General features: G+C 41.1%; 2 protein-coding genes across 2 annotated transcripts; one reads left to right on the top strand and one right to left on the bottom strand.

Moving 5' to 3' along the window:
• Positions 1 to 9,907: 9,907 nt before the first annotated feature.
• LOC148045869 (uncharacterized) lies at positions 9,908 to 17,923 on the bottom strand. Its single transcript, XM_087712152.1, has 2 exons — positions 17,881 to 17,923; positions 9,908 to 10,668 (listed from the first exon to the last, which is right to left on the bottom strand). Exons 1-2 carry the CDS (start codon positions 17,921 to 17,923, stop codon positions 9,908 to 9,910), a joined length of 804 nt encoding a protein of 267 aa, XP_087568278.1.
• Positions 17,924 to 21,277: 3,354 nt separating this feature from the next.
• On the top strand, positions 21,278 to 36,827 carry EIF1B (eukaryotic translation initiation factor 1B). Its single transcript, XM_087712151.1, has 3 exons — positions 21,278 to 21,460; positions 35,388 to 35,489; positions 36,783 to 36,827. Exons 1-3 carry the CDS (start codon positions 21,278 to 21,280, stop codon positions 36,825 to 36,827), a joined length of 330 nt encoding a protein of 109 aa, XP_087568277.1.
• Positions 36,828 to 64,857: the final 28,030 nt, after the last annotated feature.

Below are 64,857 nucleotides of genomic sequence, written 5' to 3'. Positions count from 1 at the left end.
TGCAAAAGAACTTTCCCAAAACCAAGGACCATAATGCACTTTCTTTCCATAGAAAAAAAATGGGAAGAGTTATCAACATAATCACTGCTAAAGACCCCCTTCTCATATGAAGGTTGAAGTGCTATCTAATTGCTTAGAGCTTCTCAAAGCATAAACCAGCCATAAGGCAGCTAGAACACCAATAGTATAAACCTGAAAGCAAATTTAACCAAGTATAAAAAATGATGCTGCATATATGATATGGTAGTAAGAGTTCTTGAACTCTCCACTACTTTTTATGAAAAAATTCAAAGGAGAAAACCGTACCTGTACGGAACATGTGCCATAATTAAAATAATATTTGAAGATGTCAAAAGCACCTGTATATTTTTTTTAGATCAGTTTCTGACATCTGAGGTTATGGACAAGATTCTTGCATCGCTCAGACCCGCCACATGTCACTCGAATCATTTGATATTAAAGCTCGGGAACCCACAATTTTGGTTGTAAGTAATGAGGATCATTACAGATAATCACATGACTGTGACCAATCTTACTATCTTTTAGGTGATCATTAAATGTGGTTGTAAAGCAAATGCCACAGTCATTAAGTGAACCCATTGTTCACTTTTTGTTTTATGTCCAAAATTGGAATTAAATGCCAGTTTCCTACAAAAACATTGCAAATAGTCACATGACTGCAAATAGCTGTAAATGTGGGCTGGTTACTGACTGCCCAATATGCAGTCACATGACTGTGGGGTGGGGAGGTGGTCAGAACTTCAAATCTGGATTGTAATTAGCTTTTTCAGGGTTTGTCATAATTTTAAGCGGTCATTAAGTGACCAATAGTAAATTGGGAACTACCTGTAGAATGATATTAACTGTTGATTAAGATAGAAGTAAATACCTGACCATTTTGGAAATATATCCTAATACTGCCTTTCAAGAAGCAAGAAGCAAGTACAGAAGATGTACTAAAAAGGACAGTTATATATTGACTGATTCACAATATACAAGAAATTTATACATTCAGGTAGGTAAGCCTAGGCCATTTAGAGGTTAAATCTCCCCCCCCCCCCCCAAAAAAAATCAACAGCCAATGTTTACTATTGGGAACAAAATTGGGTGCAGACCCCATCTTATGCCTTAATTCCCCTTCTATAAATCATATAAAAAATAGTACCAATGAGGGACATGGTGGCTCAGTGGCTAAGACAGCTTATCGATCAGAAAGGTTGGCCGTTCGGCGGTTCAAATCCCTAGTGCCCGGAGTGAGCTCATGTTACTTGTCCCAGCTTCTGCTAACCTAGCAGTTCGAAAGCATGTAAAATGCAAATTGAAAAATAGGAACTAACTTTGGTGGGAACGTAACAGCATTCCATGTGCCTTCGGCATTTAGTCATGCCTGCCACATGATCACAGAGACATCTTCGGACAGCAGTGGCTCTTTAGCTTTGAAATGGAGATGAGCACCGCCCCCTAGAGTTGGGAACAACTAGCAAATATGTGCAAGGGGAACCTTTACCTTTATCTTTTTATACTTCTGATGTCACAACCACTACAGTCCCCAGTTACGACACAAATAGAAAACACAGGCTGAAGAAGGCAATTCATCCTATTTAACAATTTTGAAAAGCACTGGAAGTTTCATATTTCAGAAGGCCAAAGTCCTGAACTGAATACAATGAAGCACAATGTTGGAGAACAAAATTAATGTATTCTCCTTACTACTCTGCTGGGCAACAGATTTATCATTCTCTGACTAGGATAGCAGCTTGTAGCCTCACTAACTGAAAAAGATGGTAGTTGTAATTAGCAATTAATTAAACTACTGACACGTGTTTAGTAGGACAAGCAGCTTAATTGCATTTAACCATCTTTGTCTAAGCTAAACAACATTAGGCCTGGTTACAACTTTAAGTAATCAGACTTTAGGCAGGATTGGGCAGAGGGAATCATTGTGGAAGACAATGGTTAGGTTTAGGTTTAGGTTTATTGGTTTTGTATGCCGCCCATTCCCGAAGGACTCCGGGCGGCTCACAATAAACAGGGGGAGGGAATAAATAAAACAATACAAACAATTTTAAAATCCACAATAGTCACAATTAAAACGGGGCTGGGTGCTTTAACAGCCCCCAGCCTGCCGGAACAGCCAGGACTTAGTAGCTTTACAGAAGGCCGGGAGGGTAGTAAGGGTCCGGATCTCCATGGGGAGCTCGTTCCAGAGGGCCAGAGCAGCAACAGAGAAGGCTCTTCCCCGGGGGGTCACCAGTTGGCATTGGCTGGCAGATGGAACCCGGAGAAGGCCAAGCCTGTGCGATCAAATTGGTCTTTGGGAGGTAATTGGCAGGAGGCGGTCTCTCAGGTACCCAGGTCCAATGCCATGTAGGGCTTTATAAGTAACAACTAGCACCTTGAAGCGAGTCCGGAGACCAATGGGTAGCCAGTGCAGCTCGCGGAGGATAGGTGTAATGTGGGTGTACCTAGGTGCACCCACAATCGCTCGCGCGGCTGCATTCTGGACTAGCTGAAGTCTTCGAACACTTTTCAAGGGCAGCCCCATGTAAAGCGCATTACAGTAGTCCAGTCTTGAGGTCACGAGGGCGTGAGTGACTATCTGAAGTGCCTCCCGGTCCAGATAGGGTCGCAATTGGTGCACCAGGTGAACCTGGGCAAAACCCTCCTGGTCACAGCCAATAACTGGTGATCTAAAGTCAGCTGTGGATCCAGGAGGACTCCCAAATTGCAAACCCTCTCTGAGGGGCATATAATTTCACCCCCCAGACTGAGAGATGGAATAACTAGCCAATCTTTGGGAGGGAACATCAATAGCCATTCGGTCTTGACGGGATTGAGTGCAAGCTTGTTCGTTCCCATCCAGACCCTGACAGCCTCCAGGCACTGGCACATCACTTCTACTGCTTCACTGAGTTGGCACGGGGCGGACAGATACAATTGTGTATCGTCCGCGTATTGGTGGTATTTAATCCCGTGCTGCCGTATGATCTCACCCAGCGGCTTCATGGAGATGTTAAATAGGAGGGGGGACAGGACCGAGCCCTGTGGCACCCCATAATTGAGGGGCCTCGGGGTCGACCTCTGTCCTCCGACCAACACCGACTGCGACCTGTCCGAGAGGTAGGAGGAGAACCACCGAAGAATGGTGCCTCCCATTCCCACCTCTCGTAACCATCGCAGAAGGATACCATGGTCGATGGTATCGAAGGCCACTGAGAGGTCAAGGAGCACTAGGATAGAGGACTGGCCCCTATCCCTGGCTCGCCAGAGATCATCGATCAGCGCGACCAAAGCAGTTTCCGTGCTTTAGCCAGGCCTGAAACCGGACTGAAAGGGATCCAGATAATCGGTTTCATCCAAGGACCATCGGAGTTGAGAGCCCACCACTTTCTCAACAACTTTCCCTACAAAGGGGAGGTTGGAGACCGGACGATAGTTGCTCAAAATGACTGGGTCCAGAGACGGTTTCTTCAGGAGGGGTCTCACCAGTGCATCCTTTAAGAGGAGCGGGAAGGATCCCTCCCAGAGAGAGGTATTAATTATCGTCTGGATCCAGCCGCATGTTACCTTCCTGCTGGTCGAAACCAGCCAGGAAGGGCACGGGTCCAGTATACAAGTGGAGGCACTCACCGCTCCCATGGCCTTGTCCACTTCCTCAGGCGTGACAAGTTGAAACTCAATCTATAAACTCCGCTCAAGACCTCCCCCGGTACCTCGGCTGGTACCGTGCAATTGGAGTCCAGGTCTGTCCAAATCCGAACGACTTTATCCGTTAAATACTGAACAAATTCCTCAGCTCTACCTTGCAAAGGTTCATCCGTATCCCTCCCTTTCAGGAGGGAGTGGGTTATCCTAAACAAGGCAGCTGGGCGCGATTCAGCGGACGCAATAAGAGTGGCAAAATGTGAACATTTCGCTGCCCGTATTGCCACGAGATAGGCTCTGATATAGGCTCTCATCAGTGCTCGGTCTGACTCAGACTTACTGGCCCTCCAGCGGCGCTCTAGACGTCTCTTTAGGTGCTACGTTACCACTTCTATCCTGATGACAAGAAAGCAGCATGGACATGTCCTTGGAATTATGTTCAGCTCTTAAAGCTTTTTTAAATTCCATGTTATTTTCTTCATAATGCTGGTTGCTAAAGTGTGAAGAAAAATCAAGGGCGGAGTTTGCAGCAAATCAAAACTTTCCATTGAAAAGTCAGAAAGTTCCTACTCACTTCTGCTGTCAACCTGGTGTTTAAAAGAGTTTCTTTGACATGAAGTAAAACTGATTGATTGAATTAACATTAAAATATAAACTGTGATAAACTTTGAGGAGTTAGATCAAGGATATGGATGAAATCCAAATGGAAGAGTCCACATGGTGATGAATCAGTTCTAGAAGTATTAAAGAAAGAAAGAAAGAAAGAAAGAAAGAAAGAAAGAAAGAAAGAAAGAAAGAAAGAAAGAAAGGAAGGAAGGAAGGAAGGAAGGAAGGAAGGAAGGAAGATTAAGTTTATGTTTATCAACTTCTATTTTTTAAATAAAGAACACAAGACGAAAAAAATAAAGAAAAGCATGCAAAATACAAAAGCAAAAAACAAATCCTACATAGACAAAAATAATATATTTAGCATTTAAATCAGTTCATGCAGAAGAACGTCAATATACATAATAGTATATATAATACAAAATTCTAAACACTCTTCTAAATATAAACTTCTGTACTAAAACTTGTTCAAATTTACAAAGAAGGTTGAATTCTTTAGATCACTGAATAATTAATGGAAAATTAATGTCTTTGCTTCCTTTGGAAATTAAGATACCTGTCTGTCCTGCCTACTTGTCTACTAACACTTTTGTTCAGGGCTGTTGAAAAAGCCTGCCCAAGAACTAGTCCTCTGTTCCCCAATAGGCTTTGCAAATACTAATTTGTTGTTGTGCTAGTGTGATTTGTTTGACTAGACAAAGAGCAGAGCAGTGGTGGGTTTCAAAAAAATTTGGAATCTCTTCTGTAGGTGTGGCCTGCTTCCCGGGTCCACTGGTGGAACCTCTTCTAACCGGTTCGGTAGATTTGATGAACCAGTTCTACCGAACTGGTGCGAACCGGTAGGAACCCACCTCTGGAGCAGAGGCAATCAGATGATAGAGGACCATCTGTTCTGCATTTCAAAAATGTGTTTGTTGCCCTCTAGTGCTGAAGAATGTATCAATGTTGAAAAGAGATTCTACTGGAATCCAAGTGTTCTCTAAATGGAACTATAAGGGCAAGGGAAAACAGAATAAACTTTTCATTCCACTTGGGATTGTGCTGAAGAAGACAAAGATGCCATTCCTTCTTCTGGACCTTCTCTATGTCCAATCTTTTGTCAGAATAGATGAATGACTATTATGCTTCAATCTCCTTACTCGTATGCATGGCTAGCTAATTCTAATAAGCTCAATGATCCTAAATTTTTAAATATATATATAGGTAAGATTTTAGCCTTAGCTGCTGAAAAATACTAGCAAGCTTACTGATTGATAGCCATTGAAATGTTTATAACATGTTTCTTTTTATTTGTTTATTCAAGCTGATGTATTAATTCTTGTTTACAAGAATCAAAGAATAACACAGAATCTTTTCAGGAAACACAACTGCAAACAGTGAGAATAAACCTATTTTAGGTACTGGGCACTAACTAAAATGCCTGTTTCCAAATACCATATTTTTTGGAGTAAAAAATGCTTTGAAGAATAAGACACACCTAGCTTTTAGGGAGGAAAACAAGGGGGAAGAAATTTGCCTCTGCCTCCCAGCAAGTTGTCTCCTTGCAACAAGCAGCAAACAGTACAGACGATATACACTGTTTGTGGTGTATTTCTGTGCATGTGTGCCTGACCCATAGAAATAGCAAAGAATTGGAGAAATGTACATTATGGCAGTATATTAATGCCAGAAAGTTTTCTTAAATGTTGTCGCACTAACTCCTCCAATTATTTAAATAAATTTACTCCAAACATGACTAAGTCAGGGTCTAACTCAGCTGACTTATCTTAATACTACAACAGGACCCTGTTACATTTCAGACTATACTTATACAGATGCTGTTAAAATTGATGTGGCTTTCTGGAAGTACTGTATTTTTCAGAGTATAAGACACACCTTTTTTTCCTAAAAAAAAAAGGCTAAAAATCTGGGTGCATCATGTACATCAAATATTGATTTTTTTGCCTCCCGAAGCCTCGCCCCTTCACAAAAATGGCCATGCATATCCTTATGGAGGCTTTCAGAGAGCTCCTGGGGGCTGGGGAGGGCAGACATGAGCAAAAAATGGGCCATTTCCCCCCCCCCCGCCCCCAGAAGTACTCTATAAGCCTCCATAAGGCTATGCATGCAATTTTTTTGACAAAAGCAAGCGGGCCTGTTTTTGCAAAAAAACTGGCCGTTTTTTGCTCATTTTTGCCCTCCCCCCGAGCACTCTGCAAGCCCCTCCAAGTGTATTCATACCTTTAAAAGAAAAATCGGGCCTGTTTTCGCAAAAAAAAATGAGCCGTTTTTGGGAGGTTTGCAGAGTGCAAAAACCTTTTTTTCTCCTTTCGGAAAGCTCTTTAGTTAGAGTGATTGATGAGAATTAGATTGATCAAGTGCTGTGCCAGAAGAAACAAGTCTTAGGTGCTGCAGATTGTCAGCAATTTCCTTCTCCAGCACATGGATAAATACACCTGGAAACATCTACCTACCTACCTACTCATTCTCTCTCTCTCCCTACCTACCTACTGTATTTCTCTCTCTCTCTCTATCCCTCTATTTACCTACCTATCTACCTACTCTCTCTCTCTCCCTACCTACGTACTGTATTTCTCTCTCTCTCTCCACCTCCCTACCTCCCTACCTACTCTCTTTCTCTCACTACCTATCTACTGTATTTCTCTCTCTCTTTCTATTTTTCTCTACCCCTCTACCTACCTACACCCTCTCTCTCTCTCCCTACTTACCTACTGTATTTCTCTCTCTTTCTCTCCCTCTATATCCCTCTATCTACCTACCTACTTTTTTTTAAATTTGCATCTTCAAAACCTTGGTGCATCTTTTTTTTAATTGAAAATTTTTGAAAAGAAAACTTTTACTAATGCTTCATAATATAGTTTTAAATTTGGCAATTTCAAACCTCCTCTCTCATGTACATCTTGCATTATTTTTAGTTTTATTCTTGGCTTCTTCCCTGCCCAAACAAATTTGTTAATGCCCTTCTGCCATTCTAGCAAATTTGCATCTTTTTAAAGTATTGCTATCATTTGAAAAAGAAATAAAAATTTAGACAGAACATTCATTTTCACTGCTGCTATTCTTCCCAACAAGGATAATTGTAATTTTTCCCAATTTTTCATCTCTGTATGCTACGCCATAGTGGTTCATAATTATACTTATATAGTTTCCCATTTGAGGTTGAAATATAGACTCCTAGATATTTAACCTTTTTAACTATTTCACATCCTGTCATTCCTTCTAATTCTTCCCTTTGATTAGTGTTCATATTTTTAACTAGCATCTTTGTTTTCCCTAAATTTATTTTAAATCCAGATACTTGGCCATATTGATTAATCATATTAATTAAAGCTTTACTAGATTCCCGTGGTTGGGTTAATGTTATAACCAAATCATCCACAAAAGCACGTAATCTATATTCTTGATGCCTAATCTTGATTCCCTGTAAATCATTTGATCCCCATATTTTATTCAACAATAATTCCAGGGTTATGATAAACAGTAGTGGGGATAGGGGACAACCCTGTCTTGTACCTTTCTCGATTTTAAATGGGTCTGTTAAACTTCCATTGACTATAATTTGTGCTGTTTGTTCCTGATATATTGCTTTAATTGATTGTAAAAAATGCTCTCCTATTTGCATTTTTTACATTATTTTCATTAAAAATTGCCAGTTCACTTGATCAAAGGCTTTCTTGGCATCTAAAAATATAAGCGCTGCAAGGATTTGATTATTCTTTCCCAAGTATTCCAGTATATTAACAATTTGTCTTACATTACTTCTCATTTGTCTCCCTTGTATAAAACTGGTTTGATCATTATGAATCAATTGCTGAACAACCAACATTAACCTATTTGCTAGTATTTTAGTGAAAATTTTATAATCTATATTAATGATATAGGTCTGTAATTTTTTGGTTGACTAAGATCTTGATCTTCCTTAGGTATCAGGGATATGAAGGCTGTCTTCCAAGATGGGGGTACCTTCCCTTCCATTTGGATCTTATTAAATAGTTCCTTAAGGGGTTCTACCATTTCTAATGGTAAATTTTTGTAATAAGCTGCTGTCAAAACATCTGTACCCGGTGCTTTCCCTACCTTTAGCTGTTTAATTACCTGGATAATTTCCACCAAAGTTATTGGTTGATTCAATCTTTCCCTCTGCTCGTCTTTAACTATGGGTATTTTTTCTTTGTCCAGGTATCTATCTATATCTAAACCTTGTATTTTGTCATTCGTGTACAATCCTGTGAAAAATTCACGAAAGGCCTTTTGAATCTCATCCTGTTGATACACTTCCTTCCCTTTATAATGTTATTTTGATATATTGGGAGATTTCTGTTTCTTCCTAATCAAATATGCTAACCATCTACCAGATTTGTTTGTGTTACAAAAAGTATTCTGTTTTGCATATAACAAATTAGTAGCCACCTGGTCTGACATCAGCATATTAAATTGCGCTCTTAATAAAGTAATTGCTTCTTTAATCTTCTTATCTCCTGGGTTTAATATTAACTCCTGTTCTCTCTTCCTGATCCCTTCCTCTAGTTCTTCCCCCCCCCTGTTTATGTCTATGTAACCTATTTAAATTTATTAGGACTCCTCGCATGTACACTTTACTTGCATCCCAGACCATTTCCATAGATGTGCCCTTATTCATATTAAAAACAAAATATTCTCTTAATAATTTTTTACATTCATTAATATTTTTCTCATATCTAAATAAATTTTCACTTCATCTCCAAGTTCTCCTTGCTTCTGTCCCAAATTCCAGCTCCATCCAAACCTGATTATGATCTGATAAAGCTCTGGAACATATCTTCATCTTCTTTACCCTAGAAAGCAAATCATTTGTTGTTAGTATAAAATCAATCCTAGAAAAAGATTGATGTCTATCAGAGAAAAATGTAAAGTCATGTTCTTCTGCATTCCTTTCTCGCCAGATGTCTCTCAGTTCAAAATCATCCATCATATCGAAAAAGGACTTGGGTAGTTTCGTTCGCGTTTGGATATTTTGCAGGAGACCTTTCTTGTCTTTTTTGGTATCCAAAACACCGTTCCAATCACCCATTAATATGCAAGATCTATAGTCCCAGTGTATTAACTTAGTATGGAGCGTTTTGTAAAATTTGTCTTGTTGTTGATTGGGAGCATATATTCCCATTAGAAGTATCTTTTTCCCTTCTAATACCAATTCTATTGCAATATATCTTCCTTGAGAGTCTGCTTCAATTAATTTGGCTTTCATGTCCTTTCTTAAGTAAATAACTATGCCATTTTTCTTCTCACGGGCAGAAGCCAAAAAGTGTTGTCCGAGTCTTGTATTGATCAGATATTTCTGGTCAGTTGATCTAATATGAGGCTCTTGCAGGCAAATTATGTCATTTTTAAATTGTTTCAAATAATGATTTATTTTCTTCCTTTTCTGTGGGGAGTTTAAACCATTAACATTCCAGGTTAAGAACTTAGTTATCATCTTTAGCTCCCTGAAGCTTTTTAAGAGCCATCTGAAAATCCTGTAGTTTGGCTTTCAACCTGGCTCCTCCCACTGCTTCTGAGCTAAAACCTGTGAATTCTTGGATGGTAACGTGTGTTTGTTGCAAAGCTTGTTGCTTTTTTAACTCTTGTTCCATTTGCCTAGTAATCACGCAGGTTTGTCTTTGCTCCTTCGCTCCTTCTAATTCTGAGAGAGGAAGTTGATCCAGCCTTGATGATCCTTGGGTATCTTGCTGTCTGTCCTGTCCTTCTTGTTCTCTTTCTTTGGGTCCTGGAGGGGGGGATGTCCAGCCTTCAGTATATTATTATAAAAATCTTGAGCCTTCCATACTGAGTTAAGACGATATCTTTGTCCCTGGTAAGTAACTGCTAACCCGGCTGGGGCCTCCCATCTGAACTGAAGCTGACGATTTTTGAGCTGCTCGACTAAGATGCCATAGTCTTTCCTCGATCTCAACATTTTGGGTGGTATTTCATTCAAAACAGTCACCTCCTGACCCCCAATTTGAAGCTTAGTTTTGTAAGACTCTTGCAATATCGAGTTCCTCATATCTCTCATAGCAAAATACACCATAATGTCTCTTGGGAGTTGCTTTTGCCTGGCGAGCCAGGAATTAACACGGTATATCTTATCAATCTGCCAATCGAAAATCCCTCCTGACTGTCCCATCAATTCATCAAAAGCTTCTGAGAAAATCTGCTTCAAATTTTCTTGGTTTTTCTCTTTGGGGCCTCTTATTCTTAAGGCAAATTCCATCTGTCTATACTGCAACATTATAATCTCATTTTCTGCATCACCAGCTTTTTGTTGGACCACATCCATTTTCGTTACCAGGTTAATATTGGAATCATTAAGATCTTCCAATTTATCTTCAATTCCTGATATATAGCCGGATAGGCATTTAAAAGCCACTAAAATATCATCTCTAATTTGTTGCGAATCTGGACCAAATTCATAACTTCTGACAGTTCCTTATGGGCAGCAGATATCTTTTCCTGTATTTTAATTTCCATCGCAGCTGCATGATTTTTTAAGGCCTCGGCTAAGGCAACACTTAGTTCTTTTTGCAGTATTTCTCGAGTCAAAGGTTCCCCTGTGGGAGTAGGAGGGGGATGGGGGGGAGTAGTGACTGTAATTTAGATCCCAGAGCAGGTGAATTACCAGCACTTTTAGAGGTGTCTATTTTTTTGCTGCTTAGAGGCCACTTCTCATTTAATCTTCTCCACCCAATTACTAAATCCAGGCAAGACACTTGTCCAGCAATTACTGTTTAGTTTAGTAATAAATCACTACTGAATTAATGATCTTTAAATGTTCTGAGCTCCATGAAAATCTGTAACATCAGAGCCTGACCCCACCTACAAAGCTGTTCGGCGCCATTTTCTTTGTGTTTCTGACAAGTAGTTTATCAGAAGGAATTTTTTTTAAAAAAATGGAGTTAAAGTCTGTGATACATACAATTAGAAGTTCTCCAGTAGCAGTCTGCCCGTGTTGGAATCAGTAATAAATCAATCCTTGAGCTGAGGGTGGATGTATGCCTTCATTCTGCAAAAAGGCAGAAAAAGTCCTTGATGTGGATAATTCACTGGGTCACAGGGTGGCTCACACCTTCCATCCCCAGATTTATGTTCTGGGGTGTGTGTGTTGAATGAAGCACTACCCAGACACAGCTTCCTCACCTCTTTTCCTATGCCCGGAGAAGAGGTAATCAAACTGTCAAACAGTTGATGGATACTGTTTAGACAGCTTAACGCAGCCAAGGATCCGGAGCTGTTAAAAAAAAACAACTCCTCTCAGACCACGCCCAAACCAGAAGTCAAAACCTTGGTGCATCTTATACTCTGGTGCATCTTATACTCCAAAAAATATGGTATACATTATTCTTGGCTACTTAAAAGAAGATATGATAGCACTGGGCCTCTTCAGATCAAGCATTTATTTTAAAAAGCTTCTTCATTTTGTTAAGTTGTCTAGAACAATAATAAAGCAGTCTTTAAAAAATAAGTCTATAATTTGAACATTCTATAGGCATTTATAGTGATTGACTTACCTCCTTGCAGCAAACAGCCTGTTTCAGTTTAGCCTTATTTGCACAAGAAAAAAATCTGCCTCTACCTCCCAGCAATTTGCCTCCTTGCAGCAAACAACAAACAGCTTGTTTCAGTTTCAATTTCAGCATGGGCCTCCTGATGATCGGCTGTTTCAGGCTGCAGGATTGCCATAGCCTATTGTCTCCTCCTTAAGCCCTGTTTTCAGCCTCCGCAAGCCCCATTTTCTGCCCGTTCTGGGTTGTGGGGATCAGAATGGGCGGAAAATATAGCATACAATGGCCAAAAATGGGACATGGAGCCTGAAAATGGGGCATGTGGAAGCAACAATAGGCAATGGCAATTCCTGCAGCCTGAAAAGCTGATGGTTGGGAGGCCGATCCAGCCCATAATCACCTGCTTGTGCTAACCAGACTGTTCTGAAGCTGAAACTGGTTGTTTGCTGCAAGGAAGCAAATTGCTGGGATGCAGAGGCCAAAGGGTGGGGGGCACTGGGTGGGCGGGGCTACATTTGGTGTATAAGACACACCCAAATTTTTCTTGACTTCTTATTAGAATATTCATGACTGGGAGAGACATGGTAACAAGGTCAACCAATGAATAGGCATAGCAACAGATCAGCCAATAGGAACTGAAACAAATTGGAGCCTGGGCATGGTTTAGCCCTGCAACTCTGAGTGGTGTGCTGAGAATTGAAACTGAAACCTGTCTGTGCTGAGAACTATTCTGTCACTAACTCACTTAGTGATGGTGTCAGCATTCAGGGAGGAGAAGATAAAAAAGATATGAAGCAAGAGAGGGTAGAAGTACGGGAGCAGTCAATTACACACAGATCAGAGTGATGGAACAAGGGGATTCCACCCTAGTAAAGGTAAAGTGTGTAATGTATGGTATGAGCCAAGAAACTATCAGGAATTTTTGGCATTACCTAAAATAGAACAAGTAAAGTGGAAAGAAGCCATGGACAAGGAAATGAAATCCATGGGTGAACATAATGTGTTCACTTCTATGGCTTTGCCACAGGGTAGCAAAGCTGTAGGATGCAAGTGGGTATAGAAGAAGAAAGTACTACCTAATAATGAGATACAATATAAAGCAAGGTGACTGGCACAAGGTTTTTCACAGCTGAAAAATATGTACTATGATGAGGTATTCACGCCTACAGTAAAGAGTGAAAGCATAAGGCCGGCATTAGCGTTTACAGCAGCACATGGCCATAAAATTTGGCATTTTGACATAACCATTGTATTCCTTAATGCTGAGTTAGAGGAAGAAATGTACATGGTTCAAGCATTGCTAATAAGTTGGAGAAGAAATTTGAATTAAAGAATTTGGGAGAAATACAAAATTATGTTGGTGTGGAGATACAAAAAGCTGAGAAAGGTGGTTATGTTCTCAGTCAAAGAAGAAAAATTGAACAGTTTTGGAGAGATATAACGTGAAAGATTGTAATACTGCTCCAACACCTATGAATACAGATTTTCATAACAGTTTGGGTGAGGATGAAAGTGAAGCTGTGATGAAGAGATATATCAGTCAGCAATAGGGAGCATGTTATATCTGTCACAGTGGTCCAGACCAGACATAACTTGTGCAGTAAGTGTTTTGAGTCACTTTACTGCTGCACCAACACAATTGCATTGGATGGGTGTAAAAAGGATTCACAAGTATTTGAACAGAACTGTGAATTTGGGTCTTCAAATATAGGTCTCTGAAGAATTAAAATTGAAATGCTATGTTGATAGTGAGTATGCAAATGATGTAAAAGCCAGAAAGTCCAGTTCTGGAATTGTGGTATTGTTTGGGGGGCTTTAAATGGTTGGAAGTCCAGGAAACAAACAAGTGTGGCCATTTCTACTGCAGAGGCAGAATTTATCACTTTGTCTGAACTCTGTTATGTATGTACAGCTGGTATGTACAGCTGTTACAGGGTTTAAATGTAAAGGTAAATGAAGCTGTAATGCTGTATGAAGATAATGCTTCCTGCATTAAAATGGCAACAGGGTAATAGTGAAATAAAATGGTGACAGAGTAAAGAATAAAAGCAAGCATGTGGACATTAAATGTTGTAACGTCAGGAAAGCCATAAAATGTAAATTGATTAGCTTGCTTCACTGTTCTTCAGAGGACAGTTTGGCAGACATAATGACCAAGCCATTGGGTGGAGTGCACCATGGGAAGAATATTAAATTAATTGAATTTATGTGTCTTCCAATCATGAAGGGAGGAGTGTTAGAATATTCATGACTGGGTGAGACATGGTAAAAAGATCAGCCAATGAATAGGCATAGCAACAGATCATCCAATGGGAGCTGAAACAGATTGGAGCCTCGGCATGGTTTAGCCCTGCAGCTCTGTGCTGTGCTGAGAATTGAAACTGAAACCTGTCTGTGCTGAGAGCTACTCTATCTGCTCTGAACTCTGAATAAAACTAACTGTTCTTTCCTGCTTGTGTTCTGCTTGTAAAGTCTACCACATTGAAAGAATCTACTATTGGTATTGTACATTTATTTATCTGTTATTATGTATATAAAGAAGTTAATGAATCCAACTGAATCAGTTATCTGTGTGTGCTTTCTAGATTTTATTTTTCTGCAACCAACTCTGACACTTCAGCCAGAAATATTTGCTTGCTTATGAATGGAGCCTTCTAGATAGTTGGCTTCTTTTAATAAGCTTGTAATTTCCTTAAGTGCCTGCATCCTTCTGCAGTTAGCTTATTACAATGTTTTTCTTTAGGTGTCTGGCTGGAATGTGGAATGATTTTATTTTATTTTATTATATTATATTTATATGCTGCCCTTTCCCCCCGAAGGGGACTCAGGGCGGCTCACAATGGACTTCAGGCAGTTTATTTAATAAAGTCTTGATCTTTTTTGGCTTTTTTTGGCTTTTCCTTATTGCTAATATTTCTAAGGCTTTTTTATGGTTAATATTTTATTTGGGATAATGGAGTGAAGTTGATTTATTCTAAAGTTTCTGTTGGAAGGAATGTTCGGTCTGTTCCCAGCTGGGAGTCACCACCGATGCTAAAAGAGAAAAACAGGAAGGACAAGACGCAACTCAGATATTCCCGGGTCTGCAGCACACCGTACATGCATTGGTTTTCCCTCTTATACAGTTTTTTTTCTTTGAGGCTTTTGTGTAAGTTTCTGATTTACAAAGATTTATTTATTCTGGATGATTGCTCTGATCTTGATTCTGATTCTGTTTAGTCCAGTATCTTGTCCTTGGGGTTAATCCTGTAATGAAGGGGAGGAAGGGTGTTTCCTGTGCGGGTGCTTGTGAGCAGGTGTCAGCATTATGTAAATGGTTATGATGTTTATCTTGTCTTAGATTAGATTCTATGTTATTTCTAGTGGTCATTGCCAGATTCTTTCCTGTACTTTTGTTACTTTTAATCCTCTATACGATGTTTGCTTTTGTGATTAAATGTAACCCCTTTTGGCTACATGTATGGTTTTCTCCTGACTATAGTTCTTGCCCATATGTGTTTATTAATTTCTAGGATATGCTTTTTTGTTATGTCTTTCTGGAACCTTACTACATTTCAATGAGTCATTTAACAATCATAGCAAAATGGTGATAAAATTAGGCATGGCTTGTTTAACAACTGCCTTGTTTAGCAACCAAAATTCTGGCTTTAATCATGGTCGCAGCTCGAGGATTACCTTTGTATACTCTGCAAACACTTCTGCTCCCCTTTGACATTCATTTTATGCTGCTTTTGGTTGCATTTTTAGATATGAAAAAAATAATTTTGCTTTAGCCACGACTGAATAAACCACATTTTTATTCAACATGTAAAACTACAAATAATATTCAAAGTGATGCTAAACCTAAATCAAACAAGCAGAATATAGTTTCCGAGTAATAGGTGATTGTACTTCAAAAATCTATTCTATTACGCTTTCGGGAGTTGTAGTTCTTTGTCCAAAGTTGGCTTTGAATTTCTTTACCAGGACATCATTTCCCAGGGTTCCATGGGAAACCTATTACCATAACATGCCCTACCTAGGGAAAATGAGAGTTGAAATACGCATCGGCCATTTTGTGAGCGAGCGTCGCTGTTGCTGTTGCAGACGCTGCCGCCACCGCATTCCCTACCACCCACCCCTAGCCGGGTCTTCTCTGCCCTCCAGGTATCACTATTTGTTTGCATTTTTCCTTACTTTTCCCCCACTGCTGAACTTGAGAAAATCCCGGGCAAACCCAGCCGTGGTCTTTTCCCCCCGAGCAGTGCCCAGCCACAGAAGTGCATGTCCACTATCCAGAACCTCCAATCCTTTGGTAAGAAACGGGGCACCCTTTGTCCATTGCCTCAGTGACAGATTCGTATTGGGACCAGCTGTGGTTTTTCTTAGCAGAAAGCCCAAACCGTGAACAATTATTCACAGTTTGGGTTTTCCTCCTCTTCGTTTCTTTCTCCCCCTTTCCTATTTTCCAGCCCTTTCTCGCTTCCTGTCTGATGTCACAGTGGGCTGCTGTTAGATTGGCGTCCCGCGTAGCATGATTAGGACCTCCTTTTTCCTGGTGGTGATCCTTATAGTGATGCATCCCAGAATTTTGTTTGCCATTACAGCTGCCTGTTCGCTCATTTTGCATAATCTGCTCTGAATATATCTAAATCCTTTTCTTCTGTATTCTGTTGAACACAGTATCCCCAATACCAGACTCTGCCAGAGGATTCTTTTTCTCCAAGTGAATCATGCTTTTATAATGAGAAACATTGAATTGTAGTTCCCACACTTTTACCTATTTCCCAGCAATGCCAAATCATTTTCCATCTTACAAATACCCTGCCCCCCCAACATCATTCTTATTACACACATTTGTGTCATCAGCAAAAAAGACAACTCTTACCTAACAATCCTTCTGCTTTATCACTTACAAACACATTGAACAAGCCAAGACCTAGGACTGAGCCTTGTGGTACAATCAAATCTAAGCAGAGAAACAGTTTCCAAGCAGCCAATTAATTGCCACATCTCAGGAAATTTCCAATATCCAACTTACTTCTGATTTCAAATATTACACAGATTATAAATACTGCAAAGCAATTTTCACTTCTGAACTATTCTTGTATTTAAGAAGCATCACTGGGATATGAGCAGAACTTTTGCAAAAAAAAAAATCTAATACCTTGGAATTAAATCATGGAGTACCGCCTTGTTTTCGCGGATTAAGAGTTGTGTTTTTAACTAGTGTGCTGAGTGTATGATGATACGATTGTGAGAGAGAATGCACCCACTTTTTAATTTAATTAATTTAATTAATTTTATATCACTGTATTGTATTTTTAACCATTATTATGGGGTGTGTCTGAGTAGAATGTTTGCTTAGTGAATATGATAAGACTGGGGGTGCGACCTGGAGCCCCCTCCACTGAGTGCAAAAGCAGAAGTGGATGGGGGCCCGGATCCGCCCCCCCCCCCATCCTAGAGTGAAAGATGTATGTGGCCTGCCGGGAAGAATGGGGGCCATAGGAGAGGGGGGGTCGACGGGGAGGGGGGAGGGTCGGAGCATTTCGGTTACGACCGGGAGGGGCAGATATGACGGGAGCTGTAGGGCTAGCCATTACCGGGAAGAAGGACTCGCTACATTACAGCGATTCCTTGTTCCAGCCCCTCAGGCTCACCTCAAGGACCTGGTGGCAGAAGACATCAGGGCCCTGGTCTCAGGTTGCTGCTGCTAAATGCCAGGTCTGTTGTGAACAAGGCCCCACTCATCCAGGACTTAATATTAGACGGGGTGCAGACCTGGCATGTATAACTGAAACCTGGCTGGGCCAAGAGGGAGGAGTCCCCCTCTCAGAAATGTGCCCAGATGGGTTCCAGGTGCTCCATCAACCACGACACCAGAAAAAGGGGTGGGGGAGTAGCAGTTGTCGTCCAAAAGTCGTTAGTTCCTCGCAGGATCCCTGCCCCAGAGATTGTGGGGTGTGAGTCTCTCCTCTTGAAGTTGGACCTGTGGGTTCAAGTGGGCTTGTTCTTGACGTACCTACCTCCCAGCTGCGTCACGACAGCCCTGCCTGTGCTGCTAGAGGCAGTAGCCGGGTTGGCGTGGAGTTCCCCAGGCTAATGGTGCTGGGGGACTTTAACCTACCATCTCTTGGCGAACACTTGGATGGGGAGTTCATGGCCTCCATGACAACCATGGACTTGACCCAAGTAGTTCAGGGCCCAACTCATAGAGTGGGACACACACTCGACCTTGTATTTCTCTTGGGGCAGTGGAGACGTGATCTGGAATTAAGGGGAATAGAGACCTTGCCCTTGTCATGGTCAGATCACTCCTTGCTGAGGCTTGACTTCAGGACACTACTCCCCCATTGCAGGGAGGTGAAACCGATTAGGTGGTTCTGCCCCAGGCGCCTGATGGACCTGATGGGATTTCAGAGGGAGCTTGGAGAAATACCTGACTCCCTTGCCCGCAATCCGACTGAATCCTTAGTTGCTGCCTGGAATGCTGTGGCGAATGAGGCACTGGATTGGATTGCGCCTTTGAGGCCTCTCCGTGGCAGTGGATCCAGGAGGGCACCTTGGTTTACTGAGGAACTCCAGGAGATGAAGCGCCAAAAGAGATGCCTAGAGTGATGTTGGAGGACTAGTAACTCTGAATCTGACCGAACACTATTAAGAGCCTTTATTAGGACTTACTTAGTGGCGATACGGGTGGCAAAATGCACACATTTTTCCGCTCTTATTGCGTCTGCGGAATCCCACCCAGCCGCCCTGTTTAGGGTGACCCACTCCCTCCTGAAAGGTGAGGAGGTGGGGGAACCCCTGCAGGGAAGAGCTGAGGAATTTGTTCAGTTTCTGTCGGATAAAATCACTCAGTTTCGGACAGACCTTGACTCTGCTTGGGCAATACCAGTCAAGATGCCGAGGGCAAGCCTTACTCAGATTTCCTGGGATGAGTTCGAATTTGTCACTCCTGAGGAAGTGGACAAGGCCATGGAAGCGATGAGCACCTCCACCTGTTTACTGGACCCGTGCCCCTCCTGGCTGGTTTCGACCAGCAGGGAGGTGACATGAGGCTGGCTCCAGGTGATTACCAATGCATCTTTGCAGGAGGGGTCTTTCCCGCAACCATTAAAGGAAGCGGTGGTGAGACCCCTCCTCAAGAAGCCTTCCCTGGATCCAGCCATCCTGAAAAACTACCGTCCTGTCTCGAACCTTCCTTTTTGGGGGAAGGTTGTTGAGAAGGTGGTGGCGCTTCAACTCCGATGGACCTTGAATGAAGTGGATTATCTGGATTCCTTTCAGTCTGGTTTCAGGCCTGGGTACAGCATGGAAACTGCTTTGGTTGCAATGATAGATGATCTCTGGCAGGCTAGGGATAGAGGGCATTCCTCTATCCTGGTGTTTCTTGATCTCTCAGCGGCTTTCGATACCATTGACCATGGTATCCTTCTGCGACGTCTGGAGGAGGTGGGAGTGAGAGGCACCGTTTTGCTGTGGTTCTCCTCTTACCTCTCCGACAGGTCGCAGTCGGTGTTGGTCGGGGGGCAGAGGTCGACCCCTAGGCCCCTCAAATATGAGGTCCCGCAGGGTTCGGTCTTGTCCCCTCTCCTATTTAACATCTACATGAAACCGCTGGGTGAGATCATACGACAGCACGGGATAAAGTACCATCAATATGCAGATGATACACAACTGTAGCTATCTGCCCTGTGCCAACTCAGTGTAGCGGCGGACATGATGTACCAATGCCTGGAAGCTGTCAGGATCTGGATGGGGGTAAACAAACTCGTACTCAATCCCGATAAGACTGAGTGTCTTTGGATGTTGCCCGGAAGGACAGCCCAGACAGTCCGTCCTTTATCCTGGGGGGCAAAAACTTACACCCCTTAGAGAGAGCCTACAACTTGGGGGTCTTTCTGGACTGGACTGACACTGGAACACCACCTGTCGGCTGTGACCAGGGGGGCCTTTGCCCAGGTTCTCCTGGTGCACCAATTGCGGCCCTATTTGGACTGGGAAGCACTTCAAATGGTCACTCACACCCTTGTCACCTCAAGTCTGGATTATTGCAATGCGCTTTACATGTGGCTACCCTTGAAAAGCGTTCGGAGACTACAGCTGGTCCAGAATGCAGCTGTGCAAGCAATATTGGGTGTACCAAGGTACACCCATGTTACACCTGTCCTCCACGAGCTGCACTGGTTACCGATTGGTCTCCGGACCCAATTCAAGGTGTTGGTTATTACCTTTAAAGCCCTACATGGCTTAGGACCAGCGTACCTGCGAGACCGCCTACTGCCACATACCTCCCAACGGCCGATAAGATCCCACAGATTGGGCTTCCTTCGGATGCCGTCAGCCAGACAGTGTCGGCTGGCGGGCCCCCAGAGGAGAGCCTTCTCTGTGGCTGCTCCGACCCTTTGGAATCAGCTACCCCCAGAGGTCCGGACCTTACCCACTCTCATGGCCTTCAGGAAAGCTGTTAAAAACTGGCTGTTCCAGCAGGCCTGGGGCTGTTGACCTTATTGTTAAGGTCCAGCCCCGATTAGAATGAATGCATTTTGTGAATTTTAAACAATTCTTTTTATTTTTCTTTTCGTTTTTCTCCTTTCTTTGTAAGCCGCCTGGAGTCCTTTGGGATTGGACGGCCTATACATTAATAATAATAATAATAATAATAATAATAATAATAATAATAATAATAATAATAATAAGAACACTGGGTGCTATTCCAAAAGCACTGGAATTACATTTAAAACAGTTAAAAATTGACAAAATCACCATCAGTCAAATGCAAAAAGCCGCACTGCTTGGATCTGCACGCATATTACAAAAATATGTCCTAGGCCCCTGGGTGGGGCCCGACTAGTAACCAATGCCAAATCCGGCGAAACAACTGGCCGCTGTGATACAATTGTATAACAATAATAATAATAATAATAATAATAATAATAATAATAATAATAATAATAATAATAATATCAGAATCATAGACATCACAATACCAGGTGATAGCAGGGTCGCTGAGAAGGAACATGAAAAAATTGCAAAATACCAGGACTTAAAAATTGAAATTCAACGACTATGGCACAAACCAGCAGTGGTAATTCCAGTGGTAATTGGCACACTGGGTGCTATTCCAAAAGCACTGAAATTACATTTAAAACAGTTAAAAATTGACAAAATCACCATCAGTCAAATGTAAAAAGCCACATTGCTTGGATCTGCATGCATATTACGAAAATACGTTATGACGTCCTAGGCCCCTGGGTGGGGCCCAACTAGTAACCAATGCCAAATCCGGCGAAACAACTGGCTGCTGTGATACAATTGTATAATAATAATAATAACAACAACAACAACAACCATATATACAACAAATCTGGACTACTACTTTTCTAAAGAATTCAAACTCCATCAAAATTCATATTGAGGCACAATTAGATATCCATTTAGATAGAAAATGGTATAGAGAATTTTAGGATACCGACAATATATTTAGAAAATATAGTCAATGAAAAATTCATTTTCATTACATGAATTTTCCCTTTCCAGACCACTTTGCTGATGCAACTAAGGGTGACGACTTACTCCTGGCAGGGACTGAAGACTATATCCATATAAGGATTCAGCAACGGAACGGCAGAAAAACATTAACAACTGTTCAGGGAATTGCTGATGACTATGACAAAAAGAAACTTGTGAAAGTATTCAAAAAGGTAAACTTGGTGTTTCTTGGCTTTGAAATCTTTGAGCTAAGAATGTCCAAACTGAATACACATACATTTATAAGTGTTTGTCTGACAGGGAGCCATTGAGAGAGGCCTTTCTTCCCCCTACTCCCATGCCCATCATCCCTGCCCACTCTCTTCCTCCTCCCATGCACTCCTCTTTTGCGCCCTGTCTACAATCCTGGCACTTTGCTCCAAATCCATCAGGTGCTTCCCTATTGGTCCACTAAAAGGCAAATGTCATGGCTGGCTTTCCAGAGGAAGGAACTGCTACAAAAACAATTGCTGCTCCAAGACGCCACACTCATTCTCATTAATGGGCCAGGCTTTCCAGAGTTATGCTGGAACACAGACACACACATCAGGGGTGTCCTCCCGTCCAGTATTTGTTTCCAAAGGGTAAATCATCTGTACCAAGTTTCGTTGAATTTGCTCAAGGTGGTCCAGAGTTATGCTGGAACTCACTCACATACATACATACATACATACATACATACATACATACATACATACATACATACATACATACATACATACAGCATTATATCTATCTTATCTTTTATCTATATCTATCTATCTATCTATCTATCTATCTATCTATCTATCTATCTATATCTAATATAATAATTATATATTAATTATTATAATTAAATAATACATACATACATACAATATAAAAAAGATTTTTAAAGTGCTATGATAGTTCTGAAATTGTGTTATGCCAATATAATTTTTGTTAATTACAGCTAGTAAAAACCTGCTAATTTTTTAAAGAAACAATTTGCTTCCATATTGATTTTTGAAAACTCTCTTGAGCAAAAATGGTGATAAAATTGATTTCGTTGAGTCTCTTAAAACTGCCACATTTGGAAATGATTAAGATCCCTAACTCTTATGCTTAGATATATTGCAAAAGACAATGGTGCTTCTACTCAAGTCACTCCACAAGAGTACCCGGCAATCTGCTACTACAAGCTGAGACAATAATCTTGTGCAGAACTCCTTAAATTATGAGATCAAAGTTTTGGTTATTATTGATTAAATTATTATTATTATGTGGTTAATCTTTGGTGAGATTCACAGCCTTTGGGGCTGGTTGGTAGCTCAACAGCTCGAGTCCTGACCAAGGACCTAGGAGCTGTTAAGGTAATGTCAGAGGATATAAGCTGTTCCAAGTAGGGCAGCTTTTTGTAGAATCCGAATGTTCAAGTCCGATAAATTTAAAATTTCCAAATAGTGAGGTAGCCCTTTGGGTATTGCTCCAAGGGCTCCAATTACAATCGGGACAACACACAATTTCTTTTTCCACAGTTGCTCAACTTCAATTTGCAAGTCCCAGTACTTTGTGATTTTTTCTTGCTGTTTATCTTCAATTCGTGCATCTCCAGGTATTGCAATGTCAATGAAGCATACTTTTTTCTTTTCAACTATTGTTATGTCAGGTGTGTTGTGGGCCAAGTGCCTGTCAGTCTGAATTCTGAAGTCCCACAAGATCTTGACTTTCTCATTCTCTAAAACCTTCTGAACCTGATGTTCCCAGTGGTTTTTGCTGTACTCAAATCCAAACTTTTGGCACAATTTCCAGTGAATGATCTTAGCAACACGGTCATGGCGTTGTAGGTAGTCAGTTTGTGAAATTTTGCTGCACCCACTGATCAAGTGGTCGACTGTCTCGTCTTTCTCATTACAGAGGCGACATTTGCTGTTGGTGGTAAGGTGTGGAATTTTTACCTTCATGTAGTTTGTGGCTAAGGCTTGTCCTTGAGCTGCCAAAATAAAGCCTTCTGTTTCTTTTTTCAGTGCTCCTGATCTTAACCAGTTCTAAGTTAGCTTTTGGTCAGCTTTGCCTTCAATACTTTTCAATTATTGGCTATGCATAGCTTTGTTTTTCCAATTTTCAGCTCGCTTCTCAATTCTTTCTTAAATTCAGCTTTTGACTTAGTTGTCTTTAAAATGCCTCCTTTATTTACTTCCTTAATCATTGGTTCTTCATTTTTCTGGATGTAATAATTCAAGCTGTGTTTTTCTTCTTCCACAGTCTGTTTTACTTGTAGGAGTCCTCGACCACCCTCTGCTCTTGGTAGATATAATCGGTCAACATCACTTTTAGGGTTCAAAGCGTGATTCATTGTCATAAGCTTCCTTGCTTTTCTGTCCAAATTGTCCAACTCCATCTGGGTCCAGTCAATTATTCCTGTAGAGTATCGAATTACAGGTATAGCCCAGGTATATATGGCTTTTATGATGTTTCCTCCACTCAATTTGGACTTTAATATCTTGTGAATTCATCAAATGTACTTGGCTGAAGTTAATTCCTTGACTTTATTATGCATTAAGTTAGAAGCCTCTAAAATTCCCAAGTACTTGTAGCCTTCTTCTGGTTTTACTACCTTTATTATTTCTTCATTCTCAAGTTCTATTCCATCATCTTCTATGACCTTGCCTGCTTTTGTTGCCATTGTTGCACATTTGTCAATTCCAAAGTGCATACCTATGTCTTGGCTAAATTCTTTTGTGCTTTCAATTAATAAATTTAGTTCAGCTTTTGTTTTACCAAACAGCTTCAAACCATCCATGTACACCAAGTGTGAAATTTTCAGCCCTTTCTTTGCAAGTTCGTATCCATAGTTCATCTTCTTCAAAATGATTGTCAGTGGTAGCATTGAGAATATAAAAAGTAGGAGTGAAAGGGAATCACCCTGGAAAATGCCTTGTTTAATTTCAACTTCACCCAGTACTTCTTCATTAGCTATAAGCTTTGTTTTCCAGAGGTTCATTGAAGTTTCCATGAATTTTTGTATGTTGCTGCTGATGCCAAAGATTTTCAGGCATTTCTTGATACAGCTATGGGGAACTGAATCAAATACTTTCTTATAATCTATCCAAGCCATGAACAGGTTGGTTCATCTTTTCTTTGAATTCTTTAGGATTAGTTTGTCAATTAACAGCTGGTCCTTTGTTCCTCTTGAATTTTTGCAGCATCCTTTCTGTTCTACAGGAAACAAGTTATTTCTTTCCAAGTATCCATAAATTTGGTTTGCAATGATACCAGTAAGGAGCTTGTATGTTGTTGGCAAACAGGTGATTGGCCTATAGTTTCCAGTGTCCTTTCCTTTTTCTTTATCTTTTTGGATCAAAAATGTCCTTCCAGTTGTCATCCATTCATCATTTTCAGGTGTTTTAAAGATCTGGTTCATTTGGGCTGTCAAATTTTTGTGCACACTTGTAAACACCTTTAACCAGAAGCCATGTAACTTATCTGGTCCAGGTGCACTCCAGTTCTTCACTTTTCTTCACTGTCTTTGTACCATTTCTTTTCTTATCTTCACATCTTTCATTTTATGCACTTTAATAGAATCCTCAATCTGTTTGATCCATTTTGCATTTCTATTGTGCTTTTTGTTGTTTTCCCACAAATTCTTCCAGAATTTCAGAGCTTTCTCTTTATCAGGCTTTTCATTTGTTGTTACTCCATCTCCACTTTCTAAACTCTTATAAAACTGGTGCTGATTTGCTCTGAACTGTGAGTTTTCCTTGAATTGAGTTACTCAGTTTTCATCTCTTTTAATCTTTTCAGCAACGGCAACAACCCTCTGCTTCAGCTCTTCAATTACTATCACAATCTCTTTATTCTCCAAATCCTATCTTGCTTTCTGGCTGCTTTTGACCTGCTTGTTTTTTAGCTGACCTTGCCTTAGGTTCTTTAAGTTGCTCAAGTCTCCATGAAACTTTTTGATCTTCAATTCCAACCGAATTTTCCACTTAGGCTTCCTCTTCTTGCCTCTTTGGTTCTTTTGTATTTTCAAACCCAATTCTTCGGTGGCTATGAAGGCTGCTGCATACATCAGCTGGTTTGTTTCAGTTAATGTAATGGTTTGAATGGTTTGCACAGCCTCATTGACCTTTTTTAGTACCTTTCTCAATTCTTTCTGGTTCACTTGGTTCAGCTTTGCCAAATGTGTTCTTTTGGCATCTTCCATTTGATGCTTTATTTTCTCAGCTAATTGAGCAATATCTGTTGGTGTTTGTTCTTCAGTGCTTCCTTGTTCTTTATCTTCATCCATTTCAACATCCTCTTCCTCCCTTTCTTCCTCAGTTTGCTTTTGAGTCTGCAAATCATTCTTGATGTTACTCTTCTTATTGGTATACTCAGACCATTAGTTGCTTTCTCTTCGATTCCTATTAATTCTGCTGTAGTGAAAAATTTGTGGCTTAGAATTACACATCGTTGGTCCATTAGCCTTTGTTCACTGATATCACAGTCCGTGTGGTTCACCTTCCAAATCTGATACATTCATTTTTGAAATCCACGTTTTGCTGGCTCAGACTGATAGTAAGCTTTGATAATAGAGATGTTTTCTTCCTTAGTCCAGATTTTTCGCTTTTTTGCTGTAGCTCATTTTGCGCAGAATGCCCAGGAGCCATAGCATCCAATGGAACACTCATTAATCCATTATTATAGTAAGCTTTATAGTAAGCTTTCATAATAGAGATGTTTTATTCCCTACTCCAGATTTTTCGCCTTTTCACTTTTTCTTCCAGTAACTTGTCAGTTCCATTCCCTGGTTACCTAGCTGAGCCTTGTAGCTCATTTTGCACAGAATGCTCAGGAACCATAGCATTCAATGGAACCATTGTTAATGTGGGCGACTGTTTAGCCAGCATAAATTTCTTTTTCTTTTTTTTTGTATTCGCCATATTTGAATGGGTTGTGGAGCAAATTTTGTCTGGCCCTTCACCTAAGACCTGTCTGATATGGTTGTACCTGTTTAGCATATCCCTTAGGATCATTAGAACGTGCAAGCCCCTCCACCAAGACAGGGTAAAGCTCCTTGGAGGCGTATTATTATTATTCGCAACAACAGAATTGTATCACAGTGGCCAGTTGTTTCGCCGGATTTGGCATTGATTACTAGTCGGGCCCCACCCAGGGGCCTAGGACGTCGTAATGTATTTTTGTAATATGCGTACAGGTCCAAGCAGCGCAGATTTTTGCATTTGACTGATGGTGATTTTGTCAATTTTTAACTGTTTTAAATGTAATTCCAGTGCTTTTGGAATAGCACTCAGTGTGCCAATTACCACTGGAATTACCACTGCTGGTTTGTGCCATAATCGTTGAATTTCTATTTTTAAGTCCTGGTATTTTGCAATTTTTTTCATATTCCTTCTCGGCAACCCTGCTATCACCTGGTATTGCGATGTCTATGATTGTAACCTTATTTTTCTCAACCAGTGTGATGTCTGGTGTATTATGCGCCAGTATTTTGTCCATTTGTATGCGAAAATCCCACAAGATCTTGACCATCTGATTTTCGGTGAGTTTTTCAGGCTTATGTTCCCACCAGTTTGTTGCTGTTTTAATATTATAATTTTTGCACAAATTCCAATGGATCATTTATGCTACTGAATTGTGCCACAATTTATAATCAGTCTGTGCGATTTCTTTTACAGCAGCTGAGTATGTGGTCAATAATTTCATCAATTTCTTTGCAAAGTCTGCATTTGGCATCATCAGAGGATTTTTCGATTTTGGCCTTAATGGCATTTGTGTGGATAGCTTGTTCTTGTGCAGCCAGGATTAGTGACTCTGTTTCTTTCTTTAATGTACCTGCTGTTAACCATAACCAAGTTTGTTCACTGTCCACTTTATCTTTTATTTTTTCTAGAAATTGGCGATGCAATGCTTTTTTCTGCCAACTCTCCATTCTTGATTTTATCATATCTTTTCTGTATTCTTCTTTCGTCTGTTGGACCTTCAATAGATTTTTGTTCTTTACTTTGATTAATAGATGTTCTTGACTTTCTTTTAAATAATCAGCCAGTGCATGTTTTTCTTCTTCAACTATTTGCTTCACTTGTAATAATCCTCTGCCACCTGATTTTTGGGGCAGGTACAGTCTATCAGTATTACCACGTAGATGTAAACTGTAGTGCATTGTCATTAGTTTCCTGGTTTTTCAGTCCAAAATATCCAAATCAGCTTGTGTCCAGTTAACTATACCAGCTGTGTATCTTATAACTGGTATTGCCCAGGTATTTATGGCCTTCATTGTATTTCCACCATTCAATTTAGATTTTAAAATTTTCCTAACTCTGTTGGTGTACTCTCCCCTGACAATAGTTTTTACTTCTCCATGCTTGATGTTATCCAACTGCAGAATGCCTAAATATTTGTAGGCTTCATTTTTGTTGCATCTAATTAGTTGGCCATTGGGCATTTCAAATCCCTCACATGTAGTGATTTTGCCCCTTTTTATGGTTACAGTGGCACATTTTTCCATGCCAAACTGCATTGAAATATCGGTGCTGAATACTCGGACTGTGTTTGTCAGTGATTGGATTTCTATTTCTGACTTTCCATAGAGTTTCAAATCATCCATATATAATAAATGAGAATTTTTTTCAGCTTCTTTGGCTGTTTGGTAGCCTAATTTCATTTTTTTAAAGATTACTCATAGTGGGATCATTGCAATGATGAAGAGAAGAGGTGAAAGTGAATCACCCTGGAAAATTCCTCACTTGATATTAACCATTCCGTAGTTCTCATTCCCGACTGCCAACTCAGTTCTCTGATGTTTCATTGCCTTTTCAGTAAAGGATGTAATATTTTTGCTAATGCCAGTTGTTTCTAAGCATTTTATGATCCAACTATGTGGCAATGAGTCGAATGCCTTTTTGTAATCAATCCAGACCATATTCAAGTTCATTTTTCTGTTCTTACAATTTTCTAATATCATTTTATCAATTAGGAGCTGATCTTTTGTGCCCCTGCTCCTTTTTTTGTTGCCTTTTTGCTCTACTGGCAAGATGTCATTTGTTTCCAAATAATCCATCATGTTATCTGCAATAATGCCTGTGAGTAATTTGAAGGTTGTTGGCAAGCATGTTATTGGTCTGTAGTTTTCAGGTATTGTTCCTTTAGTTGCAGTCTTCTGAATCAAGGATGTCTTTCCAGTTGTCAACCATTCATCAATTTGACCATTTTGTAAAATTTCATTTAGTTGCCTGGCCAATATTACATGAAAACTGGTAAGATATTTGAGCCAGAAACCATGCAATTGGTCATTTCCAGGTGATGTCACTGACGCATGCGCTGGAAGATGGCTGCCGAGTTTTCTCGCTCCGGCTCGGGTTGCTGAAACTTGCGTGGGAGAAGGTGGAATCCTGGTCCAGGAACCTGATTCCGTGCGCGAAAGGAGTAAGAACTCCCCAGGATACCCGGGCCAGCAGCGGACTGAGGAGACTTGCCTCCCCAGAGCTGCTAGGCTCGGAAGACGCGGACGATGCGGGGCGACTAAAAAAAAGCGCTGGGACTGGGCGGAGGCAGAGGCTGCCGGCACTTTAGATGCGGCTGGGGGAAGTTGCCGATACTGGCGTGGCCTACTTGTGCGACCTGGAGACGCTGCTACCGGGAGGAGTTCGGAGTTGAGCTAGGAAGAACTTGGACAGTCCCAGGTGGCCTTCGGTGGTGCCTAACGCCCTTCCCCCCTCTTGCACGAACGGTAGCTTGACTGCTGGCGCTGTTGGACGCCTCCCCCCCGCACACAGGTGACGGTTTTGGAGTTTGTCGGCGTTGTCGGGCGCCCCCCCCCCTCACACAGACCACAGCCTCTCAGCGTGTCACAAGCTGGGACGACGGTGGCAGCCGCTTCAGACAACTTGCAGCTTGAATTGGTGTGAGTGAGTGGGGGTGGCGCTAGCGGATGGCGAGCATTTTTTCTCGATCTGTGAGAGACTAAGATTAAGATCTGGGCTTATATTAGACCAGCACCCCATTAAAGAGGGAGTGGTTGAACTTTTTACATCTATTCGTCTGAGTCTGGTGGCTGGTTTCCGGCCACCTTAATCCTCTAGCTTCTTCCCCCCCTTCTTTTTGGTGCACCCCCCCTCTCTGCTCGCTGTTGCAGGTGGCATATGGACGATGGCGGCATCTCTTAAGACCTTTTGGAACTTACAACACCCTCTGACTACGCCCACTCGGTTGCCCGGCTTGCGGGAACCTTTGGGGACCATTTCGGACTACCATCACCATCCTGCCATCAGATGGAAAAACTATAAGAGGGGACCTTGGACCTTTAGACTTTGGACTTACACTGCTATACCCCCGTATCCCACGGCTGGTGCACAGCTACCTGAACTTCATTTTTAACGACTGCGTAATCTCTCTCTTTTCCTTTCTTTTTCTCTCTTCTCTTTTTCTTTCTTTTGTATGGGATATGCATGAGATATGCGTGTGATTGAGTGAATGATCCCACTTTTACTACCCATTATTGTTGTATCTTTTTTGTGTTTTAATTACTACGTGGGGACTGTTTGAGTGTACGGATGAGTGTGTTTGATTCGGAGGGCCTGCCGGGGAACGCGGGAGCCATAGGGGTGGTTGAGGGAACCACGGACACGGGAGTGGGCCGGGGCATTACGGTCGTAACAGGGAGGGGCAGATATGGCGGGGACTTTAGGGCTGGCCATTACCAGGGAAGGAGGGCTCGCTACGTCATAGAGATCCCTCCTTCCGGCCTTATGAGTCCCACTCCAAGGCCAGATGACACGAGTAATCAGGACCCTGGTCTCAGGCTGTTGTCGCTAAATGCCAGGTCTGTAGTTCATAAGGCTCCCCTCATCCGGGACTTAATTTTAGACGAGAGGGCAGACCTGGCATGTATTACTGAAACCTGGCTGGGCCCGGAGGAGTCCCCCTCGTAGGGATGTGCCCAGAAGGTTTTCAGGTGCTTCATCAGCCGAGAGCCCAGAGAAGGGGTGGAGGTGTGGCTATTGTTATCCGAGAGTCTCTAGTACCTCGTAGGATCCCTGCTCCGGAGCTTGTCGGGTGTGAGTCCCTGCTGGTGAAGTTGGACCTCAAGGGTCAAGTGGGTTTGCTGTTAACATACCTGCCTCCCAACAGCGTTGCAGCAGCCCTCCCCTCGCTCCTCGAGTCGGTAGCCGAGCTGGCAATTGAGTTCCCCAGGCTTATGGTTCTGGGGGATTTCAATTTGCCTTCGCTCGGTGAACACTCTGATGGAGCGCAGGAGTTCATGGCTTCCATGACAGCCATGGGCTTGACCCAGGTAATTCGGGGCCCAACCCATTCAGCGGGTCACACGCTCGACCTCGTATTCCTCTCGGAGCAGTGGACTTGTGATCTTGGTCTGAGGGGTAATGAGATCATACCCCTGTCGTGGTCAGACCATTGCCTACTGAGGCTTGACTTTCGGAGGCCAAACCTCCGCTGTAGGGAGGAGGAACCGACCAGATGGTTCCGCCCCAGGCGACTTATGGATCCCTTGAGGTTCCAGACGGAGCTTGGGGCTATTCCTGATACTCTTGCCCACAGTCCGGTGGAGACCCTGGTTGCTGCCTGGAACTCGGCAGCGACTGGGTCTCTTGATCGGATTGCGCCACTACGGCCACTCCGAGGCTGTGGATCCAGGAGACCCCCTTGGTTCACCGAGGAACTCCGGGAGAGGAAGCGCCGGAAGAGACACCTAGAGCACTCGTGGAGATCCAACAAATCCGAATCGAGCCGAGCACTTTTAACATCGTGCATCAAGGATTACATCAGGGCAATTAGGACGGCAAAAAGATCTTATATTGCCACCTTGATTGCCTCCGCCGAGTCCCGCCCAGCCGCCCTGTTTAGGATAACCCATTCCCTCCTAAATAGGAGGGATACAGGGGACCCCTTGCAGGGTAGGGCTGAAGAGTACGTCCAGTTCTTGGCGGACAAAGTTGCTCGGTTTCGATCGGAGTTGGACTCCGATTCTGCAGATCCAGCCGAGGCACAAGGGGATAATCTGGTAGACCATCGCTGGGTTGAGTTTCAGGATGTTGCCCCTGGGAACGTGGACAAGGCCATGAGAGCTGTGAGTGCCTCCACATGTGTACTGGACCCGTGCCCCTCCTGGCTGGTGGTCAATAGCAGCGAGGTGACATGGGGCTGGATCCAGGCGGTTGTTACTGCCTCCCTTCGGGAGGGGGTCTTTCCCCCCACACTCAAAGCGGCGGTGGTGAGACCCCTCCTGAAGAAACCATCTCTGGATCCAGCCGTTCTTAAAAATTACCGTCCAGTCTCCAACCTCCCCTTTGTGGGGAAGGTTGTTGAGAAGGTGGTGGCCTTTCAGCTCCAGCGGGCCTTGGAGGAAGCCAGCTATCTTGACCCATTCCAGTCCGGCTTCAGACCTGGCTGCAGCACAAAAACCGCTTTGGTCGCATTGACCGATGACCTCTGGAGAGCCAGGGATCGAGGCCACGCCTCCATCCTGGTTCTCCTTGACCTCTCAGCGGCTTTCGATACCATCGACCATGGTATCCTTCTGCGACGACTGCGAGAGGTGGGGGTGGGAGGCACTGTTTTGCAGTGGTTCTCCTCTTACCTCTTGGACAGGACGCAGTCGGTGTTAGTTGGGGGGCAGAGATCGAACCCTAGGCCCCTAACATATGGGGTGCCGCAGGGTTCGGTCCTGTCTCCCCTACTTTTCAACATCTACATGAAACCGCTGGGCGAGATCATTCGGCGGCACGGGATAAAATACCACCAGTATGCGGACGATACCCAGCTGTATCTGTCCACCCCGTGCCAACTCAATGAAGCGGTGGACGTGATGAACCAGGGACTTGAAGCTGTTAGGGACTGGATGAGGGCTAACAAACTTGTGCTCAACCCGGATAAGACCGAGTGGCTGTTGTGTTTCCCTCCCGCCAACTTGGCAAATATTCCATCTCTCAGGCTGGGGGGTCAAACATTATACCCCTCAGACAGGGTCCGCAACTTGGGAGTCCTCCTGGACCCACAGCTGACTTTCGAACACCATTTGTCAGCTGTGACCAGGGGGGCATTTGCCCAGGTTCGCCTGGTGCACCAGTTGCGCCCCTACCTGAACCGGGAGGCTCTCACAACAGTCACTCAGGCCCTTGTGACCTCTAGGCTGGAGTACTGCAATGTGTTCTACATGGGGCTGCCCTTGAGGAGTATTCGGCGACTTCAGCTAGTCCAGAACGCAGCCGCGCGAGCGATCATGGGTGCACCTCACTTCACCCACCTAACACCTATCCTCCGCGAGCTGCACTGGCTACCTGTTGATCTCCGGATGTGCTTCAAGGTGCTACTTGCCACCTATAAAGCCCTTCATGGTAGTGGATCTGGGTACTTGAGAAACCGCCTACTGCCGATCACCTCCACACGACCCATTAGATCTCATCGTTTAGGCCTCCTCCGAGTTCCATCCGGTGGCCAATGCCGACTGGCCACCATGCGGAGGAGAGCCTTCTCGGTGGTAGCCCCGACCCAATGGAACGATCTCCCCGTGGAGCTTCGTACCCTCACCACCCTCCAGACCTTCCGCACAGCCCTTAGAATCTGGCTATCCCATCAGGCCTGGGGCTAAAGATTGTAACCCGCCCGAATGGTATGAATGTTGCGTTTTAATCATGTACTGTCTTATATGTAAAAGTCTGTCCCCCCCCCCTTCCTTTTGATTGTGAGCCGCCCTGAGTCCCCCCAGGGAAAAGGGTGGCATACAAATAAATTTTAAATGAAAAAATGAAATGAAAAAATGTCCAATTCTTTACTTTTTTTACTCAATTTTTCACCATCTCTGTTGTTATTTCTAATACTTGCATTTGCTTGTTGCCAATGCTTTTCTCAAAGTTATGTATCCACTTTGCTTCTTTATTGTAGTCCTTTGGATTTTCCCACAGTTCTTTCCAGAATTCAACTGTGGCCTGCTTTTCTGGTTTTTCACTTTTGGTGTCACCATTCCCATTAAGACTTTGATAAAAACACCGCTGGTCTGATCAAAATTGCTTTTTGTTTATATTGGATGATTCGTGCCTCATATCTTTCAATTTTTCTAGCTGTTGCTGTTATCTGCTGTTTTACAATCTCTACAGCTTCATTGATGTTTCTTGTATCCAATCTATATCTTCTGATTAGCTGATGTATGATTTTGTTGTTTTTAAGCCATTGCTCATGCATGTTCTTTAAGTTGCTAGCATCTGCCCTTAATTTTTTGACTTTTTGTTCTAATCGGATTTTCCACTTTGGCTTTGATACTTTTTCCATTGTGTGACTAGGTGCTTTGATTTTAATGCCTAGTTCTTTAGTGACTATTACAGCTGCACTGTACATTAACTGATTCGTTTCCAAGATGGATCCCATTTTGATTGTTGAAAGCACTGCATTAACCATTTTCATAATAGGGGCCAAAATTTTCTTAGGCACAGTTTTTAGTGATGGTAAATGTTGCCTTTCCTCATTAGACAGAAAATGCTCCATGATCTTGTCCTTCAATTCTTTTTGTTTTTGAGTTAGTTCATCAGTTGGTTCAATGATATCTGGTTTTGGTGGTAGTGTTGTTATTTCTTCTCCGACATCTTCTTCTGGGAATTCTACTACAGTATCTTATATTTAGTTGTGTCTTGAGTATTGGTTGTTTCCGCTTGTGATGTTATTTTTTTATTTTTGCAAATTGTCTGAATTTCCTCAAGTTCAACTTCACTAAACACTTTATTCCGTATAATAAATCGCCTTTGATCTGCTAGTCGTTGTTCACTAACATTTGAATCTGGATATTGTTGTTTCCATAATTCATACATTCACTTTAAATAGCCTCTTTTTTCTGGCTCTGAGTTGTAATAACAGGCCATTATGGCACGATTTTCATCTGCACTATATTTTTGTCATTTTGTTGGCTGGTTCACTTGTAGGCCACTTGTCGACGGATGCCCAGGGACCTCAACATCTGCCGCGGCCCTTGTTAACCTGCGTGATGACCGATGGAGTATAGAATTTTTATTCGTTCCTTTCACCATGTTATATGGGTTTGCAGTTTTTTTTAAAATTGGGTCAGGTTGCCAACCTGATCCCAACCCTCCTCCTTTCTCATCCGGGCTTGGGACCAGCAACGGCGGAGTTATTGTTGTTGTTGTTGTTGTTGTTGTTTGTGGTTAATCTTTGGTGAGATTCACAGCCTTTGGGGCTGGTTGGTAGCTCAACAGCTTGAGTCCTAACCAAGGATATTGGAACTGTTAAGGTAATGTCGGAGGATATAAGCTGTTCCAAGTAGGGTGGTTTTTTTTGTAGGATCCGAATGTTCAAATCTGATAAATTTAAAATTTCCAAATAGCGAGGTAGCCATTTAGGTATTGCTCCAAGATCTCCAATTACAATCGGGACAACACACAATTTCTTTTTCCACTGTCGCTCAACTTCAATTTGCAAGTCCTGGTATTTTGTGATTTTTTTCTTGCTATTTATCTTCAATTTGTGTATCTCCAGGTGTTGCAATGTCAATGAACCATACCTTTTTCTTTTCAACTATTGTTATGTCAGGTATGTTGTGGGCCAAGTGCCTGTCAGTCTGAATTATTATTATTGTTGTTGTTATTGTGTTGTTGTTTTTATTATTTTATTAAGTTTTAAAATGCAATATCTATACTTGGTTTTATTTTGTTAAATATAACTCATTTGCACTTTAATCTGGTTCAGGCCTCCCATATTAAAAGTTCTGGCAGTCACTGCTCACCTGTATCCCTTTGGTCATGTGACCGTATTTTGGACACTTGAGAATCATCCTACATTTACATCTATTTGCAGCATGTTATGCTCTTGTCACTGCAGTTTATTGCAGTGTTTGTTTTTGCTGAAAACTGCAAAAAAAGTCCCCATAATGAAGTTTAGCTAATGACTGAGGTGTTTGCTCAATTAACATTTACTTTATAGGTGCCACATTCACTTAATAATCACTACAAAAAACTCATAATATTGGGTGTAGTCAAATGATGACCTGTTTAATCATTAAAATCATAATTACAGATTCAATTATAGTTGTAAGTTAAAGATTACCTATAGTGGAAATAACATCAAGTACCTGAAAAATAATTAGTTGCCACTGAATATAGCAATGTTTTTCTGCAGAAATTTGCTTGTAATGGTTCTGTGATTGAACATCCTGAATACAGGGAAGTTATCCAGTTACAGGGTGACCAGGGGAAGAACATTTGCCAGTTCCTTTTAGAGGTGAGTGATGAGATGTTACGACTCTTTCAATTCATACAGCTGACTGAAATATTAAAATGCACATAGCTCATTTAAGTTAAACAAATATTTGAAAATTGTTTTTGACACTGAACATGATAACAAAATAGAATTTTAGACAACTTCATTGTCTTCTCTAAATTGATAAAGAGCTGAATCATGAGGCTAAATGGAAGAGTGAATCAGAATCAGAATTCAGCTGAATGGAACCTTGGAGCCAAGGTGGCGCAGTGGTTAAATGCAGCACTGCAGGCTACTGCTAGATCAGCAGGTCAGCGGTTCAAATCTCACCGGCTCAGGGTTGACTCAGCCTTCCATCCTTCCGAGGTGGGTAAAATGAGGACCCAGATTGTTGGGGGCAATATGCTGACTCTCTGTAAACCGCTTAGAGAGGCCTGAAAGGCCTATGAAGCGGTATATAAGTCTACTGCTATTGCTATTGCTATTGCTATTGCTATTGCTATTGCTATTGCTATTGCTATTGCTATTGCTATTCTAGTCCAGTCCCCTGCTCAAGCAGGAGATCCTATACCATTTCAGACAAGTGACTATCCAATCTCCTCTTAAAAACCTCCAGTGATGAATGTCTATGGAGATGGTGAGGAATGGAAGGATTTATACTGTTTGCAGACAGCTGGTAATTTGTATTCTTTTAGCAAGTCTACTATTTCCTTGACTTTTTTTCTTGTTATTAATATATTGAAACATGTATTATCTTTGACTTTTGTTGCAAGGCTGTTCCTTCTGAGCCTTTGCTTTCCTGACTTTGTCTTTGCAAGTTAGGGCTATCTGCTGATATTCTGCTTTAACTATGTCTCTCTTTCCATTTTTTGTACTTATCCTTTTTATCTTTCAGCTTATTGGAGAGATCTTAATGCAACTATGCTGGATTTTACTTGGATTTTTTCTTTTTCTTTTTTAGTGATACTGTGTTGGACTGGGCTTTTATGATCATTTTTTTTACTGTTTCCCATGCTTCTTGAATTGTTTTCCCCTTTAGGATTTTAGTGTAACAACTTGCCTCTAACATTTGCTTTTCTAAATGTCACAGTTGATACCGTACATTTGACAAGTTAAAATTTTATTGTGAGAAATTTTAAGAAAGCATTTGAGGGTTCTCTAGCTTGACTTGTAAATAGAAAATTGCTATTACATGTAATTATGTACTAATCTCAGCTGTTCATCATTGTACATAATTAATATGTGGATTTATTTTATGTGACATTTCTAGTTCTAATTCCCAAGGGCTTATTGATGTTTGTATATTTTCTGCAGGTTGGCATTGTTAAGGAAGAACAACTGAAAGTTCACGGCTTCTGAAATGTGTGTACGTACCTGAAGAACTCTAATTTTGTTTTACCAAGTGGGGTACTCTGTGAAATATGATTCTTTATAGTAAATGGACTTTCCATTCAAGCTTTGATTTGCTTTTGAATGATTACAGAAAAGGTATGAGTTGTAGATTAGAAACACATAAGAAAACTGCAGTAAGATGGTAACAAGAAATGCTTAAGAATTTTAATTCAACATTTCAAAAGGAAATGTTTACTGCTGATTGTTCAGTGTATTATTTTTCATCTGATTTAAATATATTAAAATGATTAAAACATTACATTAGCCATCGGACCCAATGGAATAGCGCTAATGCAATGTTTGCCGATTGGAACATCCGCTCTACATGTAACATTTAGAGTGAAATCTTATGGAGATGTACCGTAAATACTATCCCTCCAAACATCAAACATCCAAACGGGAGAGGCGAGCGGAAGAAAGGAGGAAAGAATGGGAAGCCAGACGGGAGATCTCAGGGCATCATAGGACAATGAGGGAAGACTACGGAGAAAAAATAAGAATTTGGAGCCGAAGTCCCCTGCGGCAACAGAGAGAAAGACTTGAACCGTCAGAAATCAGGAAGCCAGTGAGAGAGGAGAAACCAGAAGGAAAGGATCCTTTGTCAGATCTCCAGGATATCAGTGACAGTGAACGAAAAACCAGCTCAGCCGAAACATCATCAGGGGAATCAGGATCGGCTTCAGAAGAAGAGGAGGAAGAAGAGGAGGAGGAGGAGGAAGAATCCAGCAGCGAAGAGTCTGAGGAAGAAGAAGAGGAAGAGGAGGAAGAAGAAGAGGAGACAGGAAGCAATTCGGAGGAAATATCCGAACAGTCAGCTGAAGAGGTGAGCGAAGACGAAATGACCGAAGAAGACGAACGAGAAAACGGAGACCACCTTCCAGTTGTTACAGAGTCCAGATTCGACCAGGATTCTGTGGGAAGCGAAGCAGAGGAAGATGACATTGTGGAAGGAAGCCCGCAGTCCAACGCCATGACAGCTCGCTTTAAAAAAAAAAATCATTTTCTTTTTTATTCTACATATGTACAAACAAGAAAAAAAACTACTGGTAATCTGAATGGGAAAAACATAAATAGAAATGAGAGGTGCTTTCTTTTTTTTAAAAAAAGTACCGTAGTTCTTGAAGTTAATTGGGATTTTGTTCTCATGATGGTAGTGGTGTTTTTTTCCTCCCCCCGAAAGGGTCCTTGGGTTTTTTTTTTGGATTAATTCCAATCCTTAAAAGGATTCCAACTTTCTCTAATTTGATCCAGAAGCTGGTCCCAACTGCAGAGAATATTCTGCAAGAAAAAACAGTACGGTAATCGGCGTAGCCTGATGCTTTTTCGTTTCCCCCAGAGAACACAAACTCCCTTCCTTCTGGGGTCCTCTTGAAAGATCGCGCCTTCGACCCCTCCGTCTTAAAACTTCAGGCTGAATCCGGGCCCTGCAGCTGACACGCCTTGGTTCGTGGTCGTCAAATGGAAACCAGTATCTTTAATGTCATCGTCTGAGGGGGGATCCCTGGAGATGCTGCCCCACTCCGGGGTCTGCCTGTGGGATCCCGAGTGAGATCCCAAGGGCAGGAGTGGGACTCTGGTCGATCTCCTCCTCTCCAGGAAGGGCCGCAAGTGGAGTCTCCCCCACCCCCACCCAGAGCCCAGCCCAGAGCCCCGTCCCCCTTTTCTGCCCCCCAAGCCCAGAATTCATGGAGGTCCCTCTGTCTGAGCAGCGGCTCTTCCTCGGTCCCCTTCCCCGATTCTCAGCCCAAGGACCCTAGACGCAGTTTTTCCTCATCTGTCAATTTCCTCCCTCCGACTTTGGTGTGTTGGTACAAATCGTCTTTCGAAGAGAAACGCCGTTTTCAAATAAATGCAGCTTTCCCCGCCTTTCCAGATCTCTGCCTTGATTTGAAACGAACCTTTAAGCTCCATAAACCTCAGAAACGTTTCCTACAATGAAGGAGCCGGATTCTACCTTCCTGCCGTTTGTTCTTTGCCAGGGAATTCAACGCTTTGCCTGCAAGGATCATGGGAGAAAAGGGGGATTTTACGGGGAGAGAAAACCGCCCTGGGACTCCCAAGTCCTAAGAATCCAAACTCCGAGATCAGCTCCGTTCTTCTGGAGGGGAGTGGAAGGAAATATTTTTCCCCAAAGAAGAAAAAATCCATATCCCCAGATATTTGTAAGAGGATTTGAGCGGATTTTCTTGTAAAAGGTTTCGGTGTTATTTAGGAAGGGTGGATGGATGGACGGATAGATGGACAGTATATCAAAGCAAGCGGCTCTGGTTCAAGAAGGGCTCTGATTCATCTCAGTGGGCGGAAAGTAAGAGGGAGGGACCCTTCCTCCCTCCCTTCCATCTACTTTATTGAACTCCATGGGAGTAAAAGCTCTCCTAGCCCCGCTCTGAAGTGAAGGAGTATATTCTTCCACGCTACGGCAGCCCTGAAGGGCCGGGAGATATTTGGGCAGCTCTCATTTCAGTTCTACGGGTGAGGAGATGGGGGAATCGGGAAGATATTCCCCTTCCTCCAACCCTTCCCCAGCTCGCCCAGGCTTCCTCCTCCGTTCCTTCCCCCGATCTCAGCAGTTTCCTTCTCCTCCGTTCCTTCCCCCTTCCCCAGCTCGCCCAGGCTTCCTCCTCCGTTCCTTCCCCCGATCTCAGCAGTTTCCTTCTCCTCCGTTCATTCCCCCTTTCCCAGCTCGCCCAGGCTTCCTCCTCCGTTCCTTCCCCGATCTCAGCAGTTTCCTTCTCCTCCGTTCCTTCCCCCTTCCCCAGCTCGCCCAGGCTTCCTCCTCCGTTCCTTCCCCCGATCTCAGCAGTTTCCTTCTCCTCCGTTCCTCCAACCCTTCCCCAGCTTGCCCAGGCTTCCTCCTCCGTTCCTTCCCCCGATCTCAGCAGTTTCCTTTCTCCCTTACTCATCGTGGGTTATATAAGTGGGCGGGGTATACGGAAAACATTTTACACGATCTTGAAAACCTGCGGGTTATTCGCGTGGGCGGGTTATATGGGTGAAAATACGGGTATGTGTAAATATGTACGTATGTATGTACGTATGTATGTGTGATTTACATGAAGTCTTACACTTGGGATAGTTGGCATCAGATGCTTTTGCACACCCTTATTCCAGACAACTACTGCAAGCATATCATATGTCTAACAAAACTTCTCTGTTATTTTTGCTACTGATAGCATATCAATAAATTTGGATTGTTAGTCTTATTTTTAAGAAATGTGATAGGACATATGATATAGAGGATACTGCTGCTTGAAGAAAAAGGCCTATATCCTGAAAAACCAGTGGATGAATGATCTAGTTCAGAGGTGTCAAACTGGTGGCCCGCAGGCCATATGTGTCATGGGCAGGCCACACCCAGCTCAGCTCTGTGAATTAGCAAAATGTCTTGTGATGTGGCAAATTTAATATCTGTGATCTAGTTGAATAGGTGTCTGATGATTCCAAAATTAAAAGGAAATCATATGTTCTAATTTGAATTCTTGATCTGTTAGATCATATTTTGTCAATCTCCGGGGAAGTAACCTGCTGGTGGCTCTTCATATCTTTCATCTTTCCATTTTTTTATTGGGAGACTATTTTTACAATCCTTCAGATTAAAAAAAATGCTATACTGTCTCCATTCCCATTTTGAAAATATAACTGGCACAAGAAGTTTAAATCAGTATTGGGAATTGTTAAAACTGAGGGCCAGATTTTAGATGTAATGTCTATATAACTGTAATGTGTGGAAGCAGAGTTAAAGATGCGGGTGTGCCATATCTTCTATGCTGTAAGATTGGGCATTTCTTGATTTTTTAAAACAAGTTTCTAAGATCCATAGTGACATAATATGGGAGAATAATGAGAAAGCAGACCTGCTTAACTCATTCTTTGCATCAGTCATCACACAAAAAGAAATTATAGCCTAATGTATAGCCCAAAAAAGCTACTATAAAAGACAAAACAGAAATAAAAATTAAAATAAGCAAGAAAATGGTAAGAGAACACCTATCTCACCTGGATGAATATAAATCACTGGGACCTGACAGATTACATTCCAGAGTTCTGAAGGAGCTGGCAGATGTTATCTCAGAATCATTGTACCAAATCTTTCAAAAATACTGGAGCACAGGGGAAGTATCTGAGGATTGGAAAAGAGTTGATGTGGTTCCCATCTTCAAGAAAGGGGACCAGGAAACTACAGACCAATCAGTCTAACATCAATATCTGGGAAGATCCTGGAAAAGATAATCAAAAAACAGATCTGCAAACAACTAGAACCAAATAAAATTATAACTAATAACCAGCATGGGTTTGTTAAAAACAGATCATGCCAAACCAATCTTACTTCATTATTTGATAAAGTCACTAAATTAGTAGACCAGCGAAATGCTGTGGACATAGTATATTTAGATTTCCGTAAGGATCAACAAAGTAGACCACATTCTACTTTTTGGTAAGCTAGAAAAAATGTGGAATAGACAAGATCACCACCAGATGGATTTGTAGCTGGCTGACAACGAATAGGCCTTAATGATACTACATCCACATGGAGAGAAGCAGTGGGGTACCACAAGGTTCTGTCTTAGGTCCAGTACTCTTCAATATCTTTATAAATGGCTTAGATGGAGTAACTCATCAAATTGGCAGATGATATTAAACTAGCAAAAATAGCCAATACCGCAGAAGACAAACTCAGGATCCAAAAAGATGTTGACAAACTTGAACAATGGGCCCTATCCTGAGCTATGGTGGCACAGTGGTTAGAGTGCAGTACTGCAGGCTATTTCTGCTGCCTGCCAGCTGCCTACAATTTGGCAATTCAAATCTCACATGAGTCAAGGTTGACTCAGCCTTCCATCTTTCCGAGGTAGGTAAAATGAGGACCCAAATTGTTGAGGGCAATATGCTGACTCTGTAAATCTCTTAGAGATGAATATAAGTGCTATTGCTATCCAACAAAATGAATTTTAATGCGTTGAAAAGCAAAGCTTTACATTTAGACAGGAAAAATCAAACGTATAAGTACAGATTAAGAGAGACCTGGCTCAAAAACAGTAACTGAGAGGAATTGGAATTCTAGTGGATGATCATTTGAATATGAGCCAGCAATGAGCATCAGCAGCCAAAAAAGGTAGTACAATCCTGAGTTTTATAAGTAGAGGCATAGAATGAAGATCATGTGAAGTATTAGTGCTGCTTTACAAAATCCTAGTAAGACCACACCTGCAACCAATTTTGGTCACAATACTCCAAAAAAGATGTTGAGACTTTGGAAAAAGTTCAGAGAAGACCACCAAAGAAAAGGCTTGGAGACTAAACCATATAAAGAACGGCTTCAGGTTTTGGGTCTGGCTAGTATAAATAATAAATAAATAAATAAATAAATAAATAAATAAATAAATAAATAAATAAATAAATAAATAAATAAATAAATAAATAAATAATAAATAATAAATAAATAATAAATAAATAATAAATAAATAATAAATAAATAAATAAATAATAAATAAATAATAAATAAATAATAAATAAATAATAAATAAATAAATAAATAATTAGGGGGGACATGATAACAGTATTCTAGTATTTGAGGGGCAGCCACAAAGAAGAGGAGGTAAAATTATTCTCCAAAGCACCAGAGGGCAGGACAAGCAATAATGATTGGAAACAAATGAAAGAGAGAAGCAAGCTGGAATTATGGAGAAACTTCCTAAGTGAGGAATTAATCAGTGGAACAGCTTGCCTCCAGAAATCGTGGGTACTCCATCATTGGAGGTTTTTAAGAAGAAATTGGACAGTCACTTGTTTGAGATGATATAGATTCTCCTGCTTGAGCAGGGGGCTGAACTAGAAGACCTCCAAGGTCCCTTCCAGCTCAATTCTATTCTAACTTGAATAGTGATAATATAAGGAAGGTGTGATATTCTTGGTTTTTCAATTGACTGAAGAAATTTCTGATTTAAATGAAGACAAACTTCCCATATAAACCCCTCAAAATCAGTAGCCTCATTTAGGAGCTGTAGGGTTTGTAAGAAAAGAATGTGGAGAATATTTGAAAGTGAAATTACTTTATTTGTGCTGTTGGTCTATTTGAGTGTGATTAGGTGGCGTATTTCTTAAAATTTAAAGTGTTTATTTCTACCAATCAAAGGTATTATAATTAAGAGTAATTTTTTTTAGCTGCTTGCTTAACTGAAACCTCAAGAAGCAACTACACTGAATCTGCAAAATTTATGGCTTGGACAAGCAGTCCAAGGTAACCAACTAACAGAAGTAGCTCTTAAGGTCAATAAAATCAATTTATTTGCCATCCTGTACTGAAAAATAATACAATTGAAATCCCATCAAATCATGAAAGTGGTAGTAGCAGCGTTCAATTTTAACGGAGCAAATATCAATAAGTAAAGCCCATGCAAACACAACCTATTTTAGAGTTCTCCATAATTTTTAAAATGGGAAGGGGTCATGAGACCAAAAGTTTAAGAAACATTGCAGCACAGGGAACAAATCTTCAATGTAGGCCAGAACCCTTTTCTTGCACTGCAGGCTCCCTCCGAATATTATTACACTGCAGCTTCCATATGGTATTTTTCTTGACTGGGCTTTATAGAAATAGTATAATATTATGCATACTGTGACCTATTCTTATTTATCCAAAATGGGAATGCCACATATAAAGTAATTCTTTATTGCAAACACTTTTACAGAGCATGATCAAGAATCCCTTCCCTATCTCTCCCAAATCATAAATCCAACAAGAGTAGGTTTAGGTTTAGGTTTATTAGATTTATATGCCATCCTTCTCCCAAGGACTCAGGGCGGCGTACAACATTAAAAGGAACACATAATACAAAAGTTAAAAAAAAATTAAATAGACTATCCCAAATTCAATTAAAATTGACAATGACATTTTTTTTAAAAAAAATTGAATTAAAATTTACTGATCAATAATTTATTTTGTTTTGTTCAGGCCAAGCTGGCTTGCTGGAAAAGCCAACTTTTTAGAGCGCATCAGAAAGACCGGAGGTCGGGGATTATACGAAGCTCCGGGGGCAGCTCATTCCAGAGGGAAGGCGCTCCCACAGAGAAGGCTCTCCTCTTGGGGGTCACTAGCCGACACTGTCTGGCTGACGGCACCCAGAGGAGGCCAACTCTGTGGGATCGCACTAGACAATGGGAGGCTACCAGTGGCAGTAGGTGGTCTCGCAGGTACCCTGGGCCTAAGCCATGGAGCGCTTTAAAGGTCATAATTAGCACCTTGAATCACACCCGGAAGACAACCGGCAACCAGTGCAGGCTGCCTAAAAGGGGTGTAACATGGGAGCACCTAGGTGCCCCCATGATAACCCGCGTAGCCACATTCTGGACCAGTTAAAGCTTCCGGGTGCTCTTCAAGGGCAGCCCCATGTAGAGAGTGTTACAGTAGTCCAGGCAAGAAAGAACAAGGGCATGAGTGACTGTGCACAGAGCATCCTGATCCAGGAAGGGGCACAACTGACGTACCAGGCGAACCTGGTAAAAGGCCCCCCTGATCACGGCCATCAGGTATTCTTCTAAAGTAAGCCGTGTATCCAGGAGAACAGCCAGATTGCGGGCCCTCTCTGAGGGGGCTAAAATTTCTCCCCCTATCATCAAAGATGGAACAAGATGAACAAATCGGGATGACGGAAACAACAGCCATTCCATCTTGGAGGGATTGAGCTTGAGCCTGTTTCTCCCCATCCAGATCCGCACAGCCTCCAGGCATCGGGACATCACGTCGAGGGCATCGTTTGGGTAGTTTTGGGTAGAGATGAATAGTTGGGTATCATCAGCATATTTATGATACTGTACCCCAAAACCACGGATGATCTCACCCAGTGGTTTCATATATATGTTGAACAGGAGGGGTGAGAGAACCGACCCCTGGGGCACCCCACAAGTGATGCACCTCGGGGTCAATCCCTGCCCTCCAGTCAACACAAACTGTGACCAATCCGACAGGTAGGAGGAGAACCACCGGTGCTCCACACTCAAAACTCCTCGAGTCGTCACAGTAGGATACCATGGTCAATGGTATCGAAAGCCACTGAGAGGTCTAATAGGACCAGGACAGAGTAGCAGCCCCTGTTCCAGGCCCACCAGAGATCATTGACCAACGCGACCAATGCCGTTTCCATGCTGTATCCGGGCCTGAAACCCGACTGAAATGGATCCAGGTAGACAGCTTCATTCAGGGACTGGGGAAGCTGACGTGCTACTGCATTCTCAACAACCTTCGCTACAAAGCGAAGGTTGGAGACCGGATGATAGTTGGCTAAAGAAGCTAAGTCCAGGGAAGGCTTCTTAAGGAGGGGCTTCACCACCGCCTCCTTCAAGGTGGTGGGAAAGAACCCCTCTCTCAACGAAGCGTTGGTAATCGCCTGGAGCCAGCCTCGTGTCACCTACCAGGAAGCCGAGACTAACCAAGAGGGACACGGGGCCAGCACACAAGTGGCAGCACTGAGTCTCCCCATAATCCTGTCCATGGCCTCGGGGTCACAGGATCAAACTCATCCCAGATGGTCTCCACAATATTCATCCCCGTCGACTCGCCCAAATCTACCCAGTCAGAGTCCAAGCCTGTCTGGATCTGAGTGATTTTATCCTGCAGATACTGAACAAATTCTTCAGCCCTACCCTGCAAGGGGTCTTTCCCAGCTCCTTGGTTAAGTAAGGAATGGGTTACCTTAAACAGGGCAGCTGGGCAGTTATCTGCGGATGCGATAAGAGCAGAAAAATGCCGTTTTGCCATTTTTATCACCACTAAGTAGGATTTAATATGAATTCTTACTAGTGTTTGATCAGATTCGGACCGGCTGGCCCTCCAACCACTCTCTAGGCGTCTTTTCTGGGGTTTCATCTCCCAGAGCTCCTCGGTAAACCATGGAGCTACCCAGGATCGACACCGGGTCAGAGGCCGCAAAGGCACAACATGATCCAAAGCCCCAGTGGTCGCCCTATCCCAGGCTTTCACTAGGGCTTCTTATCTTCAAATATTTTATTTCATTTTCATTTTCATTTCATACAGTCACATATATATTGTGCATGATTGGGGCCATATAACATTGAGCAATAAACACAACCCTCCTTGTATTCCCCAAAATACAAAACCAATATAGCGTTTCAACCCTCCATACACCCTTTCTTTCTCCCCCCTCCAACTTTCCTTTCTCCCCTCCAACGTTCCCCTCTCCTACTTCCCTTCCCCCTCTAACACTCCTTTCTCCCCCTCCCTTCCATCTCACCCTCCTTCCAATCCTCTCTCCCTCCCTCTGCTCCTCACTTCGGTGTATTTCTACTATCCATCGATATATTCAGCTTCTTAATTTTTATACTAAAATAAAAAAAGCAACGGTATACAGGTGCAATCATGTTGTTTTAAAAACTGGCACAAACTATATTTCCCCCCTCCCCCCTTCCCCCTATGACCCCGCCTCCCTTCCCCCCTCCCGACTTCCCAGAGCCCGTACACGGTATAGCTTTTTATCAAACACAGTCTAAAATGTATTAAAACCAAGTAAGTTAAAAAAAAAATAATAAAGAAAAAAAAGGGAAAAGAAAAAAGAAAGAGAAGAAAAAAAGTCAGTAAAATCTCTGCATTGAACTCAGCTTCTTACCATTACACAAACTTAAGCAGTTTGCATTGTTCCTAATCTTAATTGATTGATTACCTGCAGGATTTCAAAATGTATTAAAACCAAGTAAGTTAGGAAAGAAAAAAATAATAATAATAAAGAAGAAAAAAAAGGGAAAAGAAAAAAGAAAGAGAAGAAAAAAAAGTCATTAAAATCTCTGCATTGAACTCAGCTTCTTACCATTACACAAACTTAAGCAGTTTACATTGTTCCTAATCTTAATTGATTGATTACCTGCAGGATTTCCCCAGAAGTTATTTGTTGATTCAGCTTTCCTGTACTCTTCTCTAGCTAGGGGCCTTATCTCTTTATCTAAATATCTATCTGTTTCCAAACCCTTAATTTTGTCCCCTTTGTGCCTCCTTCCTCTATAACACAATTTAGATACATTTCAAATTTTTCTTTTGATTTCCTCTTCCAACTCTTTTCATTTTTGCCCTTGTTTGTATCTATCTATCTATCTATCTATCTATCTATCTATCTATCTATCTATCTATCTATCTATCTATTATATTCATCAGTACTCCTCTCATATATGCTTTACTTACATCTCCTACAAATTCCCTGAATATACCCTTATTCATATTCCGAACAAAGTATTCAGATAGCAATTTTTACAATCATTAATATACTTTTCATATCAAAATAAACTCCCATTCGACCTCCAAGACCTTCTTGCCTGCACTACCCTTCCCAATTCCGTCCAAACTGGGTTATGATCCAAGAGAACCCTCACCGCAAACTTTGTCTTCTTCACCCTAGAAAATAAATCATTAGTGATTTGTATAAAATTCAAAGTTATCCATCAAGTCTTTTTAGGTCTAATGTGATATATCTTCCAAAGGGATCTGCTTCAGTTCGCTCAGCCTTAATGTCTTTTCTTCAGTATACAACTATACCATTTCTCTTTTGCGTAGCAGAAGTCACAAAATATTGACCAAGTTCGAGATTGAGCAGATATTTTGGATCAGTTAATTTAATATGATTTTCTTACAGACAAGTTATATCGTTCTTGAGCTGTTTGAAATAGCAAAATATTTTCTTTCTCTTTTATAAAGAGTTCAGACATAACTCCTTAATCAATGGCCGATGATTATTGAGGTTGTTGCAGTCTGCCTTGTTTTCCCATTCGTCTGGTAGTCGTACGGCTAGGTCCTTGTTCTCTGGTCCCTTGCCCTTCCGGAAGGGGAAAATGGTGCTTTCTGTCTTGTAGTTGTGTGATTTGTTGTTTATCTTGTCCTTCTCGTTGTCTTTCTCCAGGTCCAGATGATTCAGGGTGTCCCACCTTCAGGGTCTTATGATAGAAATCTCGGGCTTCCCTTACAGAGTTGAGACGATATTTTTGCTCATCGAATGTAATTATAATACCAAATGGCACATCCCATCTATACTGTATCTGACGGTTTCTGAGTTCTTCCACTAGAAAAGCGTAATCTCTCCTGGCTCTTAACATTTGGGGTGGTATTTCTTTGAAGACAATCAAGTCCTGTCCGCCAATTTGTAGCCTGGTATTATAAGATTCTTGTAGTATCGTGTTTCTAGACTCTCTTGTAGTAAAATATATAATTACATCTCGAGGAAGCTGTCTCTGTTTTGCCGCCCAAGAGTTAAGGCGATAAATTTTTCCAATCTGCCAGTCAAAGTTGATTCCTGGTCTTCCCACCAGACGACTGAAGGCCTCTGAGAAAATCTTTTTCAAGTTCTCCTGTTCGTTTTCAGGCAGTCCCCTGACTCTTAATGCAAGCTCCATCTGTTTATAGTTTATCATAACAATTTGTTTTTCTGCATTTTCAACTTTTTGTTGCATCACTTCGATTTTGGATGTCAAGTTAGTGTTGGCTTCCTCCAGAAGCTCTAGCTTATCTTCCATTCCAGCAACATACTCTGTCAATACAGTTACGAGTCCTACCATATCGTCCTTTGTTTTAGCAATCCTAGTATCAAGCTTATCACATAAGTCTGTAATAAGTTTCTTTATCTCCTCTCTAAATTCTCTAAGAGTCTCAAAAAGAAATTCTTTCATTAGCAAATCTCCAGTAGGGGGCGTAGAGGGTGAAAGCTGCGACTTTGTGCCAAGTGCATGAGGTGTATTGCTAAAAGGACGTCTCCCCGACTTTGATTTTGGTGCCATTATTTCTTTTCTTCAAACAATTATTCAACAATTATTCAAACTCTGCTGGCCCGTTATGTAGCTTGTGAGGGAAGAAAGTGTTAAGTCCCCCTTTATTTGTTCTTAGAAGTTTTTCAAAAGATTTCAGAAAAGAACATTGTAACAAAGCAAGTTTCAAAAAATTAGCATTGTAATGAAACAGTTCATATTCATTTCTGTTTAGAATGTCTCTATATTAACAAGGAGGCTTTTACAGCTTTTAAAAATTGATAAGAAAGAAAAAGAAATTCTTGGTAGGTCTTCAAAGAAACAAAACTAATTAGTCAGAGAATGCTATCTGGCTGTTCCTTTGATCTTTCTCTCTGTCGGCTTACAGAGAGTTTACGAAAGGTTTCAAAAGACTGGCATTACACCAAGACAGTTTGGCAGAAAAAACCTCTGTTTGGAATGTCTCTGTATTGGCAATCGCCATCTTGGGAGCAGTTGCACAAAGGAAACTTTTTATAAAACTGAAGCTAGGATTTTTTCTGGAAAAAAACAAATAAAGTTCTCACGTACGGGCTCCGCTTGTATTAGTTTCAAATAAAATAGTTTCAGAGATTGTCCTAAGAGGGGTTTCTTTGCCTTGTACTGTGAAAACAGCTGAGATTTCTGGCCAGAGATATGACTCAGCTTTGGTTATCTCCCCCCTTCTGTTCGCAGCAAAAAAAAGGCTGCAAACTTCAAAGAAAGATCTTACCAGCTGGGCCTCTCTCTGCAATCTTCTAGCCTGAAGAATGAGGTATCTACTGGATGTTTAAGTAGATAACAAACCAGAAATCTGGGAGCAGCTCAATTAAGCCACTGCCAACGGCAAAGTCCCGCCCCAGAAGCCGCTTTCACTAGGGCTTCTGTTGAGTTGTGAGCAAGGGATTCAGGAAAAGTCCCAAGCTCCATCAGTAATCTTTGAGGGTCCATCAGGTGCCTGGGGCGGAACCATCTAGTCGGTTCCGCCTCCCTGCGGTGAGGAGTAGCAGTATGGAAGTCAAGCCTGATGAGGAAATGATCTGACCCTGACAAGGGTTGGATAGAAATATTGTGTTTGGTGCAGCAGTAAAGCGACTCAAGATTCTCATTGCACAAGCTATGTCTGGTCTGGACCACTGTGATATAGCAAGCTCCCTATGGCTAACTGATACATCTCTTGATCACAGGCTTCACTTTTTTCATCACCCAAATTTCATTAGCAGAATACTTGTCAGGTGGAATTCCCTTGTTCCATCGCTCTGACTTGTGTGGGATTGATTGCTCTTGTGTTTCAACCCTCTCCTGTTTCATATTTGAGTCATCATCTTATGACTCCTTTTCTTGCTCTTTTTCAGTTTCTCTTTCCTGAACGTTGACACTGTCACTAAGTGAATTACCATCACTAAGTAAGTCAAAGTCACTAAAAATTTGCATCAGTTCTGTTCCAATTTTGCTCTCCAAAGCTAGCAGAGTTGAAATGACTATTCTTTTGCTCCCGTTACTAAAGTGATAGCTGTACAAGCTCATAGCCTGTAAACCTGAGCCTTTAGTTGATTGACCTATATAATTTGTGCTGAAAAGGTGGAGTATTTCCTGAAGACTAAGGAGCTCTGGGATATTGTTGTTAATTCAACCCAGCACCATTAGTAGCAGCAGATCAGAGGCAGATGGTGAACCTATGGCACCTATGCCTGACAGGGCAATGCCTCATGTGCCCTGACAAATATGGCCTGTGGCACGTGGAGCCATTTGTCAGGACACGGGAGGCATTGCCCTCTGTCAGCTGGCCAGCACGCATGCGTGTGCTGGCCAGCTGAGTTCAGCATTTTTAAAGCCATTTTCTACCCTCCCCAGGCTCCAGAGGCTTTATAGGAGCCTGGGGAAGGCAACAAGAGCCCCCCCTGAGGCCCTCTGGAGGCTTCAGGATCTTCCCTGAAGCCTCCGGAGCACAAAAAAATGGCCCTATGGGCAAACTGGAATTTCAGGAACGGACTTCCGGTTTGCTCGTAGGGTCGGTTTAAGCCCTCCGGAGGTTCCAGGGAAGCCTCTTGAAGGTCCCTGAAGCCTCTGGAGGGCCTCCATGGGGGCAGTAGAGGCTATTTTCACCCTCCCCATGCTCCTATAAAGCCTCTGAAGCCACACCCGACCAAAACGGATTTTTATGCCTTTTTTGCAGTGTACTTATAATCTTACACCTTCTAAAACTTGCTGACTATGAGCAGAAAAGCAGCCCCCCTTGGCTCTATATCAACTTCCGCCCCCTCACCTGCGGGAGGCCAGAGGACAATACAGCCAATGCTTCAACAAGAAAAAGAGAAAGGAGCAAATTTTGAAACACTCATGCAAGTGATGCAGAACATGCAAGCAGGACTTGATAGTAAGGATGACAAGTTAGACACCCTTGTAAAGAAGTTTGAGAGTATGGAAAAAAATGGAGATAGTGGAACAACAAAACCAAAGCATAGTACAAAAGTTGATAAAATGGAAGGGAAAATTGAAAGTATGCATAACTGGATGACGAAATATGAAGACAGGATTCAAAAAATTGAAGATAAAATCCAAGAAGGAGAGAAGAAAACCGAGAAGCTAGAGAGCAGACTAAGCGACGTTGAAAGAGAGAGTAGTGGAATACTAAGAGATGGATAGGTCTGAATTTTTCTTAAGATTTCAAAACATAGAAGAAGAAAAAGGAGAGAACTTAGTTCAGATAATATTCAGGATCCTGATAGATGCATTAGAGATATCCCAGGAGAAGATGATAGATATGATTGACAAATACTTTCAAGTATATACAAGATATGCAACGAGAAATGCTCTGCAAAGGGAAGTGCGTGTAAGATTTACTAAGAAAACAACCAAGTTACAAATCTTACAGAAAATGAGAGATAGAAAATTAGAATACAAAGGCAAGGAGATTGTAGTCCTCAAACAAATCCCGAGAGAGGTGTGAGAGAGGAGAAGAGAATACCAATTCCTGACCAAAGTTCTGATTAAAAAAGGTGTTAATTACAGATGGCTTATACCGGAAGATCTACTATGTACATGGCAATGACAAAGACACAGGATAGATACAACTGAGAAGACAGAAGCTTTTTATGCAGAATATTTTAGAGAAATGGCTGAGAAAACTGGGAAAGATGACTCTGTGGCACAACTACTGGAATCACCCACAACTGCGACTGAAAAAATAGAAGGAGCTGTAGGTGGAATTGAGAAAGAAGAAGGTGCGGTGGGGGATGTAAGCCATAGAGAAAAACGAGAACCCAGATCTACTAGAACTATAAACCCTGTATATAAAATATAAACATGGAGGAAAGAAAAATGATTACAATTAACATTAATGAACTTAATTTGGTAACTAAAAGAAAGAAAACATGCTATAAATTAGAGACGTTAAAACTTGACATAATTTGCCTACAAGAAGTGCAGATCCAAAAGAGATATGAACATCTACTAATTCAACCAAAGCTTGGGAAAATGTTTTCAACACTGGCGAACTGCAAGAAAAGAGGAGTGATCTTCTATATTAAAGGCAATATTCCAGCAAAATTAATTTATGCAGAGGAAGAGGGAAGAATCTTGAACTGAAGGAGTTAAATGATAACACAATTATGCTGTGAAATAAATTAACAATGATACAATGAAAAACTAATATATCTATGAATTGAATACTTTAGAACTTTTTGCTTTAAAAAGGATAAGGATAATAATGATTTTATGTATACTCAATAGAGGACTGGTGATATAATGTATAATGTTAAGAACATACTATAATGATATCTTGTTATTGATAATAATTTTAACTGTTATCAAATAGATAATCAAGAATGTAAGGGAAACATGATTTTCTGGAAAAAATAATACTAATGGTAACTGAATATATATTCTACAATGAAAGTGAGATATTTAGTGATACTAGATGGAAAATCTGAGATGGTAAATATCATTCGAGAAAATGGATGCTAAAACACCTGTAACCAAACGACATGCTATATGTGATGATGTTTTTTTCTGTGTTTTTTTGTTTTTTTATTGTTGTGTGTATTAAATATATAAGTATATATACAACAGAGAGATACAAAGTATGTGTGTGTGGGGGAAAATATAGTTAGGATAGGTTAGCAAAAGTAAGGGAATAAGAAATGATACTAAATTATGTCTGGGTTGGCGGAAATACCATCCCAAGGAAACATAAACTGAGATTTAAAATAGACACACCAACAACCATAGAAAAAGTAAGGGAGAGAGGAGGAGAGAATGAAAGGAAGACAGGGAAAGAAGAAAGAGGTAAGGAGAGGAGGATGGAAAGGAGAGAAAGGAGGAGAGAGGGTAGGAAGGGGAAGAGGAAGAGGAGGAGTAGGAGAAAGGTACAGGAAGAAGGAAGGGAAAGGAGAGGAGGAAGAAATTAGAGAAGGGAGGGAGAAAAGAAAGGGAAAATGAGGTGGTGTTACAACAGGAGGAAGGGATGGTAAACAAAGCAACCCAAACAGTATATTATAACCTATTAAATGAAATAATAAATGTATAAGAATGATAAAAAAGAAAGATCACAGTATCTATGTATTAATTAACCTTGTGTTGATGCCCTAGCATTAAAAGTAAGGTCTTTTCTAAAAAAGAAAAGAAAAAGAAAGACTGAATTGTAATTAAGCTGAGGGACAGCCTGTATTCTAAGCAGAAGAGAATAAAGCTATGAAAGCTTGCAGGATGGCTATTAAATTTAAGGAGAGCGCTCTGCCTCGTTTGGTACAGAAGAACTATATAATTTGGGCTGAAAAGATGGAGTATTTCCTGAAGACTAAGGAGCTCTGGGATATTGTTGTTAATTCAACCCAGCACCATTAGTAGCAGCAGATCAAAGGGAGCATTATAAAGCAATGATCTATATCCAGGATGGCGAACCTATGGCACCTATGGATGACAGGGCAATGCCTCATGTGCCCTGACAAATGTGGCCTGTGGTACGTGGAGCCATTTGTCAGGACACACAAGGCGTTGCCCTCTGTCAGCTGGCCAGCACGCATGCGTACGCTGGCCAGCTGAGTTCAGCATTTTTAAAGCCATTTTCTGCCCTCCCCAGGCTCCAGAGGCTTTATAGGACCCTTGAGAGGGCAACAAGAGCCCCCCTGAGGCCCTCTGGAGGCTTCAGGAGTTTCCCTGAAGCCTCCGGAGCACAAAAAAACGGCCCTATGGGCAAACCGGAATTTCAGGAACGGACTTCCGGTTTGCTCGTAGGGTCGGTTTAAGCCCTCTGGAGGTTTCAGGGAAGCCTCCTGAAGGTCCCTGAAGCCTCTGGAGGGCCTCCGTGGGGGCGGTAGAGGCTATTTCTGCCCTCCCCACGCTCCTATAAAACCTCTGGAGCCACACCCGGACCAAAATGGATTTTTACCTCACAGATACATTAAAAATAATACGAGAATCATCCTAGACATAATAGAGTATTACGAGGCCCATCCAGAAAAACTGATTTGCCTTGATGCACAAAAAGCATTTGACAACATAATCTGGAAATTTATACTAACACTATTGGATGAGATGAAATTCGAAGAAAAATTTATAAAAATGATAGAAGGATTTTATAACAGTCAGACAGCCAAAGTTCTGATGAATGGAGAACTAACAGAGAAGATCAAAATAAAAAAGGAGTCAGATAGGGATGCCCCCTCTCTCCTTTGCTGTTTATATTAACTTTGGAAATTTTATTAAATGAAATTCAGAAGGACCAGGGAATAAAAGGCTTAAGACTCAAAAATGAAGAATATAAGGCCCAAGCCTATGCCGATGATTTAGTATTTGTTTTAGAGGATCCATTAGAATCCAGCCTGAAATTAATTCAAAAATTAGAAGAATATGGCGAAGTGGCAGGACTAAAGATCAATAAAGACAAAACAAAAATGATAACCAAGAACATGACAAAAAAGCAAGAAGAGGAACTGGAAGTAGTAACCATAATGCAAACAACTAAGAAAGTGAAATACTTGGGGATCTGGGTGTCGGCAAAATGCTCCACAATTAAAGATGATAATTATAATAAATTAGTGATACAAATAAAGAAATATTTAGAAAATTGGAAAAATATTCAGTTTTCACTCATGGGACGTGTAGCGACAATTAAAATGAATATTTTACCAAGAATCTTATTCCTGTTGCAAGCTGCACCTATTAATCCAGGTAAAAAATTATTTCAAGAATTAAACAAAATAAGCACTAGGTTCATTTGGCAGGGTCGAAAAACGAGGATTAAATTAAAGTCAATGCAAGACAGCAAGGAGAGGGGAGGTTTAGCATTACCAAATTGGGATTTATACGCATCAGCAGTAACAATAACATGAGTGAAGGATTGGATAGAACTAAAGAATAAAAGAATTTTGACCTTTGAAGGCCATGATTTGCAAGCAGGCTGGCATACATTCCTATGTGATGATAAAAATAAAATTCACAAATATTTTCAAAATCATTTAATTAGAAGAGCGTTATTGCAAAAATGGCTCAAAATAAAAAAAAATCCACTATATGAAAATCCCAAACTGGCTATCACCGACAGAAAGGACGACCCATCCAAATTTTATAGATTTGAACAAAATGCTAAGATACAGAGACTTCATTGATAAACAGGGAAATTTAAAAACAATTGAAGAATTGGCAGAACAGAACATGAAAATTGACTGGCTAACTTATCTCCAAATCCAAACTAAATACAATAATGATATTAAATTATATGACATCAAAACAGAACCACACAAATTGGATAAAATTATTCAAAGCTCAGATAGAAAGATGATAGGGAAAATATATAAATTTCTCCTGAAGTATAAAATGGAAGAGGAAATTGTGAAAGAACAAATGATAAAACGGGCGCAGAACTTTGGCTATAATATTGAAGTAGACAAATGGGAAAAAATTTGGGGAACAAACTTAAAAGTGACACTATCAGTTGCATACAAGGAAAACCAGTACAAAATGTTTTACAGATGGCACCTGGCATCAACAAGATTAGCTAAAATCTTAACAAATACCTCCCCAAAATGTTGGAAATGTGAATCAATATACGGAACATATTACCATTTATGGTGGACCTGTGGGGAGGCTAAATTTTTTTGGGAAAGGATCAAAAATTGACTGGAGGCAATACAGGGGTTAAAATAGAATGGAAACCTGAAGTTTTTTTAAATTAGGAATAATGTCTGCGAAATACAAAAAAGAAATCTAGTATTTAATACTACATATAATTACGGCGGCAAGGATTGCCTTTGCCCAGAAATGGAAAAACAAATTAGCTCCAAGTGAAGATGAAATAATAAGAAAGATTGTGCGGAAATGGACAAACTAACTAAAGAAATCCAGGGAAAAGAAGAATCAGAATTTACCAGATATGGGATAAATGGTATATTTGGATGGAGGAAAGAAACAAGAATCTATGAAGGAATATAACAAAACTCAAAAATAATAGTTATGAGTAAAATAAGAGGGTTAAGAATGGTGAAATCCAAATGAAATACAATAGAAGGGGAAATAATATAAGGTGAGCGATATCAATTGATAATTGCTATTAGAAAGAACAGGAAGTTCCTGTTCGTATTGTATTGTGTAAATGTGTACATCTAAGTTTTGTGTGTGTGTATTTTACATGTTTGTTAATAAAAAAAGCCTCTGGAGCCTGGGGAGGGCGAAAAAAGCATGCAAAAAATGGGGGGAGAGCCTCTTATGCGCACTGGGGGGGTCACGCATTGCATTATGAGTGCAGCACACCCATGCATGACCCCCCCCTGGGCTCCCCCTTATGGCACGCAAGCCAAAAAGGTTTGTCATTGCTGACCTATATCATCTTGAGCTTAAAAGATGAACAATTTATCAATGGAGCTGATTTAAAGTCTGCAAAGGAGGTCTAGCTGAAATTGAGAACTGTGCATGTGAATATGTCTGCATGCAATATTGTGCAATTATCAAGAAAATTATTCAGAGCCTGTCTGCAACCAGGAGAATCTGTGAAGCAGAATTTTATATAAATGCAGACTTTGTTGAGTTAGAATAGCATGGAATGAATTTTTCCTGCGTCTCAGAGAGAGTGCTGCTATTAAACAGTCTGGATGAAATGTGGGACATAGTGTGGGAAGTTATCATCCAGCCCTCTCCCAGAAAAATGAAATATCCTAGGAAATATTGAAAAGGCATAATATTTCTCTGGATGTGAAAAGAAAGAAACATGTTTTAAAAGACAGAATAGCTTCCTGTAGCTTCCTGCCCATTCCCACTGTGTTAATGGGCCATTAAGAAGGCCAAGCTAGTCCACTTTACATAATAAAGACTCCTCCACTCAGCTACAGGAAAGCATGATAATATTGGCTCTTTACTCAACTGACCACATGGCATCTGAGAACTCAACCACACCTGGATTCAAAACACAGCCCATAGAGTTGCCCCTGCATGGCTCCATGGGAGTCTGACAACCAATCAGAATACATTTCTTACACAGGAACAGGAAACAGAGAGGTGGGACTGAACAGGTTATAAAAAGCCTAGCAAGCCCCTCCCTCAGCCCTTCTCTTCTTCTCCACCAACATTGAAGCATGTGATCATCTTTTCTGTTTAAGACTCAAGCCATGTGGTCCTGTCCAACAATAAACCATCTTTCCAAGCAACCTCCATGTCTCCAGTGTCTTTTTCCCCACATGGAGTCGAACCCAGAAGGACATTTCTTTCATCAATTGGTAACCCACAGATGGGACTCCAAACTAGCCTAATCAATGGATATGGCCCAGGTAAGCCTCCCATGCTGGCACAGACCCCACTGAGTCTGTGGGTGGACTTTATCTTGGCCTTAACCATTGGATCTAGGTTTTAAAGGGGTTTTGAGTTTGAGCTCAAAGGTTGCCTGGAAAGAAGGTGAGTACCTCTAAATTTTAATTCTCTAAAATTTAATTTTAAAGCATGGCAAAGCATGGGAAATGTGTGCATGTGTGCATGTGTAGGATCCTTCTCCTGATCACAGCTGGATCTTGGTTCCTCTGTGTGTTTTACCAAGAGAGCCTGGAAAGTATTAGGGTCAGGGCCAGTATTAGGGCCAGAGCACAGGACCTTCTGTTAGAGAAAGGAGACAGTGTGTGAAAATGGATGGAAAAGTGGATGAAAATTTTGTTGTTGCTTTTGTGAAAGCAAAAAAGCAAAGGCCCATTGTGCATAAAGAGAGAAGGGGCTGGTACTACTGCAGAGGGGCAGTGGTCCCTCACAGATCACCTTTTTGGATCTGTAAAACCTTAGTGGAATTCCCTAGGAGGAAAGGAGCCGAATACTTTGTTGAGGGAATCAAAGTCCTTTCCCAGAATTTTTTTTCTTCCAAAAACTTATGGTGGATGACACCCGGCTAGGCCAAAGTGAGCCCTGCTTGTACTGGGTCATGGGAAGTGTTAGCTCATGGGTGGTCAAAAGTGCCCTTGGAGATTTCCTTAGATGCCAAGATTTTGGCTGAGAGCAAGGAAATTATGTGAGAAATGGGCTTTGCTGAAAGATAATACAGGAAAACTAATTTGGCTACATAAAGGTACTTAAAAGAAAAGGGGAAAATGTTGAGGTTTCTTTTTTTCTCTTGTCTGTTTGTCTCTTTTTCTGTCTTCTATGCAATCACGTGGTTTGTTTGTTAAGATTTGTGCCTTCCCCAATTTAACAGATTTGTGCTGGGAATGACTAGGATGTGTAAACCTGAGAGTTCTCTTTTTTTCCCCTTTTATTTTCTCCTTGTCCTTGTGTAAATGTGTGCCTAAGTCTTTGTGTACCCTCAAGGTAATTGCAACTAATATGTCTCCAATCCAAAAGACAAGAATTTTAAAGTGTTCAAACAAAGAAAAGAGTGAACTGGTAGAAATTGCCTTCGCTCAGTTTATTGGGCCCAGAAAACTGAGTAAAGGGATGGTAGTCTTTATTTTGTGTCTGTTTGGCCAACAGAAACAGAGTAAGGAGAAGTATTATTTTTCCTTTCTTCCTTCCCTATACCTTAAAGTAACAACCCAGGAAATGTTTTAAGTTCATTTACAAGAAAAGTTTCATTCTTGCATTTATTGTGTGTTTAAATGATTTTACCTGTTTATTTATTTCCTGAAGTATGTGAATCCAGACCCCATTTCTCATCTGTGATATCTCCATAATGTTACCAGTTTATCTGTTTAGTAACTGATGATTTTACTTTTTAAAAACTCTGCCTGCAAGCTTTCTACCCACCCCACGCCCCTCCCTTACATCTAATCCCCCAACAATGCCTTTTCTGTGGGGGAGGGAAACTTGTTCTCATGTCTTTCAGCCCTGGGAGATTCTTTTCAGGTGACTATAGATTTTTTCCTTTTGGGGGGGAGGAGGAGAGTTGCCTTGTGTGTGCATGTATGAGATGAAGGAAATTCCTACTAAAGGTTTGCCTTCAATCTGAGTAAAAACCCTCTGCACATTTATCTGGCCTCCAGAAAACAGTTTCGATTTAGATTTTGTCAACAAATTTGCTGATTTTCTGGCCACCATCAGATGAACTGAAGAGAAGTTCTACCTGAGTTTCTTCCCCAAAGTGACTAAGGAGTCCACAGGGATATGTTAGAAAGCTGTTGCAGCAGTAATAGTTGTCTTTAAAAAGAAAAGTAGAGCTCCAGCCCCACCCAGATGCAAACAATGTGTTAATGAAAGTCTCCATACATCTTGGTTTTTAAAACTATGCCAGTGATTGCTGGGAGAGCTAAGAGTTTGGATCTTTAAAAATATGCCAGCGCTCGCTGGGAGATTCAACCTAGAACCCTGGCCAATGCAAACAATGTGTTGGCAAACATCTATATACATTGTCTCTATAAATCTTGATCTTTAAAAATATGCCAGTGTGGGCTGTGAGTTCAAGATAGAAACGGAACACCCCAGGGCAGAGACAGGTATTAACGATCTAGTGCTTAAGGAGAACAATGGGTGTAACTTTTCTGCTCATTTTAACCACTTTTTTTCTCTCTTCTGAGAAATGTGGAGTAATGAGTAATTGGGTGACTTGCTCCTGCACCTTTACCTTTCACTGTTGTGATCTTTTCATCTGCATATAAAAGTTATGCAACTATGTTTCCTTTTCTGCTCTGAATACAGTTTTGATTTTTTTTTCTTCTGGAAATTTTTGAGGTTTAAAATGCTTAATTAAACCTATAAAAATGATTTAAAGATATTTTGCTTACATTTGTAAATGTTTTAACATACTTAATGAGATTTGCTTCCATCTGAATGAAATCTGATATTTTGGAGTGTTAACTCAAAGTAACCTTTTTTTAATTGTAATTTTTTTTAAAGCTCTTCTTCTTCCCTCCCTTTTTTACGTCAGAGTGCATTTTTAAAAGCTTATGAGTCAAGGTGCTCTACCATATGATATTTTGTTTGTTTGTTTGTTTGTTTGCAACACAAGTTGTTGTCCCTTTTGGAAATTTACTCATCTTACTGCAAAAGTGTTTCAATCATAGAGGCAGTGGGAATGTGATGTTCCATGAAATTTAAATCGTCTGCCTTTTGGAATAATGTTTGGATTTCCACACTTGGACAGAATGGGTGAGATTACACAACATGAGACTAAAGATATGTCTCTAAAGAACTGTATTCTTGGCCTCTTGCTTCCTTCACAGAAATTCATTGTAAGGTTTCTTTTTTGTCTTATTTATATTGTAATCAGTTTAATGTATTCATGTAAGAATTGTATTTGAGAATGGCTAGCGCAGCAAGTTCTGAACACCTTAGATTTCTGTCTAGTGAGAGGGAGATTTTGTCCCAAATGTCTGTATTTTCTGTATTGTAGAAGCAGCTACACACACACACACACACACACACACACAAAGAAAAAAAAAAGAGAGAGAGAGAGAGAGAGGGAGGGAGGGAGAGAGAGAGAGAGAGAGAGCCTATTCAGAATTAGATTGAAACTATCTCCTCCACACGCAGTTTTTCCTAGGTTGATTTTTGCCCTGGCACACAAAAGCCCTAAGCAGTGATTTCTTCCTTTAAATCCCATGGGGGAGGGTCAGTTCCCCTCAGGAAATTCCCCCAGTTGAAGAGCTAGCAGAGAGGATCTCAAAAAAAAAAAAAAAAAAACCAAAAACCCACGATGCCCAGTAAAGCAGGATATGTTGTACTGGTGGTCTCATGAGTAGGAGTCCCAAGGCTCATTGTGTGTAATTTTACAAATACTAAATAGCCTGAATTGCACACTAGCTAAACTCAATTTGGCCTCGCTAAAATAAGAGCTAGGGCAGGTTCAAGAACCATCCCTTCAAAATGGGCAGCCTGTAACTTAAAGGGAAGCATGGCTGTGAAGAATTTTGGAATTTCTGCTTGCTTGAAACCTGTCTGGAAGTCCACAGAAAGCGATGTCTGATACTAATTGGCATGTAAAATTGGATACTGTAAATTTCTTTCCAGAAATTGTGCCCTAGTTGCTAGACCTTCATGGTTGAAAGCTCTCTGGGAGCCACTGAAGAGATCCTTCTGCTGTCTCTCTCGATGCTTTTCCATCAGAAGAATTAAGTCTCCCTGATCTGACCAATTTTAATCTTTTGTCAAAAACATGTGCATTCCACTCACATGTTTTGGAAAAAAAGGAGGGATTGTGGGAAGTTATCATCCAGCCCGCTCCCAGAAAAATGAAATATCCTAGGAAATATTGAAAAGGCATAATATTTATCTGGATGTGAAAAGAAAGAAACATGTTTTAAAAGACAGAATAGCTTCCTGTAGCTTCCTGCCCATTCCCACTGTGTTAATGGGCCATTAAGAAGGCCAAGCTAGTCCACTTTACATAATAAAGATTTCTCAGGTACAGGAAAGCATGATAATATTGGCTCTTTACTCAACTGACCACATGGCATCTGAGAACTCAACCACACCTGCATTCAAAATACAGCTCAGAGAGTTGCCCCTGCACGGCCCCATGGGACAACCAATCAGAATACATTTCTTACACAGGAACAGGAAACAGAGAGGTGGGACTGAACAGGTTATAAAAAGCCTAGCAAGCCCCTCCCTCAGCCCTTCACTTCTTCTCCACCAACATTGAAGCATGTGATCATCTTTTCTGTTTAGGACTCAAGCCATGTGATCCTGTCCAACAATAAACCATCTTTCCAAGCAGCCTCCATGTCTCCAGTGTCCTTTTCCCCACTTGAAATCGAACCCAGAAGGACATTTCTTTCATCAATATTTCTGCAGTTTTTGAGCACAAACCAAAGCAGGAATTGTGTTTGGGGGTCTTAAAGGCCCTTTTGATTGCTGAAGACAACAAGCGCCATTTTAGAAAAAGCCACAAGCAGAAATTCCTGAGGTGGGGGGCCAAGGAGCAGAGAGAGAAGAGCAACGGAAAGTTCCACAGACTGGCTGTCTGCAGGGACCAGAGCAACAGACAAATATCTGCAAAGAGAAAAGTAGTAGAAGAGACCAGATTACAGCTCAGCAACAGAAATGGTGCTTCATTTGTGGTGAAAAGACACATTAGAAGAAAGACTTTGCAAAGAAAAAAATATTTGCAAGGAGCAAATTATTTGTGTGCAACACAAACATCAGATGGACTAGTTCCTATGGCAAAAGTCAGCTATTGCAATAGCAGAGACAAATAGTTAATAGACAGTAATGCAAGTCAAACAAATGTTAATAATTCTAAATTGTTTTACAGGATGGATCCACCTGCTGGAGATGCAGTAGCCTTGGCAAATGGCCAAAAGGCTAAAGTCATTGGAAGAGGCAATGTGCAAATTCCACATCTGGAAAAGAGGTTTAATGATATATTATGTGTGCCTGAAATGGAACATAATTTGCTGAGTGTCTCCAGTGTAGACACACAAGTATTTGAGACCACATTTGTAAATGAGAGGTGTCTCATAAAGAGAAATGGGAATGTATGTGCACAGGGCATAAAAGAAGATAATCTTTGTGTGTTGCAAGGACAAAAGGTTCAATGTGCACAAACATTTGGGATTGTGGCACAACATGATTTATGTGTTCATCTCTTGCACAGAAGTCTTGTTAAACTTAAAAGAGTGTAAGGCATATTTGGACTGTGCAGTATGCAAATCATCAAAGCATTCCCAGTAAGCAAGAGTAGTACAAGGCAGGCAAGAAGAGCTCTAGAGCTGGTACATCAGTGGTGGGTTTCAAATTTTTTTGGAACCTCTTCTGTAGGTGAGGCCAGCTTTCCGGGTCCATTAGTGGAACCTCTTCTAACCTGTTCGGTAGATTTGATGAACCGATTCTACCGAATAGGTGTGAAGTGGTAGGAATCCACCTCTGTGGTACATGCAGATTTGGTTGGGCCAATGCAAGCCAGTTTGGAGGAGCTAAGTATGCGCTGGTTATTGTAGATGACTACAGCAGGTTTGGGTTCTGCAAATTACTAAAGAGTAAAATAGAGGTGCTACAGAAATTTAAGCAATGTGTAAGTTTCATGGAAAGAAAATACAAACAACAGGTATGTCAGATACAAAGTGACAGAGGTGGAGCATTTACATCAGCAAGTTTTCAACAATGGTTGGGACAATTAGGAATAAAACACAGACACACTAATCAGTAGATACCAGCTGAGAATGGCGTGACTGAGAAACAGAATAGTGTTTTACAAACAATGAAGGACTCACTGCTGGAGGATTCTGATTTGAGCAGGTCATATTGGGCTGAAGTCATGTTGACTGCTAATTATTTAATTAATAGGCTGTAGAGTTCATCTATTAATGATACTCCATATGCAGTGGTATATGGGAGAAAACCATCTCTGACACATTTAAAGGTTTTTGGAAGCAGTTGTGTGGGTGTATAAACAGTTTGGGTGAGGACGAAAGGGAAACCTGTGAGCAAGAGATATATCAATCAGCAATAGGTAGCCTGTTATATCTGTCACAGTGGTCCAGACCAAACATCGATTGTGCAGTAAGTGTTTTGAGTCACTTTACTATTGCACCAACGCAATTGCATTGGATGGGTGTAAAAAGGATTCACAGGTATTTGAAGGGAACTGTGAATTTGGGTCTTCAAATACAGATCTCTGAAGAATTAAAATTGAAATGCTATGTTGATAGTGAATATGCAAATGATGTAAAAGCCAGAAAATCTCGTTCTGGAATTGTATTTGGAGGGCCTTTAAATGGTTGGTAGTCCAAGAAACAAACACGTGTGGCCATTTCTACTGCAGAGGCAGAATTTATCGCCTTGTCTGAACTCTGTTCAGAGGTAACCTGGTATGTACAGCTGTTACAGGATTTAAATGTAAAGGTAAATGAAGCTGTAACGCTGTATGAGGATAATGCTGCCTACATTAAAATGGCAACAGGTGACAGAGTAAAAAATAAAACAAGCATGTGGACATTAAATGTTGTAACATCAGGAAAGCCATAAATGTAAATTGATTAGCTTGCTTCACTGTTCTTCAGAGTACAATTTGGCAGACATAATGACCAAGCCAAGAAATTGAAACTACTTGCTTGAGACAGTTAGATGCTTGGGCATGGCTTAGTTCATCTGTTGTGTACTAAAAGATGCAAGTCTGTCCTGAGAAATAAAAGTAATCTAGTCTGTCTGCAACTCTGAACTGAAACAAAAATGTTCTGTCCTCTGCCTGTTAACCAGCTGTTGGTATTATATATTTACTTCATGTATTACATTATATATAAAGGGAAGTTAATGAATTCTGCTGAATCAGTAACCTGTGCGTGATTTCTGGATTTTATATCTGCAATAAACTCTGACATCACAGAATCTAGGAGCACAGAATCAAATAATAATCCATATATATATGGATATATATGGTGTGTGTGTATGTGTGTGTGTGTAAGAATGAATGAATGAATGAATGAATGAATGAATGAATGAATGAAACGAAACAGACATTGTGATCTCTGGAACTTTAAAAATATATTTATCACTTAGCTTTCGTTAGCAACGGCTAACTTCATCAGAATGTAAAAGTCATTAAAGAGATACCTGCCTTATACAATGTTAATCGAATTGGCCATTATGACAATCTTAGCAGTTGCTAACGAAAGATAAGTGATAAATATATTTTTAAAGTTCTGGAGATCACAATGTCTGTTTCTTTTCTAACTACACCTGGAACTCGCATTTTTAAGACAATTCGCAATTGTTTTGTCTATAAACGCACACAAACACACATACATATATACATACTGTGAAGTTTCCAAGAGCTGATCTAATTAATTTACGAGCCTCGAGACAAAGTTCAAAAAAACCCCATTCATTTATTAAGACTAAC

The sequence above is a fragment of the Thamnophis sirtalis genome, unplaced genomic scaffold, assembly GCF_051295495.1.
Source record: "Thamnophis sirtalis isolate CommonGarterSnake01/CBP01778 unplaced genomic scaffold, rThaSir2_p1.2 scaffold_4, whole genome shotgun sequence".
NCBI lineage: Eukaryota > Metazoa > Chordata > Lepidosauria > Squamata > Natricidae > Thamnophis > Thamnophis sirtalis.
Note: the sequence above shows the minus strand (reverse complement) of the source record. Positions and strands in the feature narration are given on the sequence as shown.

Excerpts from the sequence above, each read along its gene's own strand:
- LOC148045869 (XM_087712152.1), bottom strand. The coding sequence starts at position 17,923 with ATGGAGGCCATGAACTCCCCATCCAAGTGTTCGCCAAGAGATG. Across the intron at positions 10,669-17,880 it reads CAAGTGTTCGCCAAGAGATG|ATTCGCAACAAATTAGAGAT; the intron begins GTAGGTTAAAGT and ends AATTTGGTCCAG.
- EIF1B (XM_087712151.1), top strand. The coding sequence starts at position 21,278 with ATGAATTTTCCCTTTCCAGACCACTTTGCTGATGCAACTAAGGGTGAC. Across the intron at positions 21,461-35,387 it reads TTGTGAAAGTATTCAAAAAG|AAATTTGCTTGTAATGGTTC; the intron begins GTAAACTTGGTG and ends GTTTTTCTGCAG. Across the intron at positions 35,490-36,782 it reads TTTGCCAGTTCCTTTTAGAG|GTTGGCATTGTTAAGGAAGA; the intron begins GTGAGTGATGAG and ends TATTTTCTGCAG.